The sequence below is a fragment of the Enoplosus armatus genome, chromosome 16, assembly GCF_043641665.1.
Source record: "Enoplosus armatus isolate fEnoArm2 chromosome 16, fEnoArm2.hap1, whole genome shotgun sequence".
Taxonomy (NCBI): Eukaryota; Metazoa; Chordata; class Actinopteri; order Centrarchiformes; family Enoplosidae; genus Enoplosus; species Enoplosus armatus.
In genome coordinates, this window is record NC_092195.1 from 20,898,774 (window position 1) to 20,963,683 (window position 64,910).

The window sequence follows — 64,910 nt, forward strand, 5'->3', positions numbered from 1 at the left end:
AAAAACCAGTCAGTCAGAGATAAAAACCAGTCAGTCAGATCTGGATCAGCTCCTCAGTCTCATTGTTGAGTTTCACCAGCAGGCCGAGCCGCTTGACCAAAACCTCCACTGAATGAAGGCTTTGTCCACATGGAGAGCAGTGTGTGTGTGTGTGTGTGTGTGTGTGTGTGTGAAAGTAAAGTGTGTGAAAGAAAGAGGGACAAAGTGAACAAAATGGAGTGAAAAAGAGACAGTGAGACAAAGAAACAGAGAGAGAGTTTGGTGTTTCTCAGTGTGGAGCTTAAACAAGCAGTACAGGATGTGCAGCCAAACTATTTTCTCTGCTTGGCTGCAGCTTCTCAGTGTGTGTGTGTGTGTTGTTGGATATGGGGGGGTTGTGGTGAAGGGTGCCGATAGGATGTCACTTGTTCTCTTTACTATCACAAGTGGGAGGGACACGTACACACTCAGACGCACTTACAGTTAATGATACACAACATGCACACACATATACCAGTGTGTCTGCAGTCACACACACACACACACACACACAACTTAAAGGCCAACACCAACACAGCTTCCTCTCCTCTCAGAAACTCCTCACCTGAAACACAACCAAACTCTATGCATTTTCCTCATAGACCACCGTTATACAACGTTTGAGTCTTTTTATTTGAAAAACACTTCCTGGACCAGGTGTTGTTACCGTATGTGTGTGACGTCGTCTCAGCGTGAAGTCTGCAGCGTCCTGCAGGTACTAAGTTTATGATACTGACACGTCTTGTTCAGAGAGATCATCTTCACTAATGAACTCCACTTGTATGATTTTTGAAGCATGAATGGAAGTAAAGAGCTAACGGTAGGCTATACAGGAACTACAGCACGGTCACATGACTTCACCGTCACCACCACTGAGCTTCACCCTTAAGAGAATATAGACAGATAGATATACAGTATAAACACAACGGGGCTGTAAAGGAGGAATCGTGAGTAGATGACTTTAATGTCTCATTTAGCCGCTTGTTAGCAGCCGCCTTCAAAATTCCCGAGTGGAGTATCTACTGACGTGTTTTATCTCGTAGAACAAAACGCGTAACTCTCTTTAGCTCGTCTTCACCACAGACCTTATTTCAGGCGTCTAACCAAAAAGAAACACATTGACTTTGAGACGAGGCTTCAGGATTCGTGATGTAAAGACGGAGAGTGGAGAGAAGCACTTCGGGATCCAGTTCTCATAATAGATCTACACTGTAAGTGTGCGGCTATGTGCTGTAGCCTCCTGCTTTATTTTCATTCCCGATCCTGAACTTAACCGAGGGTCTCAGTCGCCTTACCCGAACCCTAAAACCAGTGTATCAAGAGCGAGCCGCGCCGCAGCTAACACGCTTAAATCTGACAGAACTGGTGGTCGAGTGGCATTGTGGGTAATGTAGGCTCCTTCTGGTTTAAAGCTGTCCGACAGTGTTATAGTATCTTTACGTCCTCCTGATGTCTTCATTTAAAAATGTCTGCAGACACACACACTGACATCACTCCTATTCATGATGTTTCAAAGACTTTCGGGAGGTCTGCTGTAAACATTTTAGTCCAAATTTTGTTTTATTCGTCTTTGTCTGATTTTTCAGAAGGGGGAGGAGTATTTATCTCAAGCGACTATAAAAAAAGAAACTTGACATCCGGCTACCTGTCGAAGCAACCGCTCGCTCTTCAGAAAAAAAGCTGAAAATGAAAAGAAATAAGAAAGTGAGTGTGTCAGGCTTCAGGTTGGCATGTGAGCGATGAAAAGGCCGCCGTTTGTCACCAGAAATTATTGATGTACAAACAAATAGACGCTGCGGGAGGACGCAGGAGTTTGGGAGGCTTTTGAAAAAAGAATCAAAGAGGAGAGAGAGGGAGGGAGAGAGAGAGGGAGGGAGAGAAATAAATGGGTGAAAATTATGAGACAAAAGCAGGAGAAAAGGGATGGAAAGAGGAGACGAGGAGAGAGAGTGAAAAGGAGGGAAGAAGGAGTGATGAGGGGAGGAAGGTGGAGATGAAAATTAAAAGAAGGATGAAGGGAAAAGAGAACAGGAAGGACAAGGAGAGTAGAGTCTTTCTCCTCTATCTGTTTCTTCATCTTTTCTTTTTCCGACCTGTCCTCCTCCTCCTCCTCTTCCTCCTCTCTCTACCTCTCATCCTGCTCCTCTCTTCTTATATTCACTTCTTTCTCCTCCTTTCTTCTTCTTCAGCCCCGTGTCCTTTTCCTCCCTGCCGCCTTCCTCCATCTTTCTTCCTCATCTTCTTCCTCTCTCATTTTCCTCCTCTACCCCACCTTTATTATCACCTTCCACCTTCCTGTTCGTCCTCCTCCATCCCTGCCACCTTTTTCATTTTCCAGTACCCCTCTTTCTTTTTCATCTTCTTCATTCTTTACTTCTTTCTCTTATCTTCTGTTTTACTCTCAACTTTCCTTCTTTTCCCATCTCTGCTCCCCTTTTCCCTCTTTCTTCATAGCTTTAACCCCCCCATCCTTCTCCCTCTTCCACTTCCATCTCTTCTTTCCATCTCCTCTCTCGCACCCCCTTTCATTATCTTCACCCCTCCACCCTCCTCTCCTCTCAGCTGCCTGTTGAATGAAGAGATGAATAAAAATGAAATAGCCGACAGACGATCTGCAGAATGTTTCTGCTGCGACAGACACAACCTCCTCCCTTTTCTCCATTTATTTCTTACTACATCTTCTTTTTCATTTCTAGAGGCATATTAATTACCATTATCAATTATTATTGATGAAATCATCCACGATAGCACTTAATCACCAGTTTGATCTGAACTCTTGTGGGTTTTTAAAGTCGTTTTTCTTTAATTAAATTACCCGTGTTTTCCTTTCATTCCGCTTTATTTTGACCGTTTTCATTATTCATCATTTTTTTCCACAATGTTCTTCTTGTTTGGGTGTCCAGACCATCATGTGACCCTAAACCGAAAAACCGACCAATGATAATAAAACATTCAAACATAAACATTTGTTCTTTAGATTCAGTTCAGTGCTCATGTAGATTTGATCGACTCGTCACTAAATACTTATAATCAATGCAGCTGCCTTCGATTAGACTTGTCTGGTGTTTCTGTAATGTCTGTAATCACCCAGAGTGGGATTGAAAACGTGCGCAAACCAATAATCTGTTATCATCAACATCTAAAGCAGCGCAGAAGTGTCTGTTTCTGTGTCTCACGAAGACAAAGACTCCGGCAGACAGACTGAAATTGGTGTTTTTTGGTAGCTACTCCAATCATTTGGGAAAAATAAAACACACACACACACACACACACAGCAGTACCACACACACACACACACACACACACACACACAGCAGTATCACACACACACACACACACACACACAGATATTGTAGTCCACAGTTTCAAGGAGTGTTTAGCAGATTTTTTCTTTTTTTCAGTTTTTTGGGCAGGACGAGCGGGGTAGCGCTCTCTCCCTCCAGCGACCATGGGACTCGGCGCGTTGCCATGGAAACAGCCCAAACTGCACCGGAGGAGTGATTGAGAGGGGGAGAGGGGGAGAGAGAGAGAGGGGGAGAGAGAGAGAGAGGGAGAGAGAGAGAGAGGGAGAGAGAGAGAGGGAGATGGAGATATTTTGCTCCACGAAGAAGAAGAAGGCCTTCTGATGGCGACTGTTGTTATTCTCCACTCAATGTGATCAGTTTAGAGTGTGTGTGTGTGTGTGTGTGTGTGTGTGTGTGTGTGTTAAAGAACGAGGCTAGACAGAGGAGGGAGTGAAAGAAATGCAGGTGTGTGACTGTCTGCATTTTTGTGTGTGTGTGCGTGTGTGTGTGTCCTGTCTGATTTCTGGTATGTGTGTGTGACTTCATGCATTTGTGCTTCTTGTCAGTGTGTGTGTGTGTGTGTGTGTGTGTGTGTGTGTTTGTTTGTGTATACTGTACATGCAGGCACGTGTGTGTTTCTGATTTGTTTTAGTTTCGTTAGCATGTATGCATTATTGTGTGTGTAGGTGTGTGTGTGTGTGTGTGTGTGTGTGGGTGTGTTTGTGTCTGTGTGCATGTATGTGCACATGTATCACTCCTTTGGTATGCACTTTAATTTGTTGTGTGTGTGTGTGTGTGTGTGTGTGTGTGTGTGTGTGTGTGCGTGTGTGTGTGTGCTCCTCCCTGGGCCAGTATCAGTGGTAAGCTGTGATTCAGGCTGTGAAAACACTGATTTGGCAGACAGAGCGTCTTCCTCCGTCTCCGACCGGCTCAGCCAACAAAAATCCATCTCTTATTAACTGACGCTTTATTACTAAAGAAAGTATGCGTGTGTGTGTGTGTGTGTGTGTGTGTGTGTGTGTGTGTGTGTGTGTGTGTGAGGGTGGCTTCAGGAAGGAGGTGTGTCTCCTGGTAGATTCTCTCGGCTGAGTCGGCTGCAGGTTTCCTTGATGGATTTATCATCCAGTCTGTAAAATGTCACAAGTGTCAGCTGGAAAAGGTTCGTGTAGCTGGATGTTCGGTTTCTGTGATCTGGAACGGTTCATAAAAATGTATAATTTACACCAAAACACAGAGGGTGTCTTTTGAGCCCGACTGGAACGAAGGGGGTGTGATTTGAAGTATCAGCAAGAAATGCAAGAGTCTGAAAGACCGACTGCGAGTGACGTTTCTCGTGTCTGAATTTTATCTGAAGAGTTTGGTTCATGATGATAATATTTTCATTGTGACACTCAGGAAACTGAACACACAGTGGGGCACAGCGATCGCCTTTGTGTTAGGTTTCTGATAACGAATGCGATGGAGCCGTGTCACCCCTCCAGCTGCAGATGACAGAGCGGTCTCGGTTGAATTAAACGGATGTGGATCCTGTTTTAATGAAAAATCTGACACCAACATCTTAAAGTGTGAGAAGCAGAAAGTGTAGCTGGCGTAAACAACGTAATAACAGCTCAGCGTTAGTTAATATACTGATGTTTGATATTTTCTAACCAGAATCGTAGTATTTCCATGACGTTAACTTCTTTCACTGTGCACAGCCAAGAGAGATGAGAGTGTCTCGAGCCGTCACCTGCCCAAACACTGACCTCACGGCAGTTTGTGAGATCCACACGCCGACAGGGCCGAGCGACAGCTGCTGCCGGAGGCAACAAGTCCTCAAAATGAAACCACAGAACACGGGTGGGTCCAGGTCCCGTAGAGGAGTCCTGTCAGCAGGACGGCATCATTAGTTTGTGACTTTGGAAACCTTGAAATCTGTTTTATGACAACGCTGTGGTGACGGTTTGACCAGGAAAGACAGTAATAAACCCGTGTTCTGTTGTTAAAGTCCCACATCCTCCTCCTCCTCCTCCTCCTCCTCCTCCCAATGTGGACTTTGTGGCTCTATAATAACGCCACCTGACTTCCTCCTTTGCTCCGCAGTCATCCATGCGGCCACTAGAGGGCGCTGTCACTTGAACGGGCTGTTTTTCTTGGGAGGACAGTCTCGCTGGAGGTCCACAGTGTCCCGACGCCGGGCGCAGACTGATTTTGCAAAGTTAATGTCAAACATGTGTCTTTAATGAATTGGCTTGCCTTCATCAATCTTAATATTAATCTTAAAGTAGGTCTGTGACGCTGTTTTCCATATAAAATGTAAGTATTCGATTGGGATACTGGCAGATGATCAGAATTAAGAAAACAACATGAGCCAAACGTCTCAATGTCCTGCGCACACGAGTGATGAAATATTACTGATGGTTGAAATTCGAAGTTAAAGCTCTAATCTTTAAGACAAAAGGAGGGAACAGACTTTGTCTTTTTATGACGTCTCTTGAGCTTCAACACACGCAGATATGTGCATCATCTGTAATCTGTAACTTTCCACATGTTTAAGAAGGAGTTGAACCGTGTTGGACCATATAATGCTGATTTATGTATCCCAACCTTACTTTAATTTTCATAATGAAATGATAATTGGTTGACTTCATCTGTTTCTGTGTTTGATTGTTTCTTTTCATCAGATGGTAGATAGATGGATGTCTGGACAGAAAAAAAATCAAAGCAGTTGAATTTTATTTTCTGCCAATTAAAAAGAACTGAACTGACATTTAACGATATTTCCCAGCCAGATCTCGTCCTTTTCATCGACATAAATGCCTTGCTTGTGGCCAGATTACAAATTAAATGGACAGTGGCCTTTTTTCAGGGGGAAAATTAATTAAATAAATCTTGAATAACTAAATTCAGATCTTTGATAGAGTATTTATTCTCACACAAAGACGGACTCTGCGCTTAAAAAGATGTCTTTTTTTAAACAGCGACATGACCTTACGGGAGGCTCGGCTGCGGCTCATCCTCAGAAAACGATGAGATTTCTAGAAATGTTTGTAATGTCGCCACGTCAGGCGCTGATGTGAGTCCACTGATTAAATGCACAGATGCCTGCCAGCAGCTTTTTGGACGGAGAATAAACCGCAGTGAAACCACTTGTACGCGCTCGTTATTGGCTGGTTCATTAGGTCATGCACATGTGTTGCACTGCGTGTGTTGCTCAACATGATTCGGCGGACTCGAGGAAGAGTCCGTGGTTTTTGCACTCCCACATACAGTAAACAGCAGTGGGTCTCATTGCATAAGACCTTCGAAAGTTCATCTGGTTTCGATGAAAACGTTCCGACCTCAGAGGATCCTCACCTGCCAGCTTTCAGATGTGTGCTTCTTTTCTTCTCTCTCCTTCTTGGAAACGTTTTTTTTCACACTTCAGCCAGTGCAGTAATCCTGAAATATGTGTCATCGTATGCGTTTTAAACGATGCTGCCACGGGAATTTACTACTTCAATTAGTAAAAAGTGAAGCTGTATTTTAAACCATCTTTTTGTTTTCTGTGGAAACATGATGGCAGGTCGCAGCAGAGGGCAGAGTTTTATTGTTGATGTCAACTCAGTTATAATTGTGCAGCTCAATATTACATGTAATGTCTCAAAATGTCTCAAACAGGACAAACCAGGTGCCATAGTTAGAAAACATGCCCATAATTAGATGATATACAAGGCACAACATCAGTATAATGAGTAGGTGTCATTTCCAACTACTGGAACTGCATGAGGTCGCCTTTCAAGAGAATTTAGATTTCAGTGTAAAACAGAAGAAGATTAAAAACATGATCCAGTTCCCGGTCTAGCTCTGACGACAACAAGTCTCTCATCAAACCGTTATTATTTATTATTATTTTTCATTAGCAAAGAACAACGTAGAAACACAAGTAGCGAGATTCTCATTTTGACCGTCACTCATTGGCAGCCGATTGGATCGGCTGTAGATCAATAACATCGACCCCTTAATGGCTGAGATGAAACTCGATGACCGTGAGTGTTTCCGTCGTGCAGCAGGACCGACAGAGTGGTGTCGCCTCTCTGGAGAAGTGATCCGTCAGTTTCAGGAGTGTATTTGAACGTGTCGGATACGTTTAATCCGCATGTCATCGCCGCGTGTTGCACCTGCAGGTTGTAAACATGAGTCAGCAGAACTGTTGAAAGCTAAACCTAATAACATAGAATTGTACCAAAACCCTTCACATTATCACCTTATTAAGTTGCTATGGCTAACATTTTAGCAAACGTCCAAAAGTCCATTAAGTCCAAGCCTTCGTTTAGCTGCTAGATGTTTGACTTTCTCCACCAGCTGGTCTCTAACTGTGTCTGCCTGCTGTCTGCTGGGCAGGTGGTGTACTGGGGGGGGGGGGGGTCATCAGAGCTGCTGCTGCTGGACAAACTGAGACTGAATCAGACAGGAAATGTTCCGCAAATCCAAAGCCGAGGTTCCGTAGAGCTGCAGAGTTGAGTAATAACTCGCCGTGGGTTCGGAAAAGTCATTTGATTCATTGTTGATCCAAAAACTATCACTTAACATGTGATTAATGAGTTAAAAGGTCTGCAAAGGGGAACGTTCTGTTGTTAAGAGTCTGACACGCAAAGTGTGACTAAACAAGATTATGTCAGGGGCAAGAAAAAAAAAATCTGTTTTAAATGAAAAGGGGATTTATTGTTTTCCTTCGAGGAAATCGAAGAAATTCTCTGACTGTTGATTTTCGAATATCTGACCAGTTTTCACTGGTTATTAAACACAGACTCAGTTGTTTTGATGTAAGAGTGTCACAATGAGAAGGAATAAGACAAATATAGTTGTGACTCACTTCCTGTTTTGGTGAACAAAATATTCTGAATGTGTTTAGTGTCTTTTACTGTACATAAAAGTTTTATGCTAAACTAAATGAACGTGACTTTTTCACCCCGCTGATCGAGTTCTTCTGCAGCGTTCAGGAGCTCTCTCTTCGTGTTTACTGACGCTCTGACCTTTGACCTCTTCATTGTTTGTGAAGTTGTTTTCCTGAGAGGTTTATTCTGCTGTTGCACTTACGTCACATAAGAGCTCCAGAGGTAAACTGGTGATTTGTGGAGTGACCTCGAGATGCTTTCAGATTCTGCTCCGATATAAAGACAGTCAACATCAAATAAATTGTACTATATTAGCTTCACTTTTGCTCCTGATGAAATTACTATTTTCTCCCTTTAATATTAAAGTAATTTTCTTTTCCTTGTTGCCATTTCCTCAATGTGACATTTCTGAACAAATGATAATCAGCTGTACCGTACAATTTAGTTTGTGAAAAAGGTTGCACAAATGTTGCTGCGCTCAGGTGCAGCCTTGCCTTTGCTGCCAGTCCGTTTCTGGTATACACGTCTTATTATACAGCGTGCTGGTGCTACAAACTTGTTGTTAAAGCTGTCTATAGCTAATCCACAGTAGAAGCACTGGTCATCACTCTCCCAACATCATGACAGACTCCATCTGTGTTACTTATTTTACATTTAAAAAGTCCTTTTCTCTTGAACTCTTCTGTTTTTGTTATTAGGATTATGTTTTATAGAGTGGTTTGCAGTAAGAGTTCAGGTTCAACTGAATTAGTTAAACTGTATAAATGTGACAAATGGAGTGCAGATTTTAGGCCTGATCACATAGAAACGTGTCCCTCGGGAGAAAAGGTTTGGGAATACCAAAGTAAACCAATGAAATGACGACAAGTATCCAGCCTAGTGTCCCTGAGAATTTAGTTCATGGTTTTGCAGTTGCGATTTGCGACACCTGCCAGCGTGTAGTTCAGATGCAACAAGCAGTGTTTCTTTTATGCAGTGAAGTGGAAAGTAATGATTTGCAGGAGACGGGAGTTTGCGTCCTTCCGATTCTTATCCAGGTCCAAGCAAGGTATCCCAGATATCCGTTTCCACAGCCACGTCCTTTAGCTTCTCCTGAGGTGTTTCCAGGCCAGATGGCATGTGTGTTCTGCATCTGTGTCGTAACCGTGAACAGTGACATTGTACAGATAAAAGTGTTTGCACTGGACGTTGTTTGTACGTTGTTTGTACGTTGTTTGTACGTTGTTTGCCAGGCCCTCTAGATCAACACTGATCTCTATCAGCGGGACGACATCACATGTCTGTACCTTCCACTGCTCAACAGTGAAAAGAAAACCTTGGTAAGGTTTGAGAATGATCATGCTTGGGCTAAAATATGTGAGTTACGTTACTTACTAAGTTAAGGTTAGGTGACTCTCGTTGCCGTGGTTACTTTAATAAAACACGCGGTTATGGTTAGGGAACGATCGTGGTGATGGTTAAAAGAAAACATCGCTGTGACATCAGGAAACGAACAGCGACTCCTTGTGTTAAATGTTGTGTTGACCCATCCATCCTCCCCGACCTCCACCTGACTCCCTTCCTCCGTCATAATAACCACAGCTGCCAGAGGGCGCTGTCGCTTCAACGTAAACGCATGGCGTTTTGGGGCTCTCGCTGACTGGACTGATGCTGTCCGTCGTCTTTGGACAGTCATGCAACAGTAACTTAACTTTTATGGCGAACCCTACATTTCCCTCCATACTCTTCAGAAATCGTTTCAGAAGTTTCCTCACAGAACGTCGCTGCTTTCAGTTTCTGTAGTGTGGTAAGAAAAGGAAGTTTGTCCTGTTGTTATCTACTGGAATGAAAGACAAACACGCCAACATGTCCCAGAAAAGAAAAGAAAATAATCTCCAAATCCCCAGCATGAAATAGGAGAAACCTGTATCGCTACGCTGGAAGCCATCGGTTATAACAAAGATAACATCCAAGGCTCATTATTGATAGAAGTCTTATTATTGATTATTATTGATAGAGGCTCTCGATGTTTGGGTGGAGTTTTGCTTTCTCATCAGTCAGAGCAACAAAACATTTATTGATAGATAAATGTTGCAGAGCCATCTTGTTTGGAGTGTGTGAGTTAGTGTGTGGAGCCTATAACTCACCCGCCATCTTGTTTGGAGTGTGTGTGGGTGTCAGTTTTTGGCCATGGTCGTGTGTGTGTGTGTGTGTGTGTGTGTGTGTGTGTGTGTGTGTGTGTGTGTGTGTGTACATTTCAGCATGAGTACGAGGAGTCGGCGCTGTAAAGCTGCTCGTCCTGCCGCAGCCAATGTCAACAGCCGAGCGCATAACTTCCCATGAGCCTTTTCCCCTAGAAGGTAACTGGAGGGCTGCTCCGCTAGTCCGGCTCCATACTACTCTGTGTGTGTGTGTGTGTGTGTGTGTGTGTGTGTGTGTGTGCGTGTGTGTGTGTGTGTGTGTTTTTACACCCGTTCGTCAGTGTGTCTCCATGCTGGGTGTGTGTGTGTGTGTGTGTGTGTGTGTGTGTGTGTGTGAGCGTGAGCGTGCATGCTGTGTGTTGTAGCTTGTCATTTGTTACTCTGTGTGTGTGTGTGTGTGTGTGTGTGTGTGTGTTTACATGCTGTGTGTTTTAGCTTGTCATTTGTGATTCTGTGTGTGTGTGTGTGTGTGTGTGTGTCTTTACATGCATGCTGTTGTCTTGCTGGTTTGTACTCAGGGGCATTTCTTCACGCTGTGTGTGTGTGTGTGTTTTGGTTTTAATGCACGTGCACACACAGCATGAAGTCACACACACACACACACACACACCACCATGACAGCGTGCTCACCAGGATATGCACGGTGTGTGTTTGTGTGTAAAAAGCAGCACATACCAGCACAGGTACTGTATGTGTGTATCTGTGTGTTCAGTGTGTGTGTGTGTGTGTGTGTGTGTGTGTAGCACAGCGCAGTAGAGCAGAGTGGCGGGTCTAATGCGATTACGTCCCTTGTCTCCGTGCAGAACTGATAAGGTATTAGAGGGCGGGCCGTGATGAGATTTAAATTAATTCAGCCTCCATTCAAATTCACCATGAGATGAGCTGCTCCATTATTTGGCCTTCCAGCCCAACACTTCTCCCTCCTTCCCTCCCTTCTTTCTCTTCCTTTTCTCCCTCGTCTTCGTCCTTCCTCCTCTTTCTTTTACTCCTCCTTTACTCTATGTCGTGACAGACCCCCTTTCTTCCCTCCCTCCTTCGATTCTCCCCTTAATCCTTCCTCCATTCCTCTCCTCCTCCTAATCTCCCTTCTTTTCTTCCCCATCCCTCTATTTCTTTTTCTCCTCTTTTATTTTATCTCGTGACATTCCTTCTCTCCTTCACGTTACTTCCTCCCTCCTCTTCCCATCTGAATTATAAACCTCTTTCTCTCACCTTCCTTATTTCCCTCCCTTGTTACTTCTCTCCTTCCTCCGATCCTCTCCCATTTCATTTCCCTTCCTTCACCGCCTCCTTCCATCATTTCTTCTCTCCCTCTTTTCTGTCACTCCCTCCATTATTTAAAGGAAGGCAGGGGGAGAGAGATCTCCCTTTCTTCCCTCCCTCCTTAATTTCTCCCTTCAATCCAATTTGATCCAATCGTATTCCTCTCCTCCGTCTCATTCCCTCCTTCCCTCCCTCCCTCCCTCCCTCCCTCCCTCCCTTCCTTCCTTCCTTCCTTCGATCTCAGCCTAATTTCATCCTTTTGCTCCTGCCTGAATCATCTCCTTCCTTCCTCTCTCCTTCCTTCCTACCTCCATTTCTCTCATCCATCTAAATCAAATCCTCTCTCCTTCATTTCTGTATTAAAAAAATCTGATTTAATTCAGTCTCCTTCTTTACCTCCATTCCTCTCCTGTAGTCTGAATCTTTCCATCCTTCCTTCCTCTTTCCTCCATTCATCTTCTCCATCTGAATCATCTTCCCTCCCTCCCTACTTTCCTCCTTTTCTTACCTCCTTCTTTTCTCTCTTTGTTCCTTTCCTCCATCTGAAAATGATCTTTTCCTTCCCTCTCTCCTTCCTTTATTCTTTTTATTCATTCTTACTTCCATTGCTCTTCCTTCCTCACCCCTTCTTTTCTTTCCTTTTAATCCTTCAATTCCCGTTCTCCTGCATCACTCCTCCCTCCCTCCCTTCCCTCTTCCTTCCTTCCTAAGTATCTCTTCCTTTCCTCTGCTCTATCCTCACTTCCTCCCTTCTTCCTTCCCTCCTTCCTGGTGTAGCTCTTCTTTAACAAAACATTTAACCAAATGGAGCAAAGCTTAGCCTATTAGAATGGGCAGCTTAACGTGTGTGTGTGTGTGTGTGTGTGTGTGTGTGTGTGTGTGTGTGTGTGTGTGTGAGATCCCTGCATGCTTCCCATTGCTCGTGCATGCATATTAATGTGTACATGCTTGTGTTTCTCAATGCCTCCCTGTGTGTGTGTGTGTGTGTGTGTGTGATTAAAACCAGCCACCGTTCAGGGCCGTCCTCTGCTGAGTGCAGCCTGCCGTTTTCGGCCAAAATTACACAAACCGCTCAGTAAATACAGTCGGTCAGTGAGTCTCAGGAACAGCCGGCGACGACTCTCCATGTTAGAAGAGACTCAGCAGGTTGTTGTGTATTTTTCTTTCTTTTTTTTTTACAGCTTCAGTGAAAATATTCCAAATGGTTTCATTAGGACTTTGGCTGCTAGAGATCCACCTTTATATTTTGTTTCAGCAGGCGGGTCAGAGGTCACAGGGGGGTCCAGTGTCTGGCTCAAGGACACTCGGCAGGGACCGTCTATGGCAGCCATTGAACCTTTGACCCTCCAACATCAGTGTGACAGGCGCCGTTCGTTCTTGGCTCAAAATGAGTTTTTCCCCCAAATTTCGGCTTAATTTAGGAGGGATTGGCTGCGACAATTAGTAAATGACTCGATTTGCATATTCATAATCACTTTATTCTGATTAAAATAGCTGCAGCAGGCCCAAACCGCAAGAGCACGCGTGAAGAAAACCCTCACAAACCTCCAACCCAGACCGGCTGGAGCACCGGGATCCAGGCGGGACGAGCCTGAAACAACAAACACCTGGAAATTAAACATTTCCAGAGCAGTTTAACTGTCTCAGTACGTAGCAGGAGAACAGCGGGTTCTGCTGGAGGTTCTGCTGCTCTCCTGAAACACCTCACCAGGAGTCAAACACACTTTAAGTCAAGATGCAAAGGAAATGTGTATAAATGATTGATCCAACAGTGCAGCCGTGAACAACATGGTGTTCTGGGTGGAAATGTTTCACTCAGTTACGGAGAGAGAGGATTAAATGAACATGTTTAAAACAGTTTCACTTCTAAGCTACTTAAGTTGAAGGGGACATGATGCTTGTGATACTTCTTGACAGCAGCAGTGTTTCGCTGCCCTCTCTGGTTGAAAGGTTCCAGTCTGTCTCACCTCTGATCACACCCAGCGTCCCTCATACCTGCCACACATTTCAGAAAAACACTATAGTGTGGTGGAGGCTGTGTGCCCAGGATGGTGCAATAGTTCCCCCTCTTGGCTTGTTATAAAGGCTGTGAGGAGGAGAGCCTAACGTCCACCGGTGGGGGGCGTAAACATGTTCACGCTTCATCGTTGCCGCGTGTAACCTGGACGGAGGTTTCCTCACACATTGGTTCAGGTTATTTAGTGCGTTTAATGTGTTGTTGTTGTGATGCCGGTCGTCTGTCATTCATAGCTCCGTCTTTTATCGTTTAGCTGATGAAAAACACAACCACAAGCAGGTTTGCTTTTATTCCAAAACGAGCCAGAAGGTGAGTTTTTCAAAGCCACCTGTTCAGGAAATGAAGTCATCTGTATTGATCACCCTTTCGGCCCGCCCCCCCTGCAGATGTGTTACGGCCAGTTTGTGTTACGGGACAGTAAAAATCTCCCTGATTGGCTCTTTAATGCTGGGGTTCCCTGCTGATGAGAATCTGCCTTAAGTTACTTATTCCACCTTTAAAGTCAGCTGTCTGGGTGTCCACAGCTGCAGCAGTCGGTTGGCTCTATAGGTGATCGCCATAACAAGGTTTCTGGACTCTGGTTCTCATTTGGTGAGGTGAAGTTTGGTTATAATGACGTACGCTGTTGGAAACATCAAGAGGAGAGTTTCAACATGTTCCTCCCTTCGGCTTGGTCTTAGTTACGATCTTCACAGCACCAACTCATTTCTTTGTGAATCGGTCATGCTGAATAACGTCATTATGATGAACAAAGACAACGTTAGTAAAGGATTTGATATTGAGTTTCAAGCAGCAGCGTCCGTCCTGCTGCTGAGTGTTTCCTCCTGTTATCAGATGGTGATGCAGGTGTTTGCTGTGAGCAGCCTGTTAGATTAAAATGTAATGGGGATAAAACTGAGTGGAAAAGAGTAAAACTGTGTGTGTGTGTTGTGTCGCCGACCTCGTGTTTCTCAATTTGTCTTCTCCTCCTCCTCCTCCTCCTCCCTGTTTCCCTCAACCCTCCCCATGCTTCTCCCTCCCTGTTTCCTAATCACTCTCCTCTCCTCTTCGTTCGGGCAGCTCCCGCCTCGAAATCTAAATCAGATCCGTTGAGATGCAGCTCCATGCCCCGCTCACCGGTGATTGTTTATTCTCCTTTCATTTTCTTTATTTAACCTTGATTTCCCCTGGTTAGTGGTTTGAGATTGAGTGGGGAGCATGGAGAGGGTCTTCCACTGGAGCACTCAGGTTCAAGCCCCCCCTGTACAGGCAAACCTCCTCGCTGCAGGGCCCTTCAGCAAGGCAGTCAATATCTACTCTGACCTCTGTGCAAGATTAGGGTCAGCAAAATGAGAACGTTGTCCTGTCCATGGAAATGTTTTTGAGAAAAGGCTTCAGGGAAAATGATAAACAAAGTTTTCATAATAATGAATAAAAAAGACAGAAGAAGGCAGAAAGAATAGACGAGGGAGACGGGGTAACGAGAGACAAACACACAACGAGTTTTCAGAAATCAATGCAATCAGAGCATCGGCAATATCCGATTGATTCATACACAAGTTAACAATATTCAGAATATTTCAGCATGGAATAATCCTAATATTACCATGGAAACAGAGCGAGGCAGACTGCAGAAGCCCAACAGTAAACAAGATAAGGTGTGTGCGTGCCTCGGCATCCCGGCTAATCTCGGGGACGCATCTCTCTCAGGTTTCTCATAAGCGAGATAAGAGCTTGTCCAAGTTATTGCCAATGAGATAATGTGTTCACATGCAGCCAATCAAATAAAAAATACCTGAATGTCTCAGGTAATAATTGGATATCGAGTTAGTTCGGGCCACGGTCTGCAGTTTGTCGAGAAATAAGTGTTTATGAAAATGTCTGGAGAGTAAACTTAATCTCTTCCGAGTTCAAATGTTCGCAATTTCAATCGCACACAAGTAAAAATGTGTGTTTTCCAATTTCACGTCTCTGAACTCTCTGCGTCTGGCAGCTCTTTTGAAAGGCTGTAGATGTTTCCAGTTTGAAGCACTTTGGCTTTAAAAGAAAGAAAGAAAAGAGCGCCACCTACAGAAGCCTCAAAGACATCGCATCACCGCCCAGACTGCTTCCTGAGAGCTGCAGTGTCAGCAAACGCTGAGAAGTAATAAATAAAGAAGTGGATCTTGTCGGTTTCTTCTTTGGGACCGGTTTCATAAACGGTGATTAAGCCTAGTTTTAACTAGACTAAATTACAACATTGTTCTTCCTGGGAAACCGTCCTAAAGTTTGTCAAAAGCGATGAAGTCTTCAGACACATTATTAACTTTTTGTAGAAAACAATTACTGCTTTCAGATTTATGTCATTAAACGGCTGAAGTTTATATTTCTCCAGATGTTAGACATAGCCATTAAAGGCCCCCCCCCGGCTCGTAGCTTCCTCTTGGGTCTTTCTTACGATCTGGCACCTGGTCCCGCCCTCACACCCTGCACGCTGTTATTGGCTGGCGGCTACACACCCACTGCCCCAAAGGTTGACGCCCAGAAACGTCCCGAACACGTCAAAATAAGAAAATCCAGGCCGATACAGACAGCGCCACACACTTGTAGTGGGTCATAAGTGATGAGTCTACACATTGTTCTTCCTGTTCCTTCTGCCTTTAAAGGCTCAGGATCAGTCGAGAGGCGAGATATTTGAATCTTTGTGCCCCACAAACTGCAATACGCAGATTCTCACAGCCGAATCCGGGTTTTAATCAGGCTTTAAATCAGAACTAAAACATTAAAAGAAATCTCCAATCATCCAGGTGATTTAACTCGCATTCCTTCTCTCGTCTTGTGGTCGTCGTCCATCAGCAGTGTGGCCATGAACCGCTTCAGGTCCGGACCCACAGCGTTGTTAAAGCGGCTATAAAAGACAGAGTGGAAATAGAGTAACGTGAAAGAATAAATCTGGTCTGGAGCAAAGCGCTGTGACTGATAAAAGTTTATTAGAAGTCCTTTTGTGGAGCCCTGAGCTTTTTCTTTTTTCCTCAGCAGGGCTCCCTCCACACCCGGCTCCAGAAATTTTTCTTGGCAGGCCGTAAAGACCCTCTGAGGCCGCATTACAGCCCATGTGACAGTAAAACCCTCCACAGAAACCAATACTAATGGAATTCTCTTCGGCGAGGTGGCCCATCCTGCCTATTCAGAGGAAGAGGAGGACGCCTTTTCTTTTCCCCCCTTACCGCGAAAGAATGCATTACACCCCCAGCAGCGCTTTTATACGCACAAGTACCATCGCTGGACGGTTATTTACATTTACATTTGCATTTGAGGCAGTCTTATCCGGAGCGCCTCTCAATGAGAGCGGCAGTAGATGAAGCTTGAATTCCTCAAACAGCGATAGTACGAATAAGCAGCAGGAAGGAAACAGTGAGTGATATTCCTGTAATCCCTGAGCGAGCGTGTCGGAGGGAAGTCCTGCGGAAAAAAAAGAAGCAACAAGAGACGAACGGATGTGTTTGTTTTCGATGATGATAGCAAACTGAGTGTATCTAAGAATTAAGTGGTCCTGAACTGAGTCTCCCAGGCAGAGGTTTCTCTCAGGTTATGAGCTGCCTTATACACCATGTGGACAAAAGTATGTGGACAGCCGGACATTACTCCCATATGTTATAGTCACTCTTCTGGTTTCAGACTTTGTGCCAGATGTTAGAACCTGGCTGCAGCGATTTGCTCTCATTTAGCCACATTAGTGAGGTCCAGCACTGATGTTGGGTGGTCTGGCTCACAGTTCATCCCAAAGGTGTTGGATGGAGTTGAGGTCAGGGCTCTGTGCAGACCATTTCTTTATGGACCTGGCTTCTTGCACAGCATAGTTTGGTTAGTTTTCCAGGCACTGTTGGGATTGAAAATGTCTTAGTTGCAAGCCGACAGTTCAGACAGTGATTGAGGCAATTCATCAGTCTCTCAAGACTTTTGCAGAAGGACAACTTTCAAAGATTGAGTGCAGTAACACTGACGGTGAGAAGTTGGTTTGCAGTGCAGCCGACTTTGCTAGCGTTACTGAAAAGAAGATGTCTTAGTCTTCAAAGTTGTCTTCAGTATAAAGAAACAGCATTCAGAACTGTAAACATGCCATGGAAGGTTTTACAGTTTAGACCTTGTTTGTCCCTGATGTACAGACAGAGATGCAAAGGAAAGCTTTTTTTTTAAGCTGCAGGCACATGGAATAATCTGCAGAAAGAATTCAAATGAAAGAATATCTCTGGCAGAATTCAATATGTAAGTTATGGTAAATGACTCCTGTGTTAATTGTCTCTGTTCTTATTTTAGCCTTATTTTAATACTGTGATCTGTTGATAGTTTGTTTTTTTTTTCATTGCCTGGTTTTGTAGTGTTTTGTCTTCACCGGGTCTTCCTTGCAAAAGAAATCTCAAACCTCAAAGGAGCTTAAATAGATAACATTCGTGATGAGGTGCAGGTCAGCTGCAGCAGGAACCTCTGTGTATATGTGGAGCCATCATATACACAAACAGAACAGCTGGATGCAGAGGAACAATTCAGCAAAGAGCACCAGTAAAACGTGAATTCTGCTATCACTTTTCTATTTAATGCGTTTACTTTGTGTGGTTCAACAGTGTGCAGCAGGAATAATGGAAAATTCTATTTGTGCAGCAAGACGTTGAGGTGACAGTTAACAGTCATGATTATTGTTTTCAAATGGCACAAAAACTCAATACTGTGACAATTTAAACTCCAGCCAGAAAACATTTAAAACAACACATGCTAGTGTTTTACAAGTCTAAACAAAGAAAGCAAAGTTTAAGTGAACAACTTGATCACTTGATTGTGCAGGAAATTAAAACTGCTCATTCTCATGGCTGCTGTTGTGTCTCCACTGTGTCAAATAAGTGAAATACCTAAAGAATAATCTTTCATCAGTTTAAACTGCAGGCTGCCTATGGCTGAGCTTATCCTATGAAAGACGGGCCAAAAATAAAATATATTTTTTTAAATAGAAAGTTCTAAGTCCTTTCACTAAATCCCCATAAAGGATTTAACTTGTCATTAAAATGTGCCATTTGGTGGAACCTTTTATCCAAAGCGCCTTACAGGACCCAGAGTGCATACGTTCTTAGTCATGGTAACCCCGGCCCACAGTTTATACAGTCAGCTGAAAGCTGAAAGTGCAGGTAAAACTTAAGGGCCTTATTTACATGTTCAAACCTGTGAGAAAACTCCTATAAATACTTTAAATAACTGCATATATTTCACACATGAAAGTAAATGATAAAGGTTTAGCTTGGAGTCTGCTGGCAGGCTTTAGTCTACTACCACTCAATAAAATGAGTGCTAATGTGTTAGCTTGCAATCTATCATCACTCAATATAGTGTATGCTAATCTGTTATTTGAGTGCTGCTACTGTGCAGTGTTAGCATTGCAACATAGCTCTCACTCAATAAAATTAATGCTGAAGTAAATACTAAAATGAGTCTACTATCACTAACATAATGTATGCTAGCGCGTTAGCCGCTGTCACTCATAAAGTAAACTCAACTGTCAAGTGAATGATAAGGTTTTAGCATCAAGTCTACTATCATAAAATGAATGCTTGAGTGTTGGTGTGAGGTCTAAATATACTAAATTAAGGCTAGCATTAATGCTAAGGTTTATAGTACTCATAGCATAGCAGAGTCTACTATCACTTTAGTGTATGGTAAGCATTGGTATTCAGTCTGCTATCACTAAAGAGTTAGCATTAAGGCTACAATCACTCATCAAAAGCAATGCTTTGGAGTTTGCTATCACTCAACATAGCTTGTGCTAATGTGGTAGCATCAAATCCTCAAAGTGTGTAGGCTACTAGCGTTAGCCAGGAGTCACACAGCTACGTGAAAGCTGAAGTTCGAGGATAGAGTCTGCTATCAGGTAGCATGTTGTATGTTAAAGTAGCAGCATACAGGTTGTTATCCATCACCTTTGTGTATGCTAAAGTATTAGCAAGTCGTCTACTGTTACTCAATATAGCTTATGCTAAAGTGTTTGCATGGATTCAACTGCCACTCACCTAAATTAAGTGTTAGCATTGTGTCCTCTGTCTCCCAACAAAGTAATTACTAAATTGTTAGCAGAGTCTACGACAACATAGCATGTTTAATTATAAACTTTTGACATTTAGCCTGCTGTCAGTCACCGTATTCTATTTTCATGTTTTATATTCTTTTATATTCTATTTCTGATTTAGCATGAGGTCTACTACTCGAGTAAGCTAACTTAACTGAAGTGGTATCAAGGAGTTTTCTGTCCCTCATGTAGCACTGAGTCACTCAAGGGAACATCAGTGTTAGCATGGCGTCTGCTATCACTCAACACAGTGAAGTGTTAGCATTGAGCACAGGAGTAAATGATGAACACGTGGATTATTTGGGATTTATCTTTTATTCCTTGATGTGTGTGTTGACCGAAGGGCCTGTCTCCTTAAAAAAAACGTATTTCTGTTCCTTTAAAACCCGTTTTATTTTTTCATCACGACATCTGCTGCTAAATGATGGGGAAGTCGAGGCCGTGAGGCGGCGCAGCGACTGTTAGCATGGACGGGCTGCACTGACCTATATACAAGTGAATATAAGTCTGTGTCGGAGCACAGAGTCTCCCAGGCTTATAGCAGCTCATGGCTGGATGGAGACGTGTTAGCTGAGGACACATTCACATATGGAGACACTCATGCACGCGTACACTCGGAAATACTTACACGTGATGTGAGGACACGCATAGACACGAGAGTCAAAATCAGACACGCTAAACACGACCCGTGTACACACACACACACACACACACACACACACAGAGGATGAGGAGGCACGTATAGATGAAGAAGACACTGTATACACACACATGAAGAAGAAGGAAGGGGACACCTGTAAAAGGACAAACATACAGATGAACACACACACACACACACACACACACAGATGTACACACACACACACAGATGTACACACACACACACACACACAGATGTACACACACACACACACACACACACAGATGTACACACACACACACACACACACACACACACAGATGTACACAGAGCGACTGCCTCATGCATGTTTTATTGACCCGGCTCGCTCTCTTTCTACACCTCCACTGTCTCGCCTCCTCTCATCCCTCTCTCCCTCTATACCTCTGTAAACCTCCCTTTTCATCTCCTGCTCTCCCTCTGCCTTTAATCTTCCTCCTCTCCTTTTGTTTTTTTCGTCTCTCCCTCTTTCACCTCCTTTGTCCTCCTCTGACCTCACAGGGCAGAACAGATCAACCCGACAGGCTCGGAGGAGACGAGACTCCCATAATTCGACTTCCTCTCCTCATTTCTCCTTACCTTCTTCTTCTACTCCTTTATCCTTATCTCTCCTTCCTCTCTTCCTTTTTTTTCTCTTCATCTCTCCTCAAGTCTCACTCCTCTGCTCACTTCTTATCTCCTTCCTCTCGTCTTCTTTTCTCCTCATCTCTCCTTCCTCTCATCCTTTATCCTTATGTCTCCCTCCTCTCCTCATTCCTCCTCATCTCTCCCTCCTCCTTCTCTTTATTACTGCCCACCTTTCTCCTTATATCTCCTTCGTTTTTTCTTTTTCTCCTCCTCTCACTAATTTCTCTTTCCCTTTCCTTCCGTTAGTAGTGCTTCCTGGCTCCTCCTTTTCTTTTATTCATCTCCCCTTTTCTCCTCTTCTTATCTTTTCCTCCTCTCCATCTCTTCTTTTTAACCTACAGAATCTCTTTGTGGCCTCCTCTTTTACTAGTTCTCTTCCTCCTCTCCTCTTTTCTCCAGCTCCCTTCATTGTTTCCTCCCCTTCCTCTCTTTTCACCTCCCTTTCTTTCTTTTATCCTTCATCTCTTTTTGCCTTATCTGTCCTTTGCCTCCTCTTTTTCTCTTTCTCTCCTTCCTCTCTTCTCCTCATTTCTTCTCCCTGTTTTCCACATCTCTCCTTCCCCTAAATTCTCCTTATTTCTTGTTTCTTTTTCTTTTTTCCTCTGTTTCTCCCTCTCATAACCCTCCTATTGCTCCCCCTTTCACCTCATCCGGACTCCTCCTCTGTTTTCTCCTCCTCACCTGTTCTTCTCTTTGTTTTGCTTTATTCCGTCCTCTCCTCTTTTTCTCTCTCTCCTTCTGATCCTTTTCCTGGTTTCGTTTTCTCCTCCCTCGACTCCCACTCCTCACTTCATGTTTCCTGTTCTTCCTCCTCTCTCCTCTCTCCTCCTCGCTCCTTCTGACTCTCCTCTACCTCTACTTCTTCCTGCCACCCTTTCTCCTCCTGCTCCCCCTCTCCTTCTTTGTGACCTCCCTCTCCTCTTCCCTTCACTTCCTTCTTTCTTTTCTCTTCACTGATGCTCCTCCTCCTTCCTCCTTTCTCTCCTAAATCCCCTCCTTCTCCCCTCCTCCTCATCTTCCTCTTATCAAATCCTCTCTTCTCCCCTTTTTTATTCTCATCTCCTCATGCTCCGTCTCTCCTTCTCTCCTCCTCATCTGCTCTCTGACCTCCTCCTGTTCCTTTCTTCACCTCTTCTGGACTTTCTCTCCTCCACTTCTCCCTCTTGTCCCCTCTCCTCCTCTTCCTCCACGTACCACCTGTTCCTCTTTCCTTGCTCCTACTTCTCCTCCTCATCCTCCTCCTCTCTCTTGTCGCCTCTTGTTATTTTTTCCTCCCCTACTACTCCCTCCTGACCTCTTCTCTCACTCTCTTTTTCTCACTCTCGTCCCCTCTCCTCCCTCCTGACCTCCCTCCTGCTCACCTCCTCCTCCCCCTCCTCTCCTCCTAATTAGCACCTGAGCATACAGGCCTGGTTAATATTCGGCGGCGAGGCGCTGCGACGGCAGAAGGGCACCTCGCCGTCTCTCCTGCGCTGCTGTTGCCATGGTAACGCCATGGAAATGAAGCACCGCTTTCACTGTCTCTATCTCTCTCTGTCTCTTTCCTAATTTTTTTGCCCCCACCCTCCACCCTCTCCACAACCCCCCCCCCCCCCCCCCCCTTCACTTTTTAATGAGTCACTGCATCCATTAAATTTTAGGATGGAAGGATGGCAAGGGGGGGGGGGGGGGCAGGGAAGTCACGAGGGCAAAGCAGCGAGCTCCGAGACACAAAACTAAAAATTAAGGGGTGGAAAAAAGTTTTATTCTTTAGAAGAAAAAGCCAAAAGTCACGTTAGTGAAAACATGTACAGACATTATTTATCTGTTGCTCTGACAGTTGTTTGTGATGTGTCGCTGCGTCCAAGGACGCTGTTATTTTTTATTTCTTTCTTTTCTTTACTGACAGAGTTCACTGAGGTGTGTGTGGGGGGGGGGGGGGGGGGGGTGCATGGACGGAGGCCTTGGCCTTGATGAAGTTCTTTAAAGCTGCTAATTGTATTTCATTCATATTTCATGGTCGCGGGGGGGCAGACAGTTTGCTGAGGGAGAATTGATAGAATATCAGGTGTGTGTGTGTGTGTGTGTGTGTGTTGCATTCCTAAACCATGGCCATTTGAAGCCAGTGGGTGTTTGTGCGACTGTGTGTGTGTGTGTGTGCGACTGTGTGTGTGTGCGTCTTGCATTCGTCCGTTATGACAGCTGGAGGTCACAGGGATTTTGTATGTGTGTGTGTGTGAGTCAGCATATTTGTGTGGCTCTTCATAGATATTCATACAGTGTGTGAGTGTGTCAGGTGTGTGTGTGTGTGTGTGTGTGTGTGTGTGCAGACATTCTGATTGAACCAAAGCAACACTGTGTGTAAAACATGATTGAAGTTTTGAGACACTTCAGTTGGGTGGTGCTGCGGGTGGTGCTGCGGGTGGTGCTGCAGGTGGTGCTGCGCGTAACTCCTGACCTCGGTTGAGGAGTGTGTGTGTGTGTGTGGTGGAGTCTGCACATGTATTTATAAGATGTAGTGTCACACACACTTCTCAAATCTCAGACGTTTGTCTCCTGTTTTCTGCGTCTCTGTCGACTTTTGTTTGTGTAAATTTCCACAGAATCACATCTGATATGAAAGCTAATGTGAAAACGAAATTACAACGACATCCGGCGAATCGTCGCCTCACAATCTGACGGCAGCGGCGGATTCTTAATGTCAGATGTAGATAATGTGGCTGGCAGTTGTGAAGGTGGAAAAAGTCTCAGTATTTAGAAAAATTGGCATTTTAAAGACACAATGTTTTCACACGAGAGCAACGAGGGAAAAAAGATCCACAGTCAGATATCGACTCCGGACATGAAGCTGAACGTCATCGTGAGTCCGTATTTTAGTGACAGCGACTGGAAGCAACAGAGACTCGGACCATGGAGCTGCAATTACATGGTCAGCATCTTTAACCACCAGGACACGGAGACGCCTCTATTGAAAAAGTCTAGAAATTAAATGTTGCCTGATTTGAGTTTCAGGTCACAACACATTTTAAAAATGAGTTTCTGGGAGAAGCAGAATTTTAAAAAGTAAATGAATAAACAAAATAAGTTTGCTGCATGAGTTTATATATATTTTACATGACAGATTTTTCTAAGCAGTATTTAATTTCATTTTAAGGTGTTTCTACCTCTCAGGCAGCCATTGGTTTCCATTCATTTCACTTTCAACTTTCAATCCAAACAACATATCGACTTTCGGAGACGTGAAAGTTGCTTCAGATAATCAAACACAGTGAACGTCGCACTGTTGTTGTTAAAGTCTGCAGTCCATCAACACGTAATAATAATGTGACTAAATACAGATATGTGCTCTTCAAGCAAGTTTCAGGTTTGTACAAGTGAAAAAACACATTAAAAAACATGGAATACAACACTACTGTGTGTTGTGATTGTCAATATTAATAAAGTAGGGCTGCAGCTAACAATTATTATCATTACCAAATCATCAGATTCTTTTTTTATTTAATAAATAAATCTTTTAGTCTATAAAAGGTAAAAAATAAATATTGAAAATGCCCATTACAGTTTCCCAGGATGACGGCCTAAAACACGGAAATATTTAAGTTACAGTGAAATTAAAACAAGAGGAGCAAATCCTCACACAGCAGAAGCTGCAGCCGGAGGAATTTGGGGATTTTTGCTTGAAAAATGACTCAGACAGTTAATCTATTATCAAAACTGTTGGAGATTAATATTCTGTCGATCAATGAATTGTTTCAGCTCTAATATAAAGTGTGTGTTTACACTCGTAATGCACTTTTAAAAGATCTCATGCTGCTAAATGTATTGCTATAAAATCCTGTTAAATACCACTAAGACTGACAGATGATTATCTTCAGTAATAAAACAGAATGAAGCGTCTTTCCATTATTATCAGCCTTCGTCATCTTCATCAGAGTTTCGGAGGAACAGACGGAGCCGAGGCCTCGGCGGCGGAGTCGGGACTCTTGAAGAAGAGTGCGTAAATGGCGGGATGAATAGATTGATGCATGTCGTTCATATTCAGCTCCGCAGGCTCGACCTTGAGAGACTCAACGATACAAGAGTTTGGCCAACTCGACTTGAGGCTGAGAGCGGTGCTCCAATTATCCAGCCAATCACCCGAAACCTAAAACTCTCTCAAGGTTCTCTGCCAATGAAAAGCCAGCTTTGTTCTCATCAGCACATCAACTTTCCTCACAAGATCCATCAGTCACTTCTGCTGCTCTCTGCTGCCATTTAACGCTTCCAAGTTATCTAATGCTTAAAGTGCCATTTGGCCTTGGTCTGTGGTTCCCAACGTGGGGCGCCGGGACCCAATTAGGGTCCCTACAGGGCCTCCAGAGGGTCCTCGGTAAAGTACCATACTCCTCTTCTGACTGCTGCTGGTTTTAGCTGCACGCCATGTTAATTTACTGAGGTTAAATCTTCTGAACTGGTATCCTGTTTAGAAAATATGAATTTAATAAGAATAAGAGGGCAACCCGAACATGTAAAAGTTTTATAGGAAATGTTGTACTTTTATACCGTTTATAGTTTCAGTTTTATCACCGGGGGGTTTACTTGTACGTCATCCTGCTCTTTATTGTGTGCTTATGTGCAGAAGGTGGAATTAGACTTGTGCATCGTGGTGTGCGACTGTCTTACCGAAGGTGCCATGTTTGATTTTGTCAGTATCACCCAGACCTACTTAGAGCCCTGTCGGATTATCTTTCAGGAGGGAGTGTTTCTGTCTGTAATTTCAGTCCCATGTCAGTAATTCCTACAGACTGCAGTTACCAGTCAAAACTCCTGTAAAAGGGCCAGCTAAAATAACCTGAGGTAAAACTAGTCATGATGTCCTTTCGGTAGGTTTCGCAGAACTCTTATATAACACGAGTGAGATTTGGATCTCTATAAGCTTTAAGAGGAAGCTGCTGGAAATAGCCTGGCACTCTCAGAAGAGCTGGGTCATACTACCAGCTGTGTTAATGATGCATTAGCACCACGAGGTGCCCACACAAAGGCATCCTTTGATCAATCATTTAGCATCCCCACACACACTTATATTGAAACACGACGACATGATGACTGTGTGCCTGAGGGGGGGGGTCACGGGGACTCAAAAACCAGTGCGCTTTTAGTTTCCATGCGACACCGCCTAAAAGGAAAGCCTCATAACCTCGTTCCTTCAGTCCCCGGTTGTTGTTCATCATTTACACGTAGCCGTCCCGTCCCGCCTTTGTGTCGCTTTACCCAGGAGGCCTTGCAGTAGGTAGGGTCCAATGTCTTGCTCAAGGGACCGTTAGCAAGTCAGGGGCCCCTCATGGAGGCTCATCAGGCGTTACAGGGTTGAAATCTGCTGCATATTGTGGTGAGCAAATGTTTCGTAAAGCTAACTGTTTGACTCCGTCACGTTTTGCACGTGCGTCACAATAAATGCATTCTGATGAGGAAGCGGTGTGCAGCTCGTCCGCATTGTGTGACAGAACTGACGTTACATCTAATCAACAGCAAAGTTTAAGCCAGTGGAGTTAAAAAAACACGACAAAGGAGCTTGTTTGCAGGTTTTGCTGACGTGGTTTAGGAAAGAGATTAAAACCATGTCATTACATTCAACGAGGCCTTTTCCACTCTGATCCGTCTACTCTCTATCTGTACTCAGTTGATGCTTTGTAACGTGCAACTTCATAAAAACTGGGCTATAATTAAGATTTGCACAAGGCTAAAGGACCCCACATCCGTTCAGCCTTAGGTTACCTTACACACTGAAGGATGATGTTTCTACGTTTACAGATTCTACATTTCAAGCACTGGCAGTGGATCGGTACTCGGTACAGGATGAGGGGGTGCATCCCTAAAATCTGTGAGCTTTTGGTTGCAGGATGGTTTATGGACCAGCCTGCCATCCTAATTCTTTGGAGCATTGGTGGAATTTGTTTTCAGCGGCTCCTTTTCTGTGCCAAAATGTATATTGTCTCCCTCCCCGTGAGCCTCCGTCCCATCCAGTTTGCCCTTGTTCCAGTAAAACGTCTTTAACCCCTCCTATTAGCACACTTGGCTCCCTCCGATCTTCCTTTCGTCCTCCTAATTTGTCATTTCATTTCCCAAGATATTTCCTCATTACCTTCTTTTTCGTCTGCAAGTTGTTTTATGGCTTCCTCGACTCCCTTTTCTCTCTGGTATGCCCTTGTTTGACTCCACATGCAAACTGAATTGCCTACAGTGCAGTCAGATAGATGGATGGATACAGTTTGTGGTTAGACTGATGGTTCTCTTTGCCCTTGATGGAGGAGAAAATCTGATATGTTTTTCCTCATCAGTGTCTGTAAAACCTGCAGTGAACCCTGCCTCACCCGGGCTGATCCACTCCAGTTACTTTGGTGTCACTTTCAGTGGGGAGTTTTGGTGTCCCATCCTGGTCTGAATGTGGTTTTGGGAGGATTTAAAAGAGGGGAATCCGAAAGCTTTCCGTGGCAAAAAAAATGACCATACAAAGTACTGAATGTCACATCCATATAAAATGATTGGTGCTTGAAGAAATCATGTCAGTGAGAGAAAGGCACAAAGGTCTGCGTCAGATCTCACCTGCCTCTCAAAAGGAAAATCTGCCGCTTCTTGCAATTTGCAAATCACTGTTATCACTGCTGCCGTTTTATTATTTTCTGCATAATTACGGCGTGCTGCCGTGCTCTGAACAATCCCCTGCACACAAATACTGTACAAGTAATTACAAGGATGCGTGGAGGCGAGCTGAGCTCGTCAAAATGGGACGCAGCCAAGCGGCATATGACTCCCCTCGTCAGAAGTTGGCCCGGAGTCCTCGAGGCCGATCCAGTGATGCAGCAAAACATGACACTGTGGTGTTTTTTGTTTTTTTTTCCCTTTTTCTTCCCTTTTCTTTGTGGAGCTGGCAGAGGCAGAGCTGCTGCTCATCGACATGAAGTGAGGTCGCTGTCGCCGCTCGAGTGAAATGCTTCGGCCTGCAGCTCTGTCCGCCTCTGCAGTTCTTATTTTCCATCCTTCAGTCTGCTTCCTCTCTCTTTCCCTGATCATTTAAACTCTCTTCTTCACTTTTCTCTTCTCTCCTTCCCTCTCATTTCTGTCTCCCTCGTCCTCTTCCCTCAACCTCTTTCCTGTAGATGTGAGGTACTTTCAGCTCCTACACACTCGTCTCCCTCCACGTCTTCCTATACGTGTTCTCTCTGCTCGCCTCTCTTCAACTACCTACACCCTCGTCTTCCCCCTCTTCTTCCTCTTCTTCCCCCTCTTCTTCCCCCTCTTCTTCCCCCTCTTCTTCCCCCTCTTCTCTCTCTTCTTCCCCCTCTTCTTCCCCCTCTTCTTCCCCCTCTTCTCTCTCTTCTTCCCTCTCTTCTTCCCCCTCTTCTTCCCTCTCTTCTTCCTCTCTTCTTCCCCCTCTTCTTCCCTCTCTTCTTCCTCTTCTTCCCTCTCTTCTTCCCCCTCTTCTTCCCTCTCTTCTTCCTCCTCTTCTTCCCCCTCTTCTTCCCTCTCTTCTTCCTCTTCTTCCCTCTCTTCTTCCCCCTCTTCTTCCCTCTCTTCTTCCTCCTCTTCTTCCCCCTCTTCTTCCCTCTCTTCTTCCCTCTCTTCTTCCCCCTCTTCTTCCCTCTCTTCTTCCCCCTCTTCTTCCCTCTCTTCTTCCCTCTCTTCTTCCCCCTCTTCTTCCCTCTCTTCTTCCCCCTCTTCTTCCCCCTCTTCTTCCCCCTCTTCTTCCCTCTCTACTTCCCTCTCTTCTTCCCCCTCTTCTTCCCTCTCTTCTTCCCCCTCTTCTTCCCTCTCTTCTCCTCTATCTCTCTTTTTCCATCTGCCTCTCTGTCTTTTCCCTCTTCACCTCTGGCAGCAGCTGCGTCTCTGGCAAAGTATTTTTAAGCCAACCAACAAATACTGAAGCTGAAAACATGAATGGAATTATTTTGTCAGTATTAACGATTATTTAATGAATATCTTTTTGAGAAATGGGCTGGTTGGTGAATACCCCCCCTAGACTTGTTGAAAGTCAGTTGCATATGTAACTATGGTTCTATGAATTCTGAATACCTGGGTTTCCACCAGCTGTAGGAGAACTCAGTAAAACCCCAGCCACAGTTCATTTCAGTTTGTTGATGTCTTGAAGGGGGTGTGGCCCAGATTGGAGGGAATATTACTGACTTCTTAGACGTTGGAACCACCAAATGTTTGGCTTTTTGGCTTGTACTCTCTGGGAAAGTAGACGAATTTCAATATCTGTGCCAATACAATATGAAAACAATAACTCTTTTATGTCTTAGTTTGGGGGGAAATAAACTCCTTTTTTTCATTTCACAAAATGTGCCAAACTGCTTAATGCGTCAGTGTTTATTAATTGAATATTTTTTATTTGTCTTGACTTTGTCTAAATTTCCTTTTCAATTTAGGAAAGTTTTCTGATTTAGATCAGAAGGAATCTTATTTTAGTATAACTTTAGTATCCAAACATTTGATTCGGACTTTCCATACGATGCCGGACGCTACGGACTAGAGGTCTTCACGGGTCTTCTCGTTCCCTAATAACGACCTGACCCTGGACCTGATTGGGCCAAGTCCAAAATGATATTCAGTTTACTGTATAGGCGATCAGGTGGTGTCGGGTCCTGTTGTATTGCTGCAGGTTTTTGCTCTGCTCGGTCCACTACATACCAGAGTTTATTGTCCTCACGTCTATGTGGATCAGGGTTGACTGTCCTCGGGTCCCTTTTGGATCAGGTTCAAGTAGGTTTTCCATGTCTTTTTCAAAACATCTTGAACTCGCGAAGACCTCACAGACGGATGTCAGTCGGTTCACATGAAGTATAGAGGTTGAGTAACCACACTATAAATGACTTGAACAATGATTTTATTTCCTGTCCATCGATTAATCGGTTTCAGCTCTTGGCTCTCACGTTGTTTATATGTTTACCTGCTGAGGGAATCTCATTAGTTGAAGTGTGCAGTAAATAGCAATGTAAATGCATGAGATTTATAATATCATAGGATTAGTTCAGTCTCATTGCACAATGCAACAATTGAAACAGGACTCTGGATACTCTGAAACTATAAAATATGTCTCCTGTGCAGGCGGCGAAAAGCTGATCAAGGCTGAGAGCATGAAATATGTCCAACATTAAGTGACACTTGGGACAAATAACAGCTTGCCCAGCACTAATTAAGTGTTGAAATACTCTCAATTTTTCTGGCAAATGTCTTTTTTTCCCAAATGATTGGGACACCTTTTCAAAGCCTCAACTTTGCTGATAGAAAACGCACCAAAACCTAAATTTATCATAATATTTGTGATATTTCAGCTTTCCGTTAAAGTTTTCTGTCGAGTGGAAATTCTTTCTTCCTCCTCTCCTTCTCCTTCGTCCTCTTCATCTGCTTTGGATTCTCCCTCTTGTCCTCTTCTTGGCTTTCTGTTTATCTTTTTTCTTTTTAAACGCTCTGTTGTCCCTTTCTCCTCCTCCCTCTTTATGTTTATCTGCTTCCTTTTCTCCCTCGTCTTCTTCGTTCTTTCCCTGTCTTCTCTCTCTTTCTGTCTGCCAGGCCATGGCCTAGTTAAAACGTCTTCTGCTTTGTGCCTGTTCTGTTTCATCAGCTCGGAAGTTTTTAGACTCTCCCTTCTTTCTCTTCCCCCTTTATCTCTGTGCTTCTTCACCACTGTCTCTCATTCTCTTTTCATATCACTCTTCCTCCTCCTCTCGCTCTCTCTCTTTTACCTGCTCTCTCCTTTTATTTTTACCCTTTTCTCCCTCTCTCTCTCTCTCCATGTGTTTCTACCTCGCTCTCTCAGTTCCATTGTGTGGATGATAGCTGTCAGGAGATCTCATCACCGAGTCTCTCTTATTACATGATTACAGGGTAATTATCCTGTGAAGTTGTCTTTGCCCGAATCTATGAAAGGCGCTTAATGTCTTTTTAATGGGGTTTGGAGTTTGGAGACTTTTTTTGCCTTTTGTAGTTGCTGTGGAATTTATTGCATTTACATGTGATTGGCCTGGAACAGCGTGCCCTGATTAAGTGGCACTCGGATTCATCGTAATTTTCGGGCGCGGGTCTCGCTCCAAGTTGTCAGTCAGACTCGCTTTATTTTTAACTTCTGGCCTTGGCTTTGTCAGCAAACGCTGTGATCCGCCAGCGTCTGATTAAGTTGGACCTGATGAGGCTACTGTGATGTTCAGGACGAGCGCCGACGCAGAAACCTGGCTTGGACTTTAGAGGAGAGGCAAAATGTCATGTTGCTTATCTACCGAAACCTCCCATCTTTGATGTGGAGTTGCTGACAACCAGAAAATCTGTTATTATGGACAAATCAGTTCATCAATATCTTTCTTATATGTTCTCTCTGAGTTTCCCTCCCAGACATTGGACATATATCTTGGATATAGAATCATATTTCCAAGATTTCCCCATTTGTAACCTTCCAAAATGACTTTTCATCCAGTTTGAAGTCAGTTGGTCAATCCCTGTCGGTTTGTTGTCCTAATAAACACATTCATCTGAGCGACTTCTGTTTAACTCACCTAGTTTGGACAGGAAGTATTGATGTCACAAAATTCTGTGCACCAATCAGGATTTACAGTATTTGCACCAAAATCTGATGTCAGTTTTGGGGTTTTTGTTATATGTATATTGCCAGGACACTAAATCTGATCAAACTGCACCCCAGTTCTGATCTGCTTCTGCTTTTAAACTCTTAATGATTGTTTTTTTTTTACTTTAGGAGCTGTGTTGCTTATTTAGCCATACATATTTAATGTTGTAGAGAAATATTTAAAATCTGGAAATACGTTTTCAGGAGCTCAAAGTGTATTGCTTCATATCCAACTACTGTCTTTGAAGGAACATTTGATCCAAAGCGTATAATAGTACAACACAGTGAATATATTGTCAGTACAAGTGACCCCAGTGAGAATAAAGATCTCTTGGGGGGGGGTCACCTGGTAGAGCATGTGGCATTAAGGCTGAGTCCTTACCTGGATTCCAGCCCCTCACCCCCGTCTTTCGTGTCCCTCTTCAGCTGTCACTGTCTAATAAATGCCTGTTGTGTTTTATCCTTGGTACTGTGTTGATTTTGCGTCTCTCAAAGAAATAGAATGCGTAGTTTGTCTATTTACAAAAGTGCAATTTCCCCTTCTGTAGTTGCCCATCATGCATTTTTCTATTCTTTGTCTTATTCTGGGTGAATTCAGCACATCACTTCACACACAAATGATATCAACATGACTTCGCTCTATGTTTTTCTAACATGTATTTTTCTCTGCTTTTAGTGTTTCCCCAAGTGGCTGCAGCGCAGCTCACTGAACACAAACAATATTAACATGTAATTTTCTCTCTCTCTGTTTGTCTCTTCGCAGCTTGAGCGCCGCTGCTGTCTGTGATGCCCTCCCATGACGCCCAGGTCGGTAGCTGACACTGCCAGTGAGCGGGAGACGCCACTGCACAACCGGTCCTGGGCCGGCGCCGTCAGGCGCTTCACGCCCTCCCTCTCGCACGCTGGAGACTCCACCTCCACCCACCTACCAGTATCCACAACCATCAGCTCCGACCCACCCCAGTAAGGTCCCCGCAAAAACCGACACGCTGACGTCCTCAGCCAGCACCAGCAGCAGCAGCCAAAAACCACAGTATCTTCAACGCAATCAGCAACACCAGCACCACCATTATTACCACCAGCAGCAGCAGCCATCATGTCCAGTCGTAGAAAGTCCTCCACCCCCTGCATGGTCCGGGTCATCAGCGACCTGCCTGAAGAGCAAGATGACCCTGAGGAGGTAATGGACGTGGAAATATTGGCGGACAACAATGTGACAGAAAAAGAACAATCAGAATCATCTGAATCTGCAGAAAAGAGTCAAATCCCCCAGCAGGAGAATCCAGACCAGCAGACATTTGCAAAACCAGTGGAAAACCAGAATCCTGAGCCATTAGAACAAGAGGAGCAGTCAGGTAAAAAGGACCGACCCCCTGTCATCGAAGATGTAGAAGCCAGAGATGAGAAGGACAGGGAAGAGGTTGAATCTGACACGACGTCTCAGAAAAAGCCGCTCAGAGGCTACGAGTGCAAATACTGCCCGTTTACAACGCAGAGCCTGAATGACTTTAAAGAGCATGTGGACTCCAGCCATCCTAACGTCATTCTCAATCCGTTGTACCTCTGTGCTGTCTGCAACTTCAAAACCAAGAAGTTTGACTCGCTCACAGAGCACAATGAGAGCCAGCATCCGGGCGAGACAAACTTCAAGTTCAAGAGGATAAAAATGAACAATCAGACTATCTTAGAGCAGACAATCGAAGGCAAGGACAATTCAGTTGAATGCGAAGTGACAAATGAACAGGGTGAAAGCAACAGCAGTTCTGCGTTTCCACCTTGCATATCTACCACATTGAAAACCCCGGACAATATCCAGTCGCTCTATCAAGGGAGCGAACTGAAAAGCCAGCTGGACGGCCTGATCCAGAAGGATCAAATCACAGCAGTGAACATCAATGGAACAGTCATCATCCCTGAACCCACCATCCTCCAAGGGCTCTCCCATGTCACCCCGATGCTCCAGCGCCCGCCCAACTTTAACTCTGTACCAAAAATAGCTGTTCCCTTGAACACCACCAAATATAACCCTTCTTTAGATGACAACTTGACGTTGATCACCTCCTTTAGCAAGTTTCCTTACCCGACACATGCTGAGCTGTCGTGGCTGACAGCTGCTTCCAAGCACCCGGAGGAACAGATCAAAGTCTGGTTCACCACCCAGCGGCTGAAGCAAGGCATCACCTGGTCCCCAGAGGAGGTGGAAGAAGCCAGGAAGAAGATGTTCAATGGCTCCATCCCTCCTGCCCATCACACATTCACCGTCCTCCCTACCAACCGCATCTCTCAGCCATCTGCCAAATCCTCCCAGCAGCCCGTCGTCCACACTACAGTCGGGCATTCAAGTCATGTCCGGGTAACTGTGTCCAATGGGTCAAGTGTAGTCACCACCACAAACTGTCCCGCTGGAGTTGCCATTGGTTCCAGCCTTACCCTTAAACGATCCCTGCCAACACACCTGACGACAGTGTTCGGCCCGGAGTCTAAGCGGCCCGTCATGGCAGTCGCCCCCCATTCCGGCGACCCTAAAGACAAGGGCCTCATGGCTCCTCCTCCACCACCTCCCCCTCTGAAAGACCGCCTCCCAATGGCTCCGCCTCCTGTTCCCATGGAGATGAAGAGACCTGTAGCAGTTCCTCTGGTCACCACAGAGATAAAGAGGACATCCGCTACTGTGCCTTTAATGCCACCGCCATCATCGCCATCGTCCCCATCTTTGTTGTCCAAAGGGAAGATTCTCTCAATGTTAGGAAACCCCAAAACAAAGCCAGTGGTGTCGCTGCCCTCCTTAGTCTTTCCAGAGTCTTTAACAAGGCCACTGATAGTTCCCCCGCCTATCTTTGCCCCTTCATTTAAAAGCCCGTTACTTTTTCCTCTTAATTCACCAATCACTTCCAAAGAAAAGCACCCGAATACCCACTCTTTGCCACCTGCTGATTTGAAACTGCCAAACTCCCCTCCACTTATTACCCCGCAGATAAGGAGGCCACCCATTATCCAGTCCATTCGCGCTCCGACTAAAGCCTTGTCCCAGATTCCAGGGTTCCCTTTGGATAGCAAGAAACTAAAAGAGCAGCAAGGACTGGAGCTGAGAGCCAGCTACCCCAGAGGAGACAAGGTACTCACTCCTCTGGCAGAGGCCAACGGGACATCTCGCACAGATGGCAAATGGCTCCACGATCAAACCTCCCTTGCTCACAACAATGGAGTCATACATATGGATGGTGGTGAGCCACCAGCAGCACCAAAACCGGACTTTCAGCAAAAGTCCTCGGTGCTGACCCAATTCCCCTTGCTGGAGAGAATGAAAGGAAAGACGGCAGAACAGCTAAAGATCTTGGAGGAGAACTTCTTGAGGAACAGCTTTCCTTCACACAGCGATGTGGACAATCTGGCAGGCACCACCCACCTGTCTCACCAGGAAATCGACAGCTGGTTTGTGGAGCGCCGTGCCCTACGCGACAACCTGGAACAAGCCCTTCTCAACTCCATGGGCACTAAGAGGATTGGCGCCGGTGGCATCACTGCCATCACCAAGAAGCGGCTACATCAGCAGCAACAGCAACACCAAACTCTTCAGCTGAATGGGATTCACAAGCCAAGCACCGGAGCGGGCCATCTTAAAAGCCCTCTCACACCCTCTTCCACTCTGCCCATCATTGCTCCTAGCACCACTGCCCCCTCCATCCCCAACCCGAATTCCTGCTCAGTGCCTCCAGACAGCCGATCCCTGGCACTCCTCAAGGACGATTTTGCTCAAACACGGTGGCCTTCCCCTGAGGAGTTCAGCCAACTGGAGGGTCGGACAGGACTGGCTCGCGCCGACCTCGCCCGCTGGTTCAGTGACAGCCGGCTGCAGAGCGGCAGCATGGAGCTGACAGAACTTTTTCACAACAATGGAGTTAATGGAGGGCAGGGGCCGTCTGTGTGCTTTCCCGAAAACGCTCCCCCCAGCATCATCCAGCGCTGTCAGGAAGGAGTCCTAACAAACAACAACAACAGCAGTAAGGTGTTGGAGGTTGAGTTGGGCTGGCTAATGGAGCAGCGCACTAATAGCCTCAGCAGCCAACAGCATGATGACTTCCAAAACCAGTTTGCTGGCAGGTAAAGTATTCAGAGGATATTCGAATTTTCTTTTCTACATATATTTGTTTTTGCTGTTCAGAGGGCATTAGTGAGTGGAACACAGTCCATCTATCTTTCCTCTTTCATGTCTAGTACAGAGATGAGATGATGGAAATTAATATGATACAGTGGATTTTTTTACCAACGATCTGGGCGTCTCATGAAAAGAGTCAAGTCAAATCAATTTTATATATATATATATATCACCAAATCACAAATCACAAAATTGCTTTAAAGGGTTTTACAATTGAATCTGTACAGCATAGAGCGTCCTCTCTCCTGGTTTCTACCCACTGACACCTTCTGTGGTGACCTGTGCATCCAAAATAGATTTCGGCTTCCCCTCAAGGGGCTTGTGCTGTTGTTTTCTGGTTGCCACATTAACATTGTTTTCAGAACATTAACCTACAAATCTACAGGACTTTATTTAGCCTGCCTTCCCTTCCAGGAGCTTGGGACAACTTTGGCCAAATAATAGAGCCATTAGGTTGGAAACCAATATCTCCACAATAATTTGGGCAAGAGTTTTATTCTTCCCATGAGTCAGCTCTGGGTTCAGGCTCAGCCTTTGAAAAGCACCACAGTATGAACCTGCACTGACGGCACATTGAAATCCTTTTGGCTCTTGTTGGTTTTATAAACACAACAAAGAGATGCGATGTACAATATACGGGCAACAGGAGAATTAATGAGACAGCGATGCAAAAGTACAGCTCAGAGTTATTTTGAAAACATCTTTAAACTGCTAAAGAAGACTGTCAGCAGGGTTCAGACTGGGAGGGTTCACCTCTCATGAGAGCCAACTGTTAAAAATGATCTTTTATTTAGTCAAATCTGATTATTGTCCCAGTTTTCATGACAGTGTCACAGTTGAGGCTCGTCATCTATCTTTGATTGTTACAGTTGATGTAGTGTCTCAGTGTGGACAACGTCCTCCTTCAGAACTCAGTTATTTTGATTATTGGTTTCTCCTCATTATAATCTTAAAAAATGTCCCACTTATGACCCACTTGTTTTAAATGTGATTGTGAGTAATCACATCAGTTGCTTAAATATAAAAAACAAAAACGATTGACAGTTCTCTTTCATTCAGAAAAACAAATACCTTTAAAAAGAGAAATGATGTGTGAATGTGCTGATTTATAGTCCTGTTCCTTTATCTGCTATAATTACATCAATGCCAGATGAGTTACACCTTAACTTCTTGTGTTGTCTCATGTTTGGTCAGAGAGACGATTCATAACTGACTAAATTCATTAAATATGTGATCATTTTCCATATCTGCTGACACAGTGTGTCTTTATCTCAAATTGTTTTTATACAACAAATTGTATAAATAAAGAATAAAGAACTCTCTTTAATATTTATGTGAAAAAGGAAAAAGGAACATCTTATTATGACATCTTACATCATCGACATCTTAATCTTTAAGGAAAAAGCGTCAGTTCCAGCACTCGAGCTAAACTGTGACATAAATTAAGATTAAATACTATAAGAACACTAAAGTAAAAAACATCATCGACAAGCAAACATTAAAGCTGTCCTTTCTCATGAACACAGTACAGACGGACATTAAAATGTACACAAAGAGAAACATAACAAGTTATATTTACATTCCATGTCGAATGCTTTACCTTCTTTATGAAGTGATTCTTTACACGGGGGTTTTCATTCATCACCAGTAATGAGTCGATAGTTGAATATTGATCGGGAAGTATCGGTGTACCTGATCTGAAGACCAGAACTGCACAGTTTACCTTTTTTTAACTGTTCGTTCACCTGTGACCAACTTAACAGACTGAGGCAGCAGAACGCGGCGGAGTTAAAGAACGGCGGACAGAACGGGGGAGTCGTGGGAGGAGCGCGGGAGGTGTTCGGGAGCTGGCTGCAGGACGGACACTCGAGGAGAGGACGGGAGCTGCTCCTGGACAGAGAGAGGAAGATGGCGGAGGACACGTCTGGGAGGCTGACTGGATAAACGGTGAGAGGACGGTCACGTTTGGTGGATGTGTTCTGTCGTGGTGCGCGGTCTGCTGATCCACGGCCGTCCTTGGGTTACTCTCCTCTACTGAGGCTCTGGGGTCCGTGTCGCTGGCTTATTGTCGATCGGTAAGAAAATGTGTGATGAGGGCCCCGAGTTCACTGAGCACAGACAATTCTCTGAAAAGGTACATTCATGTCAAAAATAAAAATGTTTTGTACGTGTTAAAAGACCTGCAACTGAATTACATCCACTATCAATACAAGTGTTAATTATTTCTCAAATGATTAATCACTTATTCTATAAAATGTCAAAAATGACGAATGACCTCCTTTCAAGCAATTAAGTGAAGCATGAATTCAGTTTTTCGGGGGGGGCGTCTCTGGTTTGAGGAACATATCTGTGGTGAAAGAAGCTCGATTCAGTGAGTGTTAAAGGTGACTGGTGGAGTTTCTTGTTTACGTTCATTGTGTTTGTCCTTGAGGTCGAACAAACACGCTGAACGTTTCCTTCCTCGTGAAACGTTTGCAAGGCTGAATTTTTTTGGACAGTTTCAAACCTGCGTTGTTTACAACCGTTGATGTTTTCTAAGAAGAAGTTGAAGCCAAGTCACATGAATGTGTTGTGTGACCCACTGCACATGCTCATTACTTTAAAGATTTTACAAATATGAAATCTTGATGGTTTAAACAGTCAGAATACAAAAAGTAATATTATCCCTTGTTTGCAGTTGGAGGTGTCCTGTCAAAGGTTTGTCGTAGGAACTAAAAAATGAACCTTTAATAGAAAATTCTGACAAGAATCAAAAATTTTAACTCACATTTCTAGAAAGAGATTTCATATTGATTGCCAGTGTATTTCTAATCTTTTAAAAGCCCATTCCCGCTTGTTCCACTCGTTCTGTCCAAAATGTGTCTTTAAGTTCTTTAAGTATAAAATCTAGCTCTCTAAACTCTGCAGATTATTCTGTATAAGTGAATCTGTGGCTGCAGGTTTTCACATGTCGAACAAGTGAAGTGATTTAACTCAGCGAGGCCCCGATGGTCCCCAGTGCCTCCCCTCCACTCCCCAGTCTGTTAGTGTGGAAGCCAACACCTCGATCCCAGGCAACAAACAAAACTCCAGCCAGTCGCCGTCTGTGTGTGTAGCTGTGTGAGTTTTGGCTGCAACTGCTCAGCAACAAACACTAACTTCAGGAAAATTTAGGGGGAAAAAAAACATTATTGGAGGCCTAAAATAGCAGCAGACCCCCCGGTGTGGTAAAGTTTGATAGATAAAAGGCTCCGCCTGGGGCAAAGAGTGACGACAGAGTCTGCTGCTTCTTCCTTCTGCCGTGTGTTCTGACAGAAGATTGAAAGTTTTAATGTTCCTACGCGGCGTTTGCTTATCAAAATAGAATCTGTTCAAATGATTTCCTCAAGACAAACAGCCGTAAACAAGGTGGAGACTCAACTTCTGACATCGTCTCATTTGAAAGATTGTCGCTACTTTTGGATGCGTTCAAAATCGACGCTTGACAGCTAAAATCAATAATCAATATGCAGCATTTTGAACAACCAACAGTAACTGTAGATTTTGTAAATAAAAGTTCTCCTGTCAGTGATGTCTGATCACGTTCTCTGTTAGAATCTGACTTCAGAACACTTTCTGTTCAGTTCAATTCAAACATTTTGCTTTTGAGACAATCTGGTTTGCAAACACAAAAAAATAAAATCAGCTCATTCACACACATAAAAACAGGAAATATGTCGTTACTTTAATTTAATTTTAATTTCATATGAAGACAAGTACAAAAGGTAAAGATAGTGTTAAAGATAAAAGTAAAATAAACACGAGTTAAAGGTGGGAGGTGATCAGCGGTGTCAAAAGATGCAGTATTATTATATAAAGTTAAAATACAGGAGCATCAGTCAGTACTCAGAGGAAGTAGCTGACGGGACAGTATGTTGCACACTGATATTATGTTATTACACCAGTTTATATGTTTACATCGATGAATTACTATGTAGTTCAGAAGAATTATGTAGATTTATGATTTTCTAAAAGACAAAAATCTGTCTTTCTTTGTGTTGCAGTATTACAGGACGCCTTCCAGCCATTTAGTGTTGCACTTCCGTAATGTTGGCAAAACAAAAAGGGGGTAATAAGTCGAAATCAAAGCAGGCTGAGATATCCGAACCTTCAACCTGCATTGCGACAACAGCCTGCCGTTGACGTCACGAGTTGTCGTAATGCAGCGTAATCTACCAGGAATGTGTCCACAGATCCAAAAACACTGGATCCTACAATTCCCATGATGCAACGTGATGTTTGTCTCTTGACCCAACTCGAGGTACCTCTGATGACACCACTGTGACATCATCAGGGTTGACCCCCTACCAGAGCCACAGGAGAACTCACACAACAGGCTGCCGACTGTAATATGATGTGATCTGAAATCAATAGAAATATTCTGAGTGTTTAGCTGCTGGTTTCCTTCCGTCTGCTGCAGCTGCTCTCAGAAGCTCCTCCACTCCTCCACCTCTCTGCTCCAGCCCACACATCCCCCCGACGAACGCTCAGCACAACATCACTGCGCTGTATTTGCATACAAGTCCGCAATTTGAGAATTTAACTTTTAATGTCAAACATGTTGAATCAAACTGTCGCTTTCAGCCAGTTAACGACAGTAACGGCGCGGAGGTGAAAAACCGCAGTCACAGTAGATTTAACAGGCAGAGGACGAGCGCGGCGGCTTGTTTTGGTGGATGTGATTCAGTCTGTGAGCAGGATGATAAATTAACATGAGCTGCTATCTAAACTCTGGCAGTTTGTGACTGTGGCCACACACTCGTCTGCTCTGCCAGACGCTCAGTTCAGGTGCCAGTTACCATCGCAGGCTGAGTTCTGCTCTCCGGATCCGTTTGGCTCTCAGATTACTGACTGTGGCAGGTGAATGCTGGAATCCACCGAACGCTGTTGATGGAAAAACTGCTCCAGTTCGGAGTCACGCTCCAACTCTCTGAAATATCAATATGTGCTGGTGACTGAAACTGGGAAGTGTGGGTGAAAGAAAGGAAGACTTGTCTAATGAGAATGGAGCTTTTAACAGATGCTATGAGATGCACACTGAGCCTGAACGCTGCCATCTTTTAGGCACATATTAAACTTATAGTATATATTTGACCTCTCTCACAGCCTGATTTCAGACTGAATTGCCATTTTGTTTTCACTTCATAATAGGTTTTTGTTTAAGGGGGGGGGGGGTTATTTTAGTTGACACTGAAGCTGTGGGACATTAAACTTTTGTCACTGATCGAAGAAATATTAATTTAGGAGTTGTTATCTCTCTAATTGGACTTACAACAATCTGTACAGCCGCGCTGATCTAATCCACACTTGACGAGGACACGCTGACATTTTTCAGGATGAGTCTTGATCCCGCCTACTAAGCTGTGATTGGCTCCGTTGTTTTGCTACGAGCACGACAGCAGACATGTTTGAATCACCGGCAGGAAGTCCGAGTCGTGAAACTCCTGCAGACAGCGTGTGAAATCAAAGTTAATCCACGAACAAACAAAAACCAATAATGAAAATTTAATAACCACAACATTTATTATCTTGCGTTTAACTTCCCAACAAAATGATCATGAATATATTTTAAAGAGAGACTCTGTAACTTTTGAAACCAGAAATAATTAGTATTAAATATTAATCGTAACTTTGTGTTTTTGGGGAGAAGGCCAAGGTAAATGGTAGATAAAAGAGATGAATATTAAGAATAAACGGAACTGAAATTAATTACCAAGAGGTGGCTGCAAAAAACAAATTACAAAGTAGAAAGACGTGACAGGGCACGTCTGGTGGAGCAAATTTAATGAAAAAAAGATGAAAGATGAAATGAAATGATGTTGAATCTGAGCGTCTAAAACTTTTCTTACTATACTTTTGACCCCGACTAATTTTAGAGTTCTACCAGGTCGGTTGTTTTAATGTCACTGGAGTAATATTTCACATGTTGGGCTTCACACCGAGCTGAGATATAAAACTGAGGCGGAGGAACAAATGTTAGTAATGCTGCCTTTCTCTCTTTTTGTCAACATTTAGGATGTTTGAATAAACTTTATTTGAATTGTCACTGGACGCTGGGGTCAGAGGTCACAGCAGCAAGCTGATGCTAATAAAGAGTGCTACAGAGTGATGCCGTTGCCCACATTATATTAAAGGAGTCATAACGATTGATGGAGCAAAAACAAATTCCTGCAGCGCAAATTGATGTGGTACGATGTTTCCAGCTCGTCTCTGTGTGTGAGTGTGTTAATGGTTGTGTGTGTGTGTGTGTGTGTGTGTGTGTGCCATCCATTGTCCTGTCTCACTAATCACAGCAGCTCGGGGCTTCATTTAATCAGCAGAGCGCGCAGCAGCGTCCCATAATGACTTATCAACAGTCGTAGCTTATAGATGAAGGCTTAATTGCCAAAATGCTGCAGTGCTTCTCCCACATCATCATTATAATGTAAAACTCAGGCAGCAGACGCTGAACGTTACCTGTTTCCAGGTCGCCACGATCTTAAAATAAAAAATATAATAATCGTTTTTTAATTTTGTACCATTGGTTTAATAAAAAAGAGCTTTTTATGTCCTTTTTTTTCCAGTGAAAAGAATTTGATTTGCAGTCAGAAACACATTCTCATCCAACGCTGGAGTCCTAATGTTACATCAAACCTGTGTTTCTGTCTACCCAACTGTGATGTCAGTGTAGTGCATTCAATGGCAGGAAGATCAATACATAAAACTAGAAAGCGCAGAGAGAACTCATTCCTGCAAGCCTCTACATTTAAATTTAATACATTTTAATAAAAAAAAAGAATATTTTTATCTGCCGGTCTGTTTCAAATCACACACAATCATGTCACACATGTTTCTACGTTCAGATCAGTGCAGTAGTTCATGAGAGAATCGTCAAGATGTTTAAAAAAGCCCGATCACGCAAACGTTACGACAGCCTTTAAAAAGCTGCTGCATCAAAAACTGAACTTGTTCTTTTGGCTCGTGGACGAACGTCTTTAATACAAAACAAACCATCATCCATCAGAGACGACTGTGTCCTGACGTTACCACAGAAAGCCGCTTGTTATTAGCTGATTCCAAGAGCCGGCGTCACTGTTGGAAAACTTTCTGTCGACAATGATGCGACTAATGTGACATTTAGTTTTAGTTTTAGTTGTAGCTGGTAGGCACTCAGCTAGCTAACAGTAGAGCTACCAGTAGAGCTAACAACGGAGCTACCAGTAGAGCTAACAGTAGAGCTACCAGTAGAGCTAACAATAGAGCTACCAGTAGAGCTAACAACGGAGCTAACAACGGAGCTACCAGTAGAGCTAACAGTAGAGCTAACAATAGAGCTAACAGTAGAGCTACCAGTAGAGCTAACAGTAGAGCTAACAACGGAGCTAACAGTAGAGCTACCAGTAGAGCTACCAGTAGAGCTAACAACGGAGCTAACAACGGAGCTAACAGTAGAGCTAACAATAGAGCTAACAACGGAGCTACCAGTAGAGCTAACAGTAGAGCTACCAGTAGAGCTAACAACAGAGCTAACAACGGAGCTACCAGTAGAGCTAACAGTAGAGCTACCAGTAGAGCTAACAGTAGAGCTAACAACGGAGCTAACAGTAGAGCTACCAGTAGAGCTAACAACGGAGCTAACAATAGAGCTAACAGTAGAGCTAACAATAGAGCTAACAGTAGAGCTACCAGTAGAGCTAACAACGGAGCTAACAACGTAGCTACCAGTAGAGCTAACAACGGAGCTACCAGTAGAGCTAACAGTAGAGCTAACAGCAGAGCTAACAACAGAGCTACCAGTAGAGCTAACAATAGAGCTAACATTAGAGCTAACAGTAGAGCTAACAGTAGAGCTAACAGTAGCAAGACGATTAGATGTTTATGAATTACTTGCGTCGTGTCGTCTCTGTGTGTCCTTAGATGTGTCCTCTGGTTTTTGTGTTTTTTGTGTCTTGCAGCCTTGAACAAGTGGATTTCTTTGGGATTATAAAGTTAAAGTTGAACTTGAGTCATGAACTTTGGAACTAAAGTCTGTTGAGTCTGTAAATTTATCCATAAAATTCAGCGTAGTCATTGTGTAGGTTACCTCAGGTTCTTGAAAAGTTTGGAAAGCTGGGCCTCCGCCGTCCTGCATGTTCTGCTGTTTGTGTTTGTGAGTAATGAAACGCGGCCTCTGTCGGCCATGTTGGGCCGTCAGCTGTTGTGTCTGCCTGTGCAGCTGATTGAACAGCTGTTCGCGGCTCGTCCAGCTGAACAGAAACGGTTTGTTTTTTGTCTTTAAGTTGGAGCTGATGATTTCATCACTGCTGAGTTTCCAAATATTAACAGTTCAGAGGAAACGTTTCAGGGAGCGTTCTTTAATGTCTGGAGAAAGGCTTTTATTTTGAAACTGACTCGATGAACGCAGGCAGAGGTGATTGGTCAGATATGGTGACGTCAGGATTTATGAATGTAAAGACTTCGACAGGCGGGAAAGTGAAGATTAGAACTTTTACCAAACCTTCATTCAAACATTTCATTGAGCTCAGAGTCTGAAGCCTTTATTTGACTCATTAAGGTCAAGTTACATCCTCAACTTTTATCCAGACAGCGACGGAGACTTGCTTCATTTTAAACCTGCAGTAACTGATGTTTTCGGCCACTTACAAGTAGTGAACATTGACATGTCGTCACTTTTTAAGGTGATGTGTTGAACTTAGCTCTGGTTCTGGTCTCCTCCACCTCCTGAGGGAAACATCTGTCCCTTTAGCTGCTAAATGCTGCACCGTGTTCAGCAGCTCGTCTCGAGTTCAGTGGCTTCTTACAGCTTTTACATTGTCATTTGATATCTGATTATAGCCACTTTAAGTCCCCAGTAGGTCCCCTAAACATTCCTTGGAGCTTTCTGCTGATTGAAACATTGAGTTTGCATCAAATTAAAACTGTAACAAGGAGGCTTCTTACTAAAATAAAGAAATATTCTAAATTATGAATACAAGTCTGGTTCTCTCTGCAGTTGAGGTGACTAAAGACACTATTTGAGAATTTACAGTGTGTGTGTGTGTGTGTGTGTGTGTGTGTGTGTGTGTGTGTGTTACCGTCCATTGTGTCCTGTGTCTGTAATCACAGCGACTGCCTCGTTTAATCACTCCCACACAAAACACAACTTTAACACAGTTTCCCTCTTACATGGATTAGGAGGGAGAGCGCCGGCCGGTCAGGTCTGCCGCCGATGAGAAAGCCGTTATTTCACAATGTGTCCCAGTTCCCAGCAGCACCAGGCGACCAGGAACACCGGCTCCTGGCACAACAATTGCTTTTTAATCCCCCTCTCTTTTGTTTTGTTTTTTTTGCTTCCTCCTTTTTTTTTTTGTTTTTTTGCTGATCTGAGTTCTTGTGAAACTGACATTTCTCTCGTGAAACATTTGAGAGTTTTTGATGCAGTTTTCCCTCTCTCTTCTCTTCTTCTGTCCATTTCAGGTGCGAATAGCATTTTGCCGCCGCCGCCGCTGCTGCTGGAAACATACAAGAGGAAAGAAAACGACGGAGGATGGAGCAACAAAAGAAGAGTTTTCTAATCATCAGATATTGTTTGTTTTGTTTTTTTCTTTTAATTTTTTACTGATTTTTATCTCTTGATTGTCGCATCCCAGATCACGCACAACATCCTCCTCCGTCATATCGGAGGTAATCTCGTCAGTGTCTCGACCTGAAGTGACCCCTCCACAGATGATTTAAATCAGACGGGGGCAGATTTTATTTTGAAATGAAAATCAGAAGAGTGCAAGGAGAGAACCAGGGTCACGATCTGCAGAGGTGATTGAAGCCGCCCTCCCTTACAGTGAATCTCAAATTGCTGCCTTCTTTTCATTTCTCACACTAATGTGAGTTTTACAGTCGTATCAGAACACAACACGGGAGCACAAACACCCTCAAACGCTCGGCAGCGTGCAGGAGCTTCGTTTGTCTTCAGTAGGACTCAAACTTTCCTTTAAGAAACAGATCTGTCCTTCCTCTACCAGTCGGGGCCCAAGAGGAGATGTTCAGGAGCCGATCCCATTCTTCATAAACAATCAAATCAATCAATAATCAAGCTTTGATTTCGGCCACTAAAACATGGCATAAAAATACACACAAAGATGAACGATCCTTTCATTTCTTTGGTAAATCACCAGCAGTGATGGACAGGTGTACTCCAGGACACTGTGACATCACTGCTGGGTGTCATTTCTGACCACACCCCTCAGTGATGTCAAACAGGATTCAGCCACTCGGTGCCAGGTTACACTTTTCAATATTAAATTATTAATATAATGTTGAAATATGACCCCTTCCCTTTAAGAGGAGGTTTGGCTGCTTAACATCACAAACCTTCCCTTTAAAGGATCCAACGTTCCCTTTAAGTGGAAGTTTGACTGATGATCAGTCCCCTCAGAAGGAGGCTTGGTTTGGTTTTGTTAACATCCTGAACCTCAATGATCTGCGTTTCCAAACATCCTGAACTTTCCCTTTAAGAAGAAACCAGTTTCATAATCGGCAGTTTACTGTAAAGCCCCCCAAAAAAGCCCTGAACTTTTCCTTTAAGTCACTCTGAAGGAAGCAGCGTCCGTCTCGTGAGAGGGGGATTAGCAGGTTGTGAACTCAAACGGACGGATGGACGGATGTTTGTGGCTGAGGTGATGTTGTGCGTGACCTGCGTTGCCGTGGAGACGGGAGGAGGAGGAGGAGGAGGAGGAGGAGGGTGAACCGGAGCACTGAATGTGTGCCTGCAGCAGCAGTCTGACTGTACACAGCGACCGACCGACCGACAGGGTGGATTTAAAACAAACAAACAAACAAACAAGAAAAAAAAAAATCAACAAACAAAAACGCCGAGTGCCAAAGCTGGGATCTGCTGCATTCTCACTACACTTTAAAAAAAAAGGGTTCTTCTTCTTCTTGTTGTAAATAGGATATACATGTTTGTTTGTTTTGTTTTGTTTTTTCCTGCATTGCTACAGATTTGTAAAATTTTGCGGAAAAAATTTTGTTACATTTTGTAAAATGGGAGCAATTCGTCCCCCCGAAACCCTCCTGGTTATTTGTTTTTTAAGCCCCTCTCTCGCTTTCTCTGGGCTCTTTCACTTCTTTTTCGTTTCTTTTTTTTTGGTTTTGTTGATGGACTTTTAAAAAAGAAACGGTGCCAGCAGTGTGTGTGTGCAACGTTTTTCTTTCTGTCTCCGTCTCTCTTTCTGTTTTTGTACTGAACTGAGTGGAACCACTACAAAAAAAAAAGAAAAAAAAAAAAAGACGGACCAGTTGGCAATACTTCAGTCACTTCTTCTTCATCTCACCGGCACTGGACTTCCGCCCGCCACTTCCCCGCTGAGAGGAGAGGAGAGGTGGGAGGCGGAGGAGGAGGAGGAGGAGGAGGGGAAGGAGGGAGGAAGAGGGGGGACTTCGCTTCACATCAAATCAGATTTAAAAAACAAAACACAAAAAAAGCACCTTTGGACCTTTTTCCTTTTTTTTTTACTGTGCTGAAGTGAAGTCAAGTGCTATTATTATATATTATTATTATTATTATTATTATTATTATTATTGTAGCCACTCTGTCTGGAACCCTTTTTTGAAGAAAAGCAAAGAAAAAAAAAAAACACAGAAAAAAAAAAAAAAAAAAAGACAGAAACTTAAGCCAATCTGCACTTCTTGTTCCGACGAACATGCTTGTATGACCAAGTGACTGTCGTGGATCTTTGTTTAAAACCGATAAGGAACAAACAAACAAACAAACAACAACAACAACGTGAAAAAAAAAGAAAAAAAAAAAGCAGTTAAACTGTCAAAATGGTGGCAAAGCGCAGAAGGATTCAACGGTAACGACCACACAACACACTCTTGACAGTAAAAACACACAATCCAGAATCATGCTGCCTGAATCATACTTTAATCTCTCTCTCTCTCTCTGTTTCTCTCCCTCGCTCTATCACTTTGTCCCCTCTCTTACTTTTTCTGTCTCTCTCTCGTCTTTCTTCTGTTTTTCCTTCTTCGTTGATCGTTTTTCTCTCTCTCTCTCTCTCTCTCTCTTTGTCGTCCTGCACACCATCATACACACCTGTAATAAACAAAAACAAACAAAAAAATATAAATAGCCTTTTATTCAATACATAACTACATGTTGGCTTGGTAGGCTTAGTTGAAACTAGTTCCATTCCGACAAAAAAGAATAATAGTAAAAACAAAATATGAGCTTCTTTATGTATTGCTTCTGCCGCTGTAGTGTCCTGGTCAGATTTAAAGATGATAAGACTACATATATCTGAAATACTGTATTTACAAATGCATACCAGGGCTGGTCTCAACCAACAAACAACACAACAACAGGGGGAGGGTTTTCAACTCCGTCCGCCGGGCGACTGGTTCGAGTCGATCAAAATGCTCGTTTCTTCTTCGCTTAAAGTCTTCATAGTTTTTTAAACTCGTAGCGTTCGGCATCACTTAAGCTCTCCGACGCGCTGCTGCACGTCCTTCTGCAAAAGCCCTAAAAAGAAAGCAGCGCTGCAAAGAGAGAGGCTCCTGGTGGACGCACAGCCTTAGAAAGCTTCCAAGAGACTTTTATTTTTGCAAGTGTATAGTTTTAATTGAATATTTTTCTGATGAATGATTGAATGTATTTGCTTTGCAGAGTTAAGTAAATGTTGTGGGTTTACAGTCTGAATGTTTGAGGAGGAAAGAGTCGAGCACACCAGGACCAGAGTGGGAAACTGAGAGGAGCCTTATTACAGGCAACAGTTAAGAAAAACATCTGTCAGAGGTCTTACACATATATATATATATATATATATATATATATGTGTGTGTGTGTGTATATATTCTCTGAGACTTTGTCAGTCGTTGGCGATGAATTTTGAAACAGCTGCTTGTGGTCGCAGGAAATAAAAAGCCGTAGGTTTCCTTAGGATCTGAGAAGAAAATCTGTCTGGAGAGGTTCGATCTGTAACGTCCAAAAGCTGTGGCTGAAAACAAAATGGCCGCTGGCATCAAAGTAGAATTTCGTTTTGAAATGTTACACATGTTGTTGGCTGTCTTGAGGCCTTTACCTGCTCACACCAGCATATAAAACAGTAACATCTATTTCTTTCAGTGCTATCGTCACCATCAGTAGATTTGCTGATAGCAGCGAAGAAAATCTGTGTGTCAAGTTCAACTTTGATGAATCTGACAGTGAATTTACAGCGTCGACCAACAGCAAAGTGTTTTGGTCTCTCTTTTCCCTCAAAGGTCGGGACAGAAGAAGCTAACATAGCTCATTACTTGTTCACTTTTACGTAACCCTCCTCTGCAGGAGTGTAAACTAAACTACTCCACGAAAGAGGAATGTTTTGTTGACAGTTATGAGACAGGAATCCAAATAAAATCCCGTTAGCGACAGAGCTAACTAGCTCGGGAACTGCTCAGAGAGCTATTGTGACTGAATCGCGGCAGCACGTTCCCGGTTAGCTTGCGTGTTTGCGGTTAGCTCGTCAGCTAACGGCGTTCGCCGAGGGCTCAGGTCACAGTTTTTGGATGAACTTTGGAAACAAACCTTCCAGATTTATTCACTACAACAAAAGTCTTGGGTTGCCGGCTCAGGTTTTGTTGCTTCAGGCTCCGACTGGTGTGCACGAGTCCTTCCTTTGTTTCATGTGAAGTTGCTGTTTGCTCACTTTGAAATGTATCTGTTGCGTGCGTCTGGTTTCCCCGAAAAGGTTTTCGGCGAGTTTTCACGACTGGATGACGTCATTGCGGCTGAACCGTGCGTCCGTTACTCTGATTGGATTTTAACTTTTATTCACAACCTAAAAACTGCACATTGGTTGGTCTATAGACTCGCTTTAGTTCCAGTGTTACAGTTATAGCTACAAATATAAATCGAAGCGAGGTTTTTATGGGGAGTGCTGACTCCCCGAGATTTGTACTTGCTGTACTACATACGTGACGTACTCCTGTAGCTACGAACTGCAGTTTTGTTTCAAAGACAACGTCCCGTCTGATCCATCCTCAGCGGTCAGGGGAACTTCAGGGGTCGTCATCCGTCCTCCGTCTTCTTCTGTCTTCAGTTTTTTGGCACTCAGATTTTCAGACATGCGAAAGGTTTTTAAGGCTCGACTTGTACGAAAGTGTCTCTTATCGGGTTACCAGGAAGCGTTTGGGCTGATCCACATTCTGTAGGTTCGGCCGGGGTTGAACTCGAGCTGCATTTTTCAAATCAGCGTGGATAACTGATGCACAATCTTCATGGACTTCAAGTCTCTGTTAGCTCCTGTGGCTCGATTAGACAGCTCCGCCTCTTCAAAGACTCAGACATCAACAATAGCATGAAAGGAAAGTCAGGAGGTTGATTTGGACATATTTTAATTAAAAGACATCCTGATTTTCAGAGCTCTCTGAAGTCAGACATGTTTCCCTTGAGATTGTAGATTAAAACGCTGGCTGATGAAGACTACGCGCCAACGACTGTCCGCGCAGAGAAACGTCTCTTCTTCTGTGGTTTTCCCTCCGACGGCAGAAATAAAAAAAAACACATTTTAGCCGCAAAGAGTCGACGGATCAAACTCGACTCCCATGTGCGAGCAGGAGGACAGCTTCTGACTTTTTGGGGAAACCAGGTGCACTAAATGTGTTTTGGGGGGGGAGTTGAGGCCAGCCCTGCTTCATAACTGAGGTTCTGCTTCTTCTACTACTGCTACTATCAAACAACCAGCCCTGGGCACAAAAACAGGCCTGAACACTGTTTCACATCCTCCCTCCACAACTCGAGGTGCGTTCGATTTTTAAATTCATATACCAGCATTTCTGAAAGTTAGAACTCAAAGTGGAGCACCGGCGTGTTTTGGTTTAGTTCCCGACGTGACGAAGACGCTTCTGGTCTTCAGCGTGTGGCCCAAAACGAGGCTGCAGTTCCTCAGTTTGGGCTCCAAGCTGAAAGTGTCTTTGTGGTTTTTTTGACTTCTAATGACAAAAATAGCCATCGATATTTGTTTTTACGTCGATTGAAAAGTGTTCGCGCTCTGTTTCTGTCGCCCAGGTCAGCAAAACAACCTGTTGATGTCTGCTGTATTTCAATAAAACACAGCCTTTTTCAAAGGGTACACCTCTTCACTGTGTGTGTTTCTGTGTGTGTTTAGTGGTCTACATGCACCGAACACACCTTATTATGTGTATATTCCACTTTACCACGTTTTAAAGCAACATTAAAGAGGACCTATTGTGCTTTTTGCGTCTCATATATAATGTTAATAATATATGTTCATAATAAACGTGGCCAAAGCTTCAAATAATGTGGTAAACGTAGGTAGAAGTGATCCCTGCGAGCCAACAGTTCGGCTTCAGACGGCTCCGCAGCACGGCAGCAGAGTTTAGGTCTGTCAAACTAAACTAACTAAACTAACCGTATGTCCGTCACATTGTGCATTCAACCCCAACCCTGTGAAGATGGAAGGGCAGTCCCGTGATGACCTTTCCTTGTCGTATTTCTTTCTTCTCCAAATCAGATGCTGCAGGGATCAGACTGTCGTGACCTGTTGGACTGTCACTACACGGACATGCTGACTGTAGCACAAGTAGAAATCCAGACTTGGATAGCGACACAGCGCCACGAGACTGCACAGCGCTACAATGCTACATGCTAAACAAGGTTCTTCTTCCCGCTGGCATCTTCTGGTCTGAACGCCGGCTCGCGTGATCGGCCACCGCAGCGTGACGTCAGCTTTCTCCAAAAGTTGATTCTGTTTCAGCTTGAAGAAGCAGCGCCGAAGCTGGTGTGTGTGAGGGAACAAGAGACCAAGTAAAGACTTGATTGGCTCCAGCCACCGTAGAGTTAAGGCAAAACATGGGGGGCGTCGTCATGAAACCAAAAAATATCAAATGTACTAACTCAGAGCAGATATGGAGTCCGTTTAATTTGAGTGGGACTAAAATGGTGTCAATCTTCAGGCAAATAAGAATATTTGCCCAAATGTTGAACTGTTCTTGTGTTGGTGTGTTGTCAAGGTTCACCTCCGACCCTTCTTTAAAGACAACACGATGACGTGTCCACACAAACCACATAAACACAAATATAAAGTAATCAGTAAGAAAAGTGAGGCGACGCTCCGAGCTTCAGCTGATTTCACCCGTTGAACCCACTTCAGTCACGAAAAGAGGGAGAGGATGGAGATGAGAGAGGAAGGACAACCGTTTGAGGAAAAGAAACTTGCGCAGCCTTGAAACTGTTGACGCCTGATGCGGCTGTGAAAGACGGGGAGGGTGGGGGGGCGTTTCCTGTTTAGCATTTCTTCCTTCCCGCTCATTCTGGATGTTCTCCACGTCGCTGAGCCCATCGCAGGCGAGCTGTAATATCTGGTCGGTATTCTCAAAGGATCTCACGGCGCTGGTGTTAATTTAAGATAAGCTCTGCCTTTGGAATCACAATGAGAACGAAGGGGGCTGTAAAAAAAAAAAATTAAAAATGAATAAGAATAAAGGTGAGGAATCACATTTCGGGCTGATAGCAGCACAGAGCGGATTGAAAGCTGTCGTGCCCTCCGAGCGCTCGCTGTGTGTAGGTGTGTAGTTCTGCCAGTGATGTGTGCAGTGTGTGTGTGTGTGTGTGTGTAAATATTCATGTTGTGTGTCGAGTGTTTGGGCTTTGAGCTCGTGTCTCAGCAGATAAATCGACCTGAGAAAGATGAACATTTTTACAGAAACATTTTTTGTGTATGATGCTGCGTTTGAGCCCCGTGGGAAATCAGGTAAATATGAGTTCTCCACTTGAAACACTGTTTTTGTCAGCTTCCCAGTGGTAAAATACTGCTTGAAAAATTCAAGCCTTGATAAAATTTGTATTGCCTCATGTAAAGAAATGTGTATTTATTATATATTAAATGTATTATATATTAGACAGCATTTCACAGGTGGTTTTGTCCCCATAAAGCTTAAAAAATATCTTTAATATGGTTTTTTCCATTTGTTTTTGACACTGTGATGGGATGAAGTCGATATCACACAAACGGACTTCAAAAGTCCAAAGTATTTTCCTGTATTTTCCACTAAGTTTCATGACTTTAACTACGGATGTGCTACTAACTACAGACAGTGATCACTACCGAAAACTAGACTAGATGTCCAGTTTCTAATACAAACGATGAATTCATTGATATTTACTTGGATTTGAGTTTATTTACGTGGAGATTTTCTTTCAACAAACATTTCGGTGTAATTGGTACCAAATGACATCGTTCTTTCCGGTAAACTTCCTTAATAGTTAGCAGAAAATGAAAACTGACCAACCCAAAGCGCAGAGTCACAAGTTAGAGAGCTGAAGGAAAATGTGAGAAATGAGCGATTCTGTCCTGCAGTCTGAGTTGTCTTCATGCACACGGAGCTGGTCGGTGTGTGATATTAGCTTTCTATCATTTCTCACTTTGTGAGCGGTGCAGAGTGAGTCCGTTCTCTTCTCCAGGACGCTTCACCAGATGTTTCCAGCTATGTTGCCTTCATCGGGGCGACGGCTGAGGCTGTTATGTACAACACACTGATCTGTCATGTGATATGTCACCATGGAAACCAAACCAACAGTCACCCTTTTCTGCAGAAGTACTGTTTACAAGACGTCATTGTCCTTAGTTTATACAAGAACCGTAAGAAAAATATCTTCAGGCATAAATAGACTTAAACAACTTTATTGTTCCCTAACAGACACGACTCGCGTCGGACATCAAACAACCACACCCACTATTTTCTCTGTAAGCCAACAGCAGCACCAAGACGCCAAGCTGTGTCCCAGCAGAGAAGCAGCAGTTTCAGTATCACATTCACCTCCTGGATCTGGACTTCTTCTTCTGTCTGCAGCATCAAATTGAGACCGTGTGCTTCCTTCTGGACGTTCTGGACGTTTGTTCCAGATGCAGGAGAGAAACTGATGTTTGCTGATTTATAAAAGAGGTTTGAAATAAACCCTGTGACAGGCTGCTCCCCGCTGTAGGATGTTATGTTATATTGTGGCTCAAATATATAGATGCCATGGTGTCAGTGTCCCTGTCCGTCTCCTGAGATCTAACGTTTAGATAGTTGGTGGTTAACTGAGGAGCTCCTCAGGGTTTAGCTTCATGATCTGCCTGTAAACATTTTTTATAATCTAATTTGCACCAAAACCTGTAAGAATTTTTTTTTTTTTAGCTGTTTTCTGCATATAAAGGAATAAACGCGGCATTTTGTCACAGACTCACAAAATGCCGCGTTTTATTCTTTCAAATTTGGATTTAAAAGACACGTTTAGTGTCACGTCTCGTCCCGTTCCATGATCTGGATCTTTACACCACTGGACTACTGGCTTAAATCCCCCATGTGCCTCTGGAATCTGGACCTGGGACTCTGAGCGAGGCCTCCCCTCCTCCGGTTCCCCCTCTGAGGCTCTTCAGCAGCAGCCTGCAGCTCCCAGGTGTGAGCGAGTGTAACTGTGTGAATGTGAATCAGGATGCTGTTGAGAAACGCTCAGATGAGCTTCCCGGCTTGAATAAAAACTAAAGAGGGAAAAAAAAAACTCTCAGGCGAGAGTCCCGTGAGAAATATCCGCCTAGATTTCCTTGGCAAACTCCTGGGATTGGAAAGCAGCTTCTTTACGCTGCTGTATCTCTTAAAATGTTCAGCACAAAGCCGGCTGTGGCAGGACGACTCCTGAAATCCTGCTGCTGCACTTGAAATCAAGAGTCGACACATCACCGGTCAAATCACCAAACAGAAGCCGGCTCGCCGGGCCGCGTCTGCTGCTGTAAACATCGTTACATAACGCGCCTGTGTCTTAATTGGCCGGAGAGACGCAGCCGCCATTTTCTTCGCATGTCAGATGCACGCAGGACGGCGGCGGGAGACGGACAGGAATTCTCAGAAAGGCTTATGCAAGTCGGCGTTGTGTAATTGTGTCTCTTCGCGCTGCTGCTCGGCCTCTAATTGGATGTTGTTGCATCAGCTCTGCTTGTGCAACCAGCCGTGCGGTTTCTCTGTACGTTTCCCGCCTATAATCCAAACCCTCAGTGCATATTCATGCACGCAGCCTGAACAAAGGCTCCGTGAGATGTCTTACACCTCGATCTGGAATCATTTGGCAGCACGATCGCACTGTGAAAACAGACTGAAACCAAACATAGAAATAATAACCAGAGAGAGTCTGCAGGTGGGAGAAGAGAGCGCTGCTGAACTTTGACCTCCGTCTGAAGGCCAAACATGACTCCACATATCAAACGCGGCAGTTTGATTTGTTGTCTAAATGCCTTCAAAGACTTTAAAAGAGCCGTTTGTACTTGTGACCAAAAGCTCCTCACAAAACAGATTTGATGAAACTGGTGAAACTCGGCTTGTAAATGCAGAGACGCAGAGTGTGCATGTGAAGATGTGAAAGGTTCATCTTCATCCTCGTATTAACAAGGACACGACCCCCCCCCCCCCCCCCCCCCCCCGTCTCCACCACATCAACAGTTCACTGTCTGTGCAGAATAATAATCACACACTTTATCGATCCCTGCAGAGAAATGCTCTTTTTGGGCATCTCCCACGCGGAGGTCAAAGGTCGGGCTCAGCAGCGCTGGAGCTGCAGAGGATTCAGGTGATTGCTGCATCTCCATTCAGGACCAGATCCTTTGAAGGATGCGGCCCAGAAAGGCGAGACCTTTTTAGACTCAAGTGAACCAGATGATGAAGCCAAAGCTACAGGTGTGTTCATCAGGTGCCTGTCAACAAACCCTCACAGCTGTCCTGTCCTCTAACAGGACCCCCCCCCCCAAAAAAAAAAATATGTAGTACACTGTCAACAGCTCTGTCTGTGTGGATGAAACTCATTTTACAAGTTTCTCTTTCTGGACCGTTTATTCGTGTGTTTAACTGTACAGACATGATCACAATCAGAAATACTTTATTGATCCTCGGGGGGACATTGTACAGCACCGGTGCTCCCATTCAAGAGCAGAAAGCAGCATAAATTTAGAAATAAAAGTATGTACAAAATATAGAAATAAGAAATAGAAAATAAAAATATACACATTTACAATATTTAAGTGAAAAATAAAAGTAAAAAAATATATACAGCAGCAGTACTTTCAGTGCAGGACTTTTTCTTCTTTTTCTACACTGTGGTATTAGTATTTTAATTTAAAGCTCTGAGTACTTCCTCCGAGTTCCAAGTTTGTGTTAATACATTAATGTCATTCATGTCAGGTGTGTAAATGTGCTCGTTATAATCAATAATCACTTGTTTGTCCACTGTTGCCTGAGACTGTAACTCCACCACAGCTGTTTAAAATCCCATGTAGCTCTGACAGAAGCCACAGTGAGTCCAGCTGTTTCACATCAGCCTGATGTCCTGATGCGGTGACACCGTCAGACTTTAAACCTCTCGTTCAGCTGGTGCAGCCTGCGATACAATAATATCTGTAATAATAACTAATGTGAGTCTTTGCGCAGCTTGAAGTCGACCCTCTGTGGTTTGAAGGCATCGTGGGACTTCAGTCTCATTCAGCTGTTTGAAGACGAACTGAAGGCTTGAAAAACCTTTGTGCTGCTCACACGTCAGTAGAAAGACAGTTCTCTGTGGATGCGAGGCCGGTCTGCTCTCTCCCTTTGAGCTTCTGCCTGCTGTTCAACCGGCGACGATCACAATTTGTACAAAATGATGAAACGCACGTCACAGAAATAACAGAGTTACAATTTAATATGAAAAGAAAACGGAGGCGAAGAACAAGTCGTACAAATATTTTGGGCCGATGAGGAAAAAAAGAGGATAGAAAAATCAGGTTTTGATTATCTGTTTGGTAGAAAAATAAACTTTATTTAGTTATTGAGTTTAGAAAACAACTCATATATTCAGCTTCACATCCAGGTGTTCCAGCTGTTTGTGAATTTAAGATGCTGCTTTCGGTAATAAGCAAAGAAATCATTTCTGTTCTGGAGCAGAAAAGTTTCTCAGCCGGTTTTCTCTTCTTGGACGAGCAATCGAGGACGTGTGTGATGAGAAATTTAATCAAAAGTTGAACCGACGTGTGAATGTGGCTTTAATGTTCGGCTGCTCGTCAACAGAGAGGCGGTTACTCCGATCAGACGAGATATTGGGCCTCGCCAGGAAACCTACGATGAGCCATCCTGCTGCACTTTATTATCTTTTAACCTTCCAGCGCAGCAGGTTTGCGAGCTGCTCACATTCACACAGCTCCACACTGGGAGCTTCCCATTATAACCGCAGCTCTACGCTGGGAGCTCCCCATTATAACCGCAGCTTGTAACTGGTCAGCACTGAGCGGAGCCACTGAAGCAGCTGTTAGACTTTAGCAACCCCCGATGTGAAATCCCCCCTCTGCGTTAGACCCAGCATGAATATTTATACGAGAATATATTTATTTATATATGAGAACAAACCTTCAGAACCCGAAGCTCATCGTTTTTATCAGTTTTCACTGAAACTTGTGATGATTAAACTGATTTAAACAGATTTTACCCAGATTTCACTTTTTTTGGTCAATCAAAAGCCGTTTCAGCTGCCAGAAGACGAACGAACATTGGCGTGTCGGAGATATAATGTTTACCCTGATATGACTTTGCTCATAAACCAAAGTTAAAATGTCGACCTGATGATGGCGCTAGAGGAACGGTCAGAGGATCTCCAAAGTCAGGAGGATTCATCCTCTGGAGAACAAGAATGTCCATTCACTCATTCGACCAAACACTGCTGTCCCCAGAGCCGCGCAGCTAGCATGACAATTCACTTCTATTTAATCTTTAAATCAATAAAAGACACATAAAGACTGTTTTGAAACTATATTAATTTACCCAGAAGACGTTTCTCTGCTGATCAGTTTTAAAGAGCTGCAGAAAAACGTCATTTATCAGAATAAATCAGATCTAGAAACTAATAACATCCACCTTTCCTGAGATGTTTCCCTGAGAGAGATGCTCCACTTGAAAAAGTGGCGCCGACGTGAAGATCTTTGACTAGAATAGAACAGTTTGAGTTTACTCTGATGGATCACTTGACTCTGATTACTAAGACTCCAGGCAGACGCAGGAGGATATTTTGGCTTCTTTCTTTAAATATGTGTTGTTTTAACCTTTATTTATAGGGTACTTTGGCTGAGAGCACTGCAGTCTTTTACAGGAACACTCTCAAACAGCTCCACACGTTCACACCTGGAAGCTGCCCAGTCCAACCAGTCTGATCCGGTCTGGTCTATAGAGGGGCGCGACGCCATGAATCATTTAAATATGAGATAACGGTACACGCTTTTGGACGGTCTGTCCTGGAAGACATTCACCGTGTTGCACTCAGCTGTTCACACAAAAAGTGGCAGAAGTAGTTGTGTGAAGAATGAAAATTCAAACACCTCCCCCTTTTCTCAGCTGCCCACATCTGGCCAATCACGGTGTGAAGTGGGTGTGAATGTGACAGAGTGTCAGTTTCAGAAAGTTAGAGAAACTGTCAGGAAGGTGTGAGGCTGCTGCTCTGCACTTTAGATAATGTCTGTAGTGATGAACTTAGAGAAATATCAGCTTCATCTGCAGCCGTGTGGATCTTTACAGTGAGTTTCAGCTCTCAGCACGCTGCAGTGAGGTAGAGGTGTACTCCAGCACGCCGTGACATCATTGTGGGGTGTGGTTACAGGTGCTTCTGACCACACCCACCTACACCTGGCTGCGCTCGGAGGCTCATTAACATATCATCACAGCGGTTTCCAGTTACGGAGCAGCATTCGCTCTCTTTCAGCTGCTAAATGCTCCACTCTGTTCTCCAACTGTGTCCGAGAGAGAAGCGCCGGCCGGACAGATAAACAGTGAGAGAGCTGCACATTCGGCTGATAAACTCCAGAATCAAAAAGTAACTCCAGAAACTCACTGACTGTTTCAAATCAGTGATATTCAACATTTTTGAGTTTCATCTTCATGCACCTGATGGAGTGAGGGAGGGGGGGGGGGTTGGTGGGTGGAGCACGTCAGCCTCCACCCTGAAGTTTCCTCTCCGCTGTTTGTACAGATTTAACTCGACCTGCGAGACGTCAGTCACGAGTCGCTGACGAGCGAGCGCTTGTCGAGTTTGTCAAAGGAGCGATTTCACCCACAAACCCCCGAGAATCAGCACCCACATGGGAGCAGAGTGTTACTGCATCTGCGTCGCCGCGGAAACACACACACACACACACACACACACACACACACACACACACACACACACACACACACGGCCTTCTGTTAAATGGAGCAATTCACAGGAAAATCTCTGGCTCGGTGAGGGGAAACACACACACACACACACACACACACACACACACACACTCTGCATGAATATGGAGCTAAAAGGCAGAACGATACACTGGAAGCACTTAGGCGAGCACACACACACACACACACACACACATTCACAGCTTTTTTGGGGGCACGGCAGCTTTCATTCCTGACTGCAGCTCTATATATCGCACGGAAATGTAATTTCACACTGAACTTTTCAACCCGTTCTTTCAGGAGAAGAAGAAAGACGGAGGGAGAGTAAGAGGAGAGAAAAAACTCTGAACACATCAGTATTTTTGGCAGCTGGTGAGTGAGGCGATGCTTCGACGTGGAACCCCCCCCCCCCTCCCCTCCCCTCCACGACAACAGCCGGAGATGTTTTCAGACTCCACGCAGGGTATCAAGGTGCCAGAACGTGAGTTTTTTAAGATAAGATTAAGTAAATCTTGTGACTGAAACTCTTCTCGCTGCTGCTTCGGGAGGTTTTTGTCGCAGACATGAAGCTGCTGAAATGTTCAATGTCTTCTACAATGTTGACACTGCGCAGCTAATGAGCACTAATAACCTCCAATATTTCCATCATGAAGCTTCAAACTGCTCAGGTCCTTCAGATGGAAAGATTCAACATTTCTTGTGCATCATTTACTTTACAACTTTGGTATCTTTGCAAACATTTCATTGACCCCTCTCCGGTTATTATGAGGGCCTCTTGTACAAAAATAAAATATAAGTGGACATCAAGCATCAAAAAACAGGATCTGAAAGATGAAAAAGAGTCTTTCCAGAGTCTTTCATCTAATCAGGGGGTTTTTTCTCGTGTACTTTCTTGTAGTTTTACCTCTAAAAATGATTCAAATGAAACAATCCAAGAAGAGAAACTGATGGAAACATGAGAAGAGATCACGAGCCAAATCTGTTGAGAGAAGAACTCCTCGCTTCCCGTGTCTTTGCTGCATCGGACAGACGTCTGATGTCAGAGTGTAAATGAAGAATACATACATACATACACTTGAAGTGCACATCAACAGTTTTATCCCGGCGACTCGCTGGATCACCTCCACGTCTTCACGTCTTTCCTCTCAGCAGACGTGTAATTGATAACATTAAAAATGGCTTCGTTCCATTTAGCTGAGCTGGTTCCAGGGTCCTGGTTTTGTGCATGCAGGTTTACTGGGACACTTAATGGAACAGAGCCGTTGTTAATGACATCAGTTCTGTTTGTGCTCCTCCTGCTGTGACGAGTCAAAATGGCCGCCGTGGAAAAGGTCTGCTCCAGTAACTCCACTCACCTGGTGTCCACGAAACGTCCCGACTGAAACAGTTCACAGTTCAATCAGTCCAGAACGTAGAAACATCCGAGGAAGAGGAAGAAGAAGAAGGGCAGTTTCACCGCTTGTGTTGCAGCTTCTCCAACAGAACTGCCCCCCCCCCACCCCCCACCACCACTAATTCATCACATGTTCGTGTAAACTAAACTAATCATAAAACATCAGCAGGATGATCAGTGATTCATTCATAGATAAATAACAACACAAACTTTATTCTTCTTGTCCTCATCATCCTCATTTCACCTGCAGAGTGTTCGCTGGTCTGAGGTCTGCGTGAGGCGTTCACAGTCTGAACAATGAACTTTTTCGGCTCCTTATTTTTATTTCATCTGATTTTCTTAAGTACACAAATGAATTTAAGAACGGACTTTCTGATTTATTTCCTGGCGCTTCGACCTGTTTTGATTTTCTGTCTTTTAACATACGGAGAAATATGACTTATCTATAAATAAATGAGAAGAAAAACAGACAATTTAGGACATTTTCTTTTGTTTTTAATTAACTGAATCCTTTTCAGTGTTACTTTTTTTATTGTCTCCTAACGTTGCGCACCATCTGGCTGCAGACTAACTTTCCTGGTTTCCAGTTGACAGTGTGGGAGCGCTGAGGGAGAAATGTGAAGGTTTGTTTCCTTCAATGAGATAAATTTATGTTTTTGATGCCACATTTGGGAGTTTTGGTTTATTTCTTTTTGCTGCAGGAGAGTTTTGTTCTTCTTCTGCTGAGAGAAGAAGAAGAAGAAACAACAGCTGGAAGAGGGCAGAGAGGACACACACACACACACACACACACACACACACACACACACACACACACACACACACACACACACACACACACACACACACACACACACACACACACACACACACATTAACTTAGTATTTCTTCAAACTCACAGTTTCCCCTCTTTTCACACACACACTCTGCACTCAGTCACACTTTGCATCTCTTTCACACACATATTCACACATTTCTTATTGTCACATTCTTCTTCTTTGCCTACACACACACACACACACACACACACACACACACACACACATTTTTCTCAATCTCACAGCATGAACACACTCTTACTCGCTCACCCGACTCCTCTCACTTTCCGTCTCTCTCTCTTTCACACACACACACACTCGTTCGCAGCCTCTTGGCAGATGCTGGGACGTCCCGGGGTGGGGGGGGGGTGGGGGGGTAGGACATGTGAGTATCTCTCTCTCCTTCCCATCCTGGACCTGGATCTCGACTCTAAAACCTGATCCTGGACGTCCACGTCGACTGTGTGTGTTCAGTGGGAGGAGGTTCTTACAGTGAACACAGTATCACACACACACACACACACACACACACACACACACACACACTGCCTTCGTGTGTGTGTTGTCAGGTGAAAACCTTGTATCTCCAAAGACAATCAGCTTCGTTTTAGCTTGAAGATGATTTTTAAGATTTCACATCTCTGTCCCCTGTGGCTGGTCTACTGTTCTACACTCCGTCATTAGATTATTATTACTCATCATTAATGTGACAGCAGGTGGAGCTCATTGTTTTCTCCATTAATCGATTGATTGTTTGGTTTGTAAACATTCTGAAAATAGTGAGAAACGGTGTCACAATGACCCAAAGTGTAACATGTAGAAACCTTCACTCTCACAATATTCTACAGATGTTAGAACAGAATTTGGTTCAACTGTGGGGGAATTTGAATCAAATTAAAAGGTTGCTTTAGAAATTGTAACTGGATTTTTGTTGTATTTGTCTGCATTGTTTGCTGTAGCAGTGTTTATGAGGCTCTTGAAGAAAAGATTTTAAATTATTAAAATATTTAAAAGAATAGCAGCTAGTCTAAAAATGACTGAAACGATTATCATCAGTTCAGCTGTTCTTAATAAACTGTTTCATTTATAACATAACATCCTATTTTATAAACTCTTCATATGTTTTAATCTGTAAAGTAACTAAATCTGTCAGATGAATGCTGTGAAGTAAAAAGTACAATATTTCCCTCTGAGATGTGGTGGAGGAGAAGTAGAAGTACCTTAAATCAAAACAACGCGAGGAAGAAAGCAGCAGCCAATGAAGAACCTGCGAGTCGTCACATGGGGAGACAGGTGTGACGCTCACCTGTGAGTCTGAACACTAATGAGAGTTTATGAAGTTTATTTTTTCCTCGAGTTGAGATGAAATCAGAATTTCATGATCTTGTTCTGAAGCTTTGAATCTCATCGTTGAACTGTGATTGGTTGTTTAGAGCTGTGAGCTCTCGTGCTATTGGCTGTTACACTGTGTGTGTGTGTGTGTCGAGGTGGAGCAGAAACTGGACGCCCTGCCAGAACAGACACACATGAACACACACACACACACACACACATAATATATATATAAATATATATAAAGACACATCTGATCGATCAGTATAGTGATTGATATTAAAAAGACTGAAGACATTTGGACAAGATGACTTTCCAACATGGAAGATGTTATTGATTACAGAAAAGTCCTATTTTTAAGATTCATCTTGGAGACTGCTGGTAGAAAGCACCTGTGTCCTGATTGGCTGATCTGACCTGTGACTCTGTGAGCAGCTTTGGACTCAGATTCACTTCCTGTTCTGTATCTTTGGTGCATTAACACCTTCACCATCAAGTGGATCAACTCTTGTGTGGGAACATCGTGCTTCTGTTATTATTATAAGGAGCTCTGAACCCGAGATGTTGAAGTGGTGCTGGTGTGTTTACTTTAAAATGTCTATTTTAGTTAGTTAACACAGGAGGAGATAATAAAACAGCAGATCACTTTGGAGAAGCTGGTAAAGGAAGCGCTGCAGAGGGAAATCAATCAGGTGACTTTTGTCTTTTCTTCTACCTGTAAAAGCCGCAGGAGAGAGAAGAAAACAAAGAGCGTGTCATTAAACACAGCTTTTTATAAACTCATAATTTAATACTGTTGTCAGAACAGAGGAGAGCCGGGCCGCTGCGTCTCAGAATAACTTTAATCGTACAAACAACAAACTAAGTGACACGAGTACATTCAGACCTCTTTTTCCTGTTTTTCATATGAGGAGTCAGACGCTCCGCCGTCCCCACGAGGCTCTTCAGCTCCTCAGCACGTTTTTATGAAGTACCTTTGACTCAGTGTTTTATTGTTCCTCCTCTAAACTTAATTAAATCAAACCAGAACTAAATTAAAAGTGAAACATAGGAAGGAGACAACAGGACCTGGAAGTGTGATGAAAGTTTCTGTCAGTTCACGTCTTCAGCTCTCATGTTTGGTTTTTACACCAGGAAGGAAAAACAAGACTGTGTTTCATCAGTGCAACTAAATATCAACTGAATAAGAAATAATCTGTAATTCAGCTTTACAGCAACAAAACCACAAAGGGAACGGTCGGTCAGTCAGTCAGTCAGTCAGTCAGTTAGTCGGTCAGTCAGTCAGTCAGTCAGTTACTTAGTCAGTTAGTCAGTCAGTCAGTCAGTCAGTTAGTCAGTTAGTCGGTCGGTCGGTCGGTCGGTTAGTTAGTCAGTCAGTCAGTCAGTCAGTCAGTCAGTCAGTTAGTTAGTTAGTTACTTAGTCAGTCAGTTAGTTAGTCAGTTAGTCAGTTAGTCAGTCAGTCAGTCAGTCAGTCAGTTAGTTAGTTAGTTACTTTGTCAGTCAGTCAGTTAGTTAGTCAGTTAGTTAGTCAGTCAGTCAGTCAGTCAGTTAGTCAGTTAGTCAGTTAGTTAGTCAGTTAGTCAGTCAGTCAGTCAGTCAGTCAGTCAGTCAGTCAGTCAGTCAGTTAGTTAGTCAGTTAGTTAGTCAGTTAGTCAGTCAGTCAGTCAGTCAGTTAGTTAGTTAGTTAGTCAGTTAGTTAGTTAGTCAGTCAGTTAGTTAGTCAGTTAGTTAGTCAGTTAGTCAGTTAGTCAGTTAGTCAGTCAGTCAGTCAGTCAGTTAGTTAGTTAGTCAGTTAGTCAGTCAGTCAGGTAGTCAGTTAGTTAGTTAGTTAGTTAGTCAGTTAGTCAGTTAGTCAGTCAGTCAGTTAGTCAGTTAGTTAGTTAGTTAGTTAGTTAGTCAGTTAGTCAGTTAGTCAGTCAGTTAGTTAGTTAGTTACTTTGTCAGTCAGTCAGTTAGTTAGTCAGTTAGTTAGTCAGTCAGTCAGTCAGTCAGTCAGTTAGTCAGTTAGTTAGTCAGTTAGTTAGTTAGTCAGTTAGTCAGTCAGTCAGTCAGTCAGTCAGTTAGTCAGTTAGTTAGTTAGTTAGTCAGTCAGTTAGTTAGTCAGTTAGTTAGTCAGTTAGTCAGTTAGTCAGTCAGTCAGTCAGTCAGTCAGTCAGTTAGTTAGTTAGTCAGTTAGTCAGTTAGTCAGTCAGTCAGTTAGTCAGTTAGTTAGTTAGTTAGTTAGTCAGTTAGTCAGTTAGTCAGTCAGTCAGTTAGTTAGTTAGTTAGTCAGTTAGTCAGTTAGTCAGTCAGTCAGTCAGTTAGTCAGTTAGTTAGTCAGTTAGTCAGTTAGTCAGTCAGTTAGTTAGTCAGTTAGTCAGTCAGTCAGTCAGTCAGTTAGTTAGTTAGTCAGTTAGTTAGTTAGTTAGTTAGTTAGTCAGTTAGTCAGTCAGTCAGTTAGTTAGTCAGTTAGTCAGTCAGTTAGTTAGTTAGT

At 43.7% G+C, this 64,910-nt stretch overlaps 1 protein-coding gene across 1 annotated transcript; it reads left to right on the forward strand.

Annotated features, from left to right (window-relative positions):
* The first annotated feature begins 32,663 nt into the window (after positions 1–32,663).
* LOC139299368 (zinc fingers and homeoboxes protein 2-like) lies at positions 32,664–37,667 on the forward strand. Its single transcript, XM_070922267.1, has 2 exons — positions 32,664–35,668; positions 37,487–37,667. Exons 1-2 carry the CDS (start codon positions 32,664–32,666, stop codon positions 37,665–37,667), a joined length of 3,186 nt encoding a protein of 1,061 aa, XP_070778368.1.
* Positions 37,668–64,910: the final 27,243 nt, after the last annotated feature.

Excerpts from the sequence above, each read along its gene's own strand:
- LOC139299368 (XM_070922267.1), top strand. The coding sequence starts at position 32,664 with ATGTCCAGTCGTAGAAAGTCCTCCACCCCCTGCATGGTCCGGGTCATC. Across the intron at positions 35,669-37,486 it reads CAAAACCAGTTTGCTGGCAG|ACTGAGGCAGCAGAACGCGG; the intron begins GTAAAGTATTCA and ends CCAACTTAACAG.